This window comes from Dermacentor andersoni, chromosome 4, assembly GCF_023375885.2.
Source record: "Dermacentor andersoni chromosome 4, qqDerAnde1_hic_scaffold, whole genome shotgun sequence".
NCBI lineage: Eukaryota > Metazoa > Arthropoda > Arachnida > Ixodida > Ixodidae > Dermacentor > Dermacentor andersoni.
The window spans coordinates 30,683,370-30,744,317 of record NC_092817.1 but is presented as its reverse complement, the minus strand read 5'-3'; the positions used below and the strand labels follow the sequence as shown (position 1 = coordinate 30,744,317).

Genomic DNA, 60,948 nt, shown 5'->3' with positions numbered 1-60,948 from the left:
TATATACGGCAATTTTCGTGCATGGGATGCCAACACCAGCTACGGCACCGTACGCCGACACCGGATTTTCTGCGATACGGGGCCCTTAATGATATGAAAGTAAAATATGCTTCGTACATTGAATAGATACGGACTTTTTCTTTTAAATGCAGTAAACCTCATCAAATTACGTGCAGTGACTGCCAAGAAAAACTACACCCTTGCGATATGTATTTAGATAGGAGCTCCTGATCTAAAGCTCCCACCTAGACGTTCAATTGCTTGTACAGATGACTTGACCAGCAAAGGCGGAACATGCAGTTCAGGAGTGGTGTTCTTACGGCTTCAACAAATTCTACTTAAGATGATTCTTCAAGTAGTATAGTAATCTGGAGGCTTAATTGTTGAACATTGTACAAGTGGTAACAAAATCTGGTACCATCAAGCTCGGTAGTGAGAAATTCTAAGCAATCTTTGCCTTTAACTAGGGGAAAACGAGACATCCACCCAATCGTAGCAACTGCTACAAAGAAAACCCATATGGGTCCCATGAAAGAAAAACGTTGCAGTTGAAGAAAAAATTAGTCCTGGTAAACTGCGAGAATTTTCTTTTGAGGAACCCGTACGGGTTTCCTTTGTAGCAGTCGCTACGATTGGGTGGATGTCTTGTTTTCCCTTAGTTAATTGCTTCTCTCCACCTGGCGGGTTGCCACAGAATGATCACGTCAAACTCTTGCCTTTGCTTCAAGTTGTTGACAAATTTGACTTTACCTTGCCATTCGTTAGCCACCTCCTTAGCTCGGATGGTAGAGTGGCTGCTTGGAAAGGCGGCGGTCCCTGGTTCAAGCACCGTCCCGGACCATGACGAATTTTTTCTTCAACTGCGTGGCTTTTCTTTCGAGGAACCCATACGGGTTCTTTTGTAGCAGTTGCTATAATTGGGTAGATCTCTCGTTTTCCCTCAGTTAATTACTGATCTCCACCTGGCGGGGTTCCGCAGAACCATTACGTCAAACTCTTGCCATTGCTTCAAGTTGTTGACAAATTCGACTTCGTCCTGCCATCCGCTAGCCACCTGGTTAGCTCAGATGGTAGAGCGGCTGCCCCGGAAAGGCGGTGGTCCCCCGGGTTCGAGTTCCGGACCAGGACAAATTTTTCTTCAACTGCAAGGCTTTTCTTTCGAGGAACCCATGCGGGTTTCCTTTGTAGCAGTTTCTACCATTGGGCGGATGTCTCGTTTTCCCTTAGTTAATTCTTTCCACCTGGCGGGTTTCCACAGGACCATTACGTCAGACCTTTGCTTTTGATTACTGCTGTGTCGACATTTTAAAACTGAAATTCCTTTTAGCTGTTATATGTCACTGAACACAGAAACAACATCTGAACTTGTAGGGAAAAATATGGAGCAGGCAAGAAGTTTGGGCATATCGGTAGTTCAATCGTAAACTGGGATACATAGCGCAAGAACGACACAAGGGCGAAACAGGAAGACGGGACGAGCGCTTACTTTCAACAATTGATTTATTGCAGCTGGTAAGCATACTATATGTACTCACAGGGAAGCTACTGCAGCAGACACACTGAAGGGAAAGAAGAAAGGAAAGGCAGTCATGTGACTAGTATGCCAAAATATTCAAGTTCTTTCTTAGATAAAAAAATAGGTGGCGTGCTAACACAATCGTCACCCGCTCTAGCTATCTCAGCTCCTTTGACAATTTCCCTTGTTATCTTATTCCTGTGGCGATAGACAACAGTTTGTTTTAAGAGAGGGTAGCATGGTGCCTTCACGTCGCATTTCTACAATGGGCAGCCAGATGCCCATCTATAGCTATGCTCTGCACTTTATTACTATGCTCTGCCAGACACACGTTTAAACATCTACCCGTCTGGCCCACGTAATACTTCCCACACGAAAGTGGAATCTTATGCACCACGTTACGAGTGCATGTTACAAAAGGATCCTTGTGCGCGATAGCGCAACCTAGCTTTCGTTTCCTCGTGGGACAGCTCAACACACTCAACATCGAAAGTTTGTTAGGTGCTGTAAAAACAACGTTTACACCAGACCGTTGCCCTACCTATTTTAGGTTATGGGAAACCTTATGAAAGTAGGGAATTACAGCCACCTTTCGTTTTTTCCTTTGTTCTTTCTTTCTTCATCCGCACTCTGCTCATCGCTCAGGCGTGAAGTTACCTTCCTTCGACGATGCAGGCTTTCAGCAACCGAGATAATGATATGTCTCGGATAATTCGCTACTTCCAGATGAGCCACATGCTTACTAAGGCCTTCATCCAGCAAGTGAGGACATGACTTGGAGAGAGCGCATGGCAAGAAAGAACATACGATACTTCTTTTTATGAGTTTTGAGTGTGCTCAAGGGCGACTTGTTAGCTCTGGGCTCATATACCTAACACTCGTGTTCAACTATGAAATGCAAACGCAAGTCTAAAAACCTAATATTGCCCTGCACAGGAAAATCAGTGGTGAACGTAACTATCCTATAATACTCATTGAATGAGGCATGAATACTATCAACAGCAGGGTTTGAACAGTCAAAACAGCAATCTACATGAGAACTGGTGCCTGGATCAACTAGTGATTTATCTAAAAATACCAAAAAATCATGTACATATATAACAGCCTTTACAACACGCAAGTCGCCCAACCCCGCAGAAATAGCTTTATCACATCGAGCTAAAAACAGGTCACTTAATATGAGTGCTATGCTTGAGCCTGTGCAAACACCCTGCTTTTGCAGGTAAATGTTATTGTCAAATTCAACAAACGTGGACCTCAAATAAAATTACAAAAGCTCTAAAAACCTTGCCCCACTAACACCACAAGCGTTAGAAAAAAGGACAGCGCCGTGCTCATCTATTGCCACCTCAACGCTGGACAGCAAACCCTCATGTGGCAAAGAATAATAATAATATAGGCTCTGTGTCCTGCCTGCAGACAAGGAGGGGGGTGTCGTAGTGCTTTCGCAGGATGATTTCGGTGATAAAGCCTCTGCTGCGGTACTTGCTGTCTTTAATCCTATTTGACGTGTTTTGCTGAAGGAAGTAAGATTGCCAGTTAAGCAGATGTGAAAGGATCTTAATTTGTCAAACGTTAAGAAAATCAATGGCACTGACGGTGTCTGCCTAGATATGTTTTTCACCGCAAGACTCATAAGGATGACTGCCCTTTTTATGTCATTATCTCTGAATCCGGGATGTGGCAGAAGTGCGTCGCAGAATTCCTGCAAGATAACCTGAGACTCCTCGACGTGGTGGATCCGTTCCTTACCAAAGATTCTTCAGCCGTAATTATCTTTTTGAATGGAGCTCACGGCTAGTGTTTAAATGCATTTTTTGTCGACATAAAAGATTTATTATTCTTTGCCACATGAGGGCTTGCTGTCCAGCGTCGAGGCGGCAATAGATGAGCGCGGCGCTGTCCTTTTTTCTAACGCTTGTGGTGTTAGTGGGGCAAGGTTTTTAGAGCTTTTATCATTTTATTTGAGGTCTACGTTTGTTGAATTTAGCACCCATATTAAGTGACCTGTTTTTAGTTCGATGTGACAAAGCTTTTCTGTGGGGTTGGGCGTCTTGCGTGTTGTAAAGGTCTTTAAATATGTATGATTTTTGGTATTTTTAGATAGATCATTAGTTGATCCGGGCGCCAGTTCTCATCTAGATTGCTGTTTTGACTGTTCAAACACTGATGTTGATAGTATTCTTGCCTCATTCAATGAGTATTATAGGCCACTTACGTTCGCCACTGAATTTCCTGCGCAGGGCAATATCAGGTTTTTAGAGTTGCGTTTGCATTTCATAGCTGAACAATGTGTTGGGTATATGTCCAGAGTTAACAAGTCACCCTTGAGTTACAGTTCTGCAGACTCAAAACTCATAAAAAGAAGTATCTTACGTTCTTTCTTGTCATGCGCTGTCTCCAAGTCATGTCCTCACTTGCTGGATGAAGGCCTTAGTAAGCATGTGGCTCATCTGGAAGCAGCGAATTATCCGAGACATATCATTATCTCGGTTGCTGAAAGCCTGCATCGTCGAAGGAAGGTAACTTCACGCCTGAGCGATGAGCAGAGGGTGGATGACGAAAGAAAGAAGAAAGAACAAAGGGAAAAACGAAAGGTGGCTGTAATTCCCTACTTTCATAAGGTTTCCCATAACCTAACATAGGTAGGGCAACTGTCTGGTGTAAACGTTGTTTTTACAGGACCTAACAAACTTTCGAGGTTGAGTGTGTTGAGCTGTCCCACGAGGAAACGAAAGCTAGGTTGAGCTACTGTGCACAAGGATCCTTTTGTAACATGCACTCGTAACTTGGTGCATAAGATTCCACTTTCGTGTGGGAAGTACTACGTGGGCCAGACGTTTAAATGTGCGTCTGGCGAAGCATAGTAATAAAGTAGAGAGCATAGCTATAGATGGGCATCTGGCTGCCCATTGTAGAAATATGACGTGAAGGCACCATGCTACCCGCTCTTAAAACAAACTGTTGTTTATCGCCACAGGAATAAGATCACGAGGGAAATAATCGAAGCAGCTGAGATAGCTAGAGCAGGTGACGATTGTGTCAGCACGCTGTCTATTCTTTCATCTAAGAAAGAGTGAATATTTTGCCATAGTAGTCACATGACTGCTTTTCTCTTCTTCTTTCCCTTCAGTGTGTCTATTGCAGTGGCTCCCCTGTAAGTATATATATGCTTACCAGCTGCAATAAATCAATTGTTGAAACTAAGCACTCGTCCTATGTTCCTGCTACGTCCCTGTGTCGTTCTTGGGCTATGGATCCCAGTTTACGAAAAAATATGGATTAGTGCATCAGTTGTTCCATGGATTCCCATGTACAGAAGTAACAGACAACAACATTGGTTTCGAACTTCATTTTACAATGGAGCTGTGTCTGGCTGGGATAACATAGAATTTTCGTGTCTGCACACAAACACTATCGTCATCAATGGCTCTTATACTGGTAAGCAAGCAAAAAATAAAATGGCTCATAGTTCCTTGCATACGGCAGAGGATACAAGCACTCGGCAATGTGCATGAAGCGAACAGTGTCTTTCTAATCCCGGAAACAAGACACAGAACAACATGTCGAAAATTGTCATCATAAATGGCTCATATCCCCGTAAGCAAGCAAAAAAATGCAATGGCTCATAGCCCTGTAAAGTTCATGGCTACTCCTTTGCGTGGGTTAGCTTAAAGCCCCTTGATAATTTGAAAGTAGCGACACTCTCCTCCTCACGGCGCTTTCCTCCTCGATTCTCCTCGCCCGCCGGCTGCGCACGGCACGCTATTCCTCCTCGGCTCCCGCGGACGGGCCGCAGGATTCTATGGAGGTGTGTTATTTTGGGCCAGTTGCGCGCCCCAGTGGGGTTGAAAATTTTGAGAAATGCTAATAACAGCATCGATAATGCTGGAGGCAACGTTTATGAGGAGGTTGGTTTTTGCTTAAAGCCGTATGAGCGGGGCATACTGGTTTAAAGGGAGCTTTGAGGCGAGTTCTATACTCCAGACCATTTTTCTGCCACACGATCAGACGCTTTACTTCGTGCGTCTGATCTAGTATTGCTTGTGACACATCCCTTTGTGTGTGGCTTATTAAGCGAAAGCCTTAGACCTCTGTTTCAAGGTCCCCTTGTGAGCTACAGAAAATGTAACGTGACCGATGGGAGGCGGGAAGTGAACCAAAGCATATGCAGCCGCGTATAAGAGATGAATAATGATTAGCAAAGTAATGATTGATTAGTGATTGGATTAAGATGAATTCGTGTGTATTAAGGAGGATTAAGGTGGATTAAAGTCGATGAACGTGCATTAGGGTGAATGAAGGTCGATTAAGGTGCATAAAGGAGGACTAGGTTGGATTAAGGTCGATGAGGTTAATTAGAGTTGATGAAGGTGCGTTGATGTGCATTTAGGACGATCATAGTGGATTATGGTGGATTAAGAGGGTTTAAAGAGGATTATGGTGGGCTAGGGTGTATCAAAGTTAATGAGGAAGCATTACGGTTGATTAAGGAGGATTAAAGTGCATTAAGGAGGGTTAGAGTAGATTAAGGTCGATGAAGGTAGATTAGGGTGCATTAAGGAGGACTTTCATGGATTACGGTGGATTAAAGTGAATGAAGGAGGATTGAGGTCGATGAATGTGCATTATGAGGATTATGGTAGACTAATCGGTCTTAATACTCAATGAACCCCAATTCACCTTAGTCCACCCTAATCCACCTTAATGCTCCTTCATCCACCTTAATACTCCCAATCCACCTTAATACAACCTAATCAACCTACATCGCCCTTAATGCAACTTAGCCTACCCTATGCGGTCTTAATCCTCCTTTATCAACTGTAATCCATCATAATCCGCCTTAATCCTCCTACATCCACCTTAATCCTCATTCACGCACTTTAATCCCACTCGATACTGTCTAATGGTCCCAATCTACCTTAATACACCCTAATCCGCCTCTATCAAACCTAATCCAGCTCCATGGTCCCTAATACACATTAATCTACCCTAGTCCTTCCAAATCGGTCTTAATCCTCCTTTATCAACCCCAATTCACCTTAATCCACATTAATCGACCTTAATCTTCCTTTATCCACCTTAATCCTCCCTAATCCTTGTTCATGCACCCTAATCCTCCCCAATCGGTCTTAATACCCTTTCATCAACACTTCACCTTAATCCACCATAATCCGACTTAATCCTCCTGCACGCACCTTAACCTTTATTCATGCATCCTAATCCTTCGTAATGCACTCTAATCCACCTTAATCTTCTTTATTACACTCTAATCAACCTTAATCCTCCCTAATCCACCTTATGTCAACCACTAATGATTCATTAATTAACTTGGGTAATCATTCTCTTATACAGGGGTGGACATGCTTTGGGTCCCCTCTGGCCTTCCTTGGGTGACGTGATACTTCCAGTTTACAACGCGACCTTGAAACATAAACATCTAAAGGCTTTCGCCTTAAAACTTAAAAAAAGCTCAATTTCGACTAGTTAACGCTCAACACCTGCAATACTACGGGATTACTTGCCACTAATTTTTTCAGGGCGCAAAGCAGAATCAATAATACTGCACTTCCGACTGAATAACAACAGATAGCGACGTGCGAAGTGATGGAGCCGCCCCAGAATATTAAGCATACTGAGGACAACCGCAACAAAAACGCTGGTGAGCAGGCCGGAAGAATGAAAAAAATAATGCCGCATTACGGGATGCTTTGCTACGAGCTATAAGAAAGACTCATCAGCTCTCAAACAACGCTGTTGTTTGTCGGAACAAAGTTCTTTCGTTCAATGTCATTCAGCCACTGCTTCCTAAGCAAGCCGTCACGCTTTCATTGTGGTATCATAAAAACGGCATAACCCTCTTCATGCTTCTTGCTGCAGTTATATGCGCGACAGCCTGGCATAGCATTAGCACATAGACCAGAAACACAGCGTACAACGTTCGCTACGCCGAGCTAAAGCGCCGAGCCAGCCGTGCTCAGGAGGAAAATGGCGCGAACGAAAAAGAAAAACACAAGCAAAACTCAAGATCCGCGCGTTTCCAAGGGCAACGGCAGGGAGACCAATCGTCGTGCAGAAAAACGGGGGCAAAACTGGTTGTCGCGGGGGAACGCGCAAGGGGCGAGGAGGAGGCGAGGAGGTCGCGCGGCGGCGGCAGGGTTCAAAGAGTGTCGCTACTTTAAAATTATCAAGGGACTTTAGGTTAGCTGCGATGACACTACCCCCTGTGGTCATTTTGGTAATTTCAACGTGGATGTTTCGGGACCGAAAGGGAGTGGTTTACGCGTTTCGTGTTGCATACATATTGCTTGTGATGCCACACCCATTCGGCCCAAACGACCACCTAGCGGCGTAAATGCATCGATTTGACATTATCAAATTGTGTGTTTGCAGTTGCGAGTATGCGGGTGGGCGCCCGCGCGCGCCCACCCGGGTCGCTGTATTTTGAATACCATCTGCGACGGGGACAGAGTCCGCCGCACACTCTGTTCTCACGGCGTTGCGAGACGCAGCACGAAAGTCAATTCGCTTGCTGCTGCTGCCGCGCTTTTCACTCCAGAGTTTTGACACGGAGTTTCTGCGGTCATCGAGTGAGATGTGTTCATGTTTGCCTGTGCGCGCGTGGCACCATGCTTGTTACTTTAGTTAGTATGCCTATGTTTACAAGCTTATACGGCCGATAAAATTACTGCAATCGATACTTCGCCTTTTGGGCGAAACCGATACTTATTACGACATAATACACAAGTCAATTATTTTCACTTGCGAATGCGTTTGCAGCGAGCGCAGCCTGGTTACTTACAATATGAAAAGGTAATTTATCTGAAACGATCACAAGCGATGCAACAGAGACGGCCGACATGGATTTCCCATGATTTCCTTCCTCCATGCAGCCATAGAATAAAATGCAGCTAATGCAGCCATATGATGCAGCCAATATGCAGCCGACGCCCGTGATTCGTCTTGGCTTACGTTGGCTGGCTGCAGCTATGATATCGGATTCGCTCGCTCATTGGATCAGGATTAGCCACGAGTCGAGAATTCACGAGATTGCAACGAGAGTCGGCTACCTTCCTTTCTCTTTCGTGCTTGTGGGCCACAGACCACGTTTGGGTCTGCTTTCTCGCGAAGATGACTACGTAAGTAATATTTCTAACTTCTGCGCGCTTGCGCATACGTTGTTATCGCTTATAAGTAGCTTCTCACGACCTAATGTGTTTGCAGGGCCACGAAAGAAGCTATACAATCGGTTCAAGTCTTCGGCAGGAAGGTGAGAGCGTAGGCCTAACACCAAATTTCACTAGCAAAGGTTGTCACCGGATCGTTCTCAGTTTCCTAACACCTCGCAATATTTGAAAATAATTTGGCCGCGGGCTGAAGTCTCGCTCTATTGTGACTTTTTTTTTTTTTTTAGACCAGTGAGCGTCGTGTCTTGCCGTCTCATTTTTGAGCGCGGTAGTAATCCAGCTTGGTGCACTACACGTGGATGCCGGCGTTATCGAGCCGCGTGCTGTGACAGCTGAGAGCATATGGACTGTGTTCATCTGCTGCTGTCATGATGCCGCTTACAACGCTGCGCATGTTTTCAGAAAACTGCCACTGCTGTGGCTTACTGCAAGCGCGGCAATGGGCTGCTCAAAGTCAACGGCCGGCCGCTGGAGAACATCGAGCCCTTGACGCTGCGTTACAAGGTAAGCGCGCCATGGAGAGCTTTTGTGGGTCCTGTGTTGCATTGCCCGATTAGTGACATAGAGCGACGGTTTTGTGCATGTTCTCTGAAACGATACGTTACTTTTCGAGCGTTTGGTCGTTAAAACCACCAGCTGACCGAGATTTTTTCACTTTGGAGATGAACTTGTTCTTTTGTACATATCACGCGCAAAACCCCCTCTACATATTTAAGACTCTAGAGAGGCGCAAACAAGTTAGCGGGATGACTCGTCTTCGTCGTGATGACGATGCGTTGCGAGTCCTCACTGCTTTCTCGATTGTGGTAGTGACCCCGCAACACATTTTAACAAGCACACCTTAAGGCAAACGCCCCCCAACAAGATTACTAGCGCAGTGACGTCGCACTCTCCAATGGTAAAAAAAAGTTCTCACTGCAGAGTGCTGCTATTTGGGTTTGGGTCGTGGCACTTTGGGCACAGGAATACAACACGCGGAAGATCTGCGTAGCATTTGCATATGCAAGGAAGATATAGCTGGTATCTTTGTAAAATAGGTTTAGGCTATTAGATCAATACTTTCAGTTGTGGTGTACACATTTGTGTATATGATTTATTCTTATGATTTGACCAGTAGCGGGGAAAACCACAGGCATTGAACTGTGGTTCAGTTGAACCTTCTGCTTGCCCAGTGTGACTCCAGTTTATTTCAAGCTGCAGAGAATTGCCACACATGATCACATTATTATACTTGTGGTCACCTTTCCATGACATTGAAGGGAAAGCTACTGAGGCAAAGCATGCACAATAGCACTTTTAAAATAAGTTCGACATTCTCATTCATGTGAGCTTAGCTATGGAAAGTTATTTACAACAGCAAAATACAAAACTGAATGTTAAGATTTCACTTGTTTACCATATTTTCTGTGTTTGGGCAAATGTGAAACTGTTGCGCATGGAAGCCACACCAATTCAATATCTGTTCTATGAAACTTAATGTGCTAGCAAACTGCTGGACTACTTGGTGCAGTGAAACATGCACAAAAGCTCCACCCCTGTAGCTTTACCTCCATTGGTACAGAAAGTTAAAGCGAGTATAAAGGTGCTGATATGCATGACATGCTCCATTAACAATAGTGAAGGAATAGCTTTTTCCTTCTCATAATGCTTGCAGCCAATAATTGACCTATGCATGTGGTTTGAACACCATGGTTTGATGGCTGTCGAAGGTAATGTGATTAGCATTCAAGCAATGTAGTGACACTTTACATCTGCAGTCACATTCATTTAACGTCTGTAATGGTTGGCATAAGCCTGCGCATGAAGACAATGCAACGATCATGACAGTATCACAGCTAGGACTGCATACCTGGTGTCCCAAGCTATTAAACAATAGGCCACTGGGTTGACACAGAAGGCACGGCGGTGGCATAACGAGAATTAGATAATGAAGAATTGGAATGATGATGATGTAATTACTGACGGCATCACGAGCACATTACTTCCCCAAGCTGGTGGCATAGGTGCACACTGGGGCCACTGGGTCATCATAAGAGGCTAGACAGATATGACAGAGAATGCCTAAAGTACGAAAGTAGTGCTAAAATAATGATTGAGTGTATAATCGAAATGTAATTTCTGTGTAATTGCTAAGCGTCTCTAGCAAATGCATGGAAGATTGTCCCGCTTAGTGTCAAGTGGTCTTACCAGCATCTTGGAACAAATTTATGCAACTTAGGCACAATTATTGGCACTGCCTTATAATTCGTGACTCAATGGCATAAGGTTAGTTCTTGCATGAAGTTTCTCATTATATATGATATTGAGAAACACCATTTAAAGTGTGTTGGGGATATTTTTGTTTAAACAAATTTTAATTAGTAATTTTTATGCACCGACCTGTCACAGCACTGTTGTTTGGTTGATACAGTTATTTGTTATCTTCCAGGATGTTAATTCTTTTTTTTTTCGGTTTCTTATCTACTTTGTTACCTAACTTGTACTGGTGAATATAATTGAGCTAAGGACAGCCCTTTCAGTACACAGCGCGCAAACTAAGTGTCCGATCCTTCAACGTCTCTTCAACTGTATTGCATGGAGTGTGTCTGAACTCGTTTCCCTCTGTTCAGATGTATAGTGTGAGATGGCTCTAGTCGTACGACGCATTTCTTCGAAACCCTTTTCCTTCTGTTATGTTGCATTTGTCACTTGACTACTGTTGACACCATATTGTTGTAAATAGGCTGTGCTGTATGAAGATAGTGCCATAGAGTGAGCCATGCTTTACCTCTCTGCGCAGCTGCTCGAGCCCATCCTGCTGCTGGGTAAGGAGCGTTTTGCTGGCGTCGACATTAGGATTCGTGTCAAGGGCGGTGGTAACGTGGCCCAGATCTACGGTGAGTGATGTCATTTAGCAGAAGTCCGTTGAAATGCCTGAACAGTTGCTGCTGTGTCATCTTTAAAGTGATAGCTCTCTATGGCTATTCTGCTCATTTTGCGGTTTGTATGTACAACATAGATATAATGAAGTCTAAATTCTAAGTCTAAGTTGGGGACAAAAGATGCGATATTGTGCAGTGTCGACGATATCTTTGCATCGGCAATATGAAGCACACCCAGCCACGCTTTCATGTCCACTCCTGCAGCTGATAGTGTCGCCTGCAGTGGGACGCTATCGTGAAAAGTGGTGGCATCGGGGATCAAATCCTTCATGTCCTTACTTTGAGTGTCTGTAACTCTGGATTATGCAACCTTCACTATAAAATGCGCAGGAAGACGGTGCACATGATGCCGTGCCATCTCTGCATGTCCACTCTTTGCACATGCAGCAGATTACCTCTAAAATGGGCTGCTCGGGCTGCACATGCACTTAGCCGCCCTGACAGCCATGCACAGCCGCATGCTAGAAAAGAAGCTTGCCAACCTGTCGCCCACTTCTGTTCCCCTTCCCCATTCCTCTCCATGTGCTCTTGATAGCGTTACCATGAACGAGTTCCCTTCCCTCCTTTCCCCTTGCTTGCGCGGGAGGACTACTCTCATCAAGCCACCATCCTTCTCGGCTCACCTATGCACGCTTCCACTTGTACCGAAGCCATACAGCGCACCAGGAGCAATAGGATCTTATTGCACTTTGTCTTTATACGGAATGTGACGCTGCTATACTTCAGTGGTTGCACAGGGTTTGCAAACAGCTGCTTGTAATTCAACCATTTTACCTTCTGCATTCACGGAAGTTTCTATTTACTGTCCAGGTATTCCTTCAAGGTGGCAGTAAAATTTCAGTTTATTGAAATCTTGTATAAAGACACTTAATTATATTGAAGTCCGAGAAACATGGTGTGCTGTAGACAAAATACATTGTTATACAGTTGAACCCACTTATAACAATACCGGTTTTAACAATACACCGGTTATACCAATGAAAAGTTGCTGTACCGTCAACTTTTGTATGTTTTCTATGGGGAAATAATCTGCTTGCAGTCGACTCTCGTTACAGAGGACCCTGTTAATCCGACAGAAACGTCTATTTTATCTGAAGTCCATAATATTCGAGATGCCTCGCTTCCCGAAACATTGGTCGCACTGTCTAACAACATTATTGCTAAGAGTGAGTGACAAACCTCGAAAGTAAACAAACAAAATAACTTGCAGTTTCGTTCGAAAGGCGAAGCATCGATTGCAATAGCAAATTAAGCAAGATAAGCGTGGCAGCAGCAGCGAGCAAATTAACCTTCGTGCTGTCTCTCGCTTTAACAGGAACTAAACGTCGAAAGCATAGCACATACGAAGCTACCAGCACTTGTCTACATCATGGATTGCTTTCAAGATACAGCGGCCGCACCGTTAACAGTAACCACTGGAGTAGAAACCCCTCTCTTTCCCTCCCTTCCCCCTGTGCCTATCGCATCCAAAGACTGTGCGCTTTCACCCCGCTTTCCTCCCTCCCTTGTGCACAAGATGTTGAGCCACGATCTCCACCTGACCCTCACAAGTCAGTTGTCAGCCCATGTCAACATGGCTGAAGTCCGTTTTATACGCCCGATATTTACAAAAATTTCCGTCCACTGTAGCTGATAGTTCGTTGTAGCATAGTCCACTAAAAGCAAACTTCGTTGCATTAACAAAATAGGCAAACCAAACGAAGGTTGAAATATGGTCCGTTATGTTCGAAAGTCTGTTGTGCGCGGGTCCATTGTAACGACCGTAGATAGTGCTACAATGACCCATGCTGCAATATTGGTTATGATGAAGTCTTGCTGCTGGGTATCCAGGCCAAAAGGTAATAGAATGCGAAATCCTTGAAAAGAAAAAGTGAAACGCAAAGGCACTGTGCAATTGCCCGCCACCCAAACTGCTGCCGCGTGCTTCTCTCCATGAGAGATGCACGCTAGCGTCATGTGCACCTCTCCCGTCACGCTTGCACGCCTCCGAACATGAATGGGTTGCACCTGTAGCTCTGCGCAGCGCCACCCTCCGAAACACGAATGGACTGTGCCAACTGTGCGGACAATGCTGCGCGCGCTGCTCCCAGATTGCTCGCTCGACCCTCACAGTTGGTTCTCTATTCTATGGCCCTCATTCTGGGCAAGTCGCTCGTGCTTGTCTTTGTTTGTTGCGTGGAAGTCGTTCCTGGCAACGTTGTGCATGGGCAATTCATAGCGTTGCCAGTGAAAAGAAAGTGCACTATTATAAATTTGGAAACGAAGTGCTTCTAATCAACAAGGCAATTGTTGCGAATGTGCTTGCGTTGGATTGTGACAGTGATGGCCACGATGGCAGCGCGGACGTGGTAGGGCAGGGTACCTCAACATAGTCCCTGCGGGAGGTCCTGTAGATGATTCGGCCCCTCATGAGCTTGTTGTCACGAGAGACCTTCCGCTTCACTTTGTGGAGCATCTGGATGCCTTGGAGAAGGCAAGCTTCGCGTGAAGCAAGCAAAGCTGACGGACATGCAGTTTTTTTGTGCAAGCTAGTGGGAAGTATGTGGCGAGATGCTTGTGATCACGTCCCAGCGTTTCTTCTGGATTTCTCAAGCTGAGATGCCGGCGCAGCAACTTTCCCACATTTCTTAAGAGGTGACTTGTGGGGCCACTAAAGTGATGCCTCGGCGCAGCTCGTGTATCACTTGCTGCCCGTGACCCCTCTTTGCAGTTGTTACAGCAGTGCCATTCTTGTACGCCGACAGCTGCGGTTTGTTAACTTGTTATCGCAGCGTGTAGGAAGCAGAGCTAAACAGTTAAAACGTTTGGGTCAACACAATCTGAAGTCATATGGAGAAAGATGGAGGGGAGAACTGGCCTCTCCGCCATTATAGTTTTCTTGGAACAGCTACGCCATTCCCCAATTTGATTTTTTTTTTCATGCAACCAGGTTATGACAGTTATCGGTTGTAAAAATTTAATTTTCGTGGCACTTCAATATTGTTATAAGTGTATAGAAAATTTCGTTAGATCAATGTTTAACTGTATCTGTATGAGAAGTCACCTTGGGCCACTCGGTATGTACTGGCACTGCGAATATATTGGGGTGTGTTCATGTGTGACCAACCGCCAGAACGGATGTGCCAAGGGGGCAAAAAGGGTATATTTATCCTGAAATATGGTAAGAGCCATAGAATAATAGGTGAATAGGTGAATGCCACCTTTGTTGGTGGAACTGACAAATGTGCTACAAGCACATGGTAGTGATCATGTTATTACAAGGAAATTGCTAGCTTTTTAATATTTGTTGTTTGCTAATCGTAATACATAACATTGCTGTTAGCTTTTGCTATGGGTTATGCTTGTATTGTGCATTTGGGCATGCGTTTGTTGTGTGTCTTATCTACCGTCGATCGTCATGTTTCATTCTGAGTGCATGGTTTCGCATTAGTGTGATTCACTTGCGTTGCTAATATCCTGAATGTCTCTGTTCCATGCAGCAATCCGGCAAGCCATTTCCAAGGCCCTCGTTGCATACTACCAAAAATGTAAGCTCGCATTTGGTTTTATGTGATGTTACTTGCACTATTGATTTTATTGTTCATTCTAAGCAGTATTCATGGTTAACAGTTGAGTCGCAGTTCATATTTTAGCACAAACCTTCTTATACTTATTCTTGCAAGCAGTAAAAGCGTGTTTTAAAAAATTCCAACCGGAGTCTTTGATGACCATCATTGAAACTACAGTTGCCATGTTTTAAAAGATGGAAATTCTTTCTGAGGTCTAATGGCTGACAGGTTGCGAGTGAGCATCATAAGGTTCTGATAGGCTCTCAACTTCACTTATTGAGTTTAGTGCCAGAACAGTGACTGATCGAAGAGCCATTCCTTCTCTTCAACTGCGAGGCTTTTCTTTCGAGGAACCCTTATGGGTTTCCTTTGTACCAATTGCTATGATTGGGTGGATGTCTCATTTTTTCTTTATTAGATACCTGTAGGTGCAATTTGCAACGATCCACAAGATTTCTAGTACAGTGAAACCTCATTAAACCGTAGTTGGCCGGAGCTCGGGAAAAGTATGTTCTAAGCGGTGGTAGTACTGCTTAACCGAAATAGGACGAGATCGCCCACTTACCTGTCAAAAACGGAACTCTGAGAGAGTGCGATGAAAGGGGAAAAAAGCATGCAGTATTTATTCACTTCGCACGACAAAAGTTATTTTTGTTTGATGCCGCGGCGGCCAAGCACGACGACAGCGGCCTCAAATTTACTGAAGCTGCGTGCCAGCTTTTCAGCCAGCCCCTCTTCTCGGGAAACACTCGCATGGCAGATTCCTTGTTGGCGTTACGCATTCTTCGTGCACGCGCGCAGTAGTCCAGCAGAAGTCCAGAGGCGCCTTTTTCATAGTTGGGTGCCGGAGTTTGGAATACTTTTGTTTGGAATAGTTACGTTATCGTGCCCCTGTTCTCGTTGCGACGATTGTATTCATGAGGCTGACGTAACGCATAGGTTATGCCACTGTCTGGCCTGAATTGCCCGTGCTGTCGCTTTCCATGTCGTCCTGATCACTGTCGCTAGTCGACACTTCGGCAACAACAGAGGCAACGATGGAGAAAAGTCGAACTTCGTAGCCGACATGTCCTCGCGGTCGCAGCAGCGCTGCCGAGCAACTTCTTCGCATTCCAAATGCCACACAACGTAGTCAACAGCAGATCCCTGTTGCGTGCCAGCGCTGGCTTCTTCGTGTCGCGTTCGATAGCACGGACGATGTCTAATTTTTATGCGAAGCATATTACTAGAGCTCAACCCAGCTCCTCAGGCGCGGCGGTGTCGCCTTCAATGACCTTTAGTGACCCCATGTCATACCACGTGACACCGTGACGTCACGACAGAGGAGAAACGGGGCTCCAACTCGCGGCGTCGTGGCGGTATATAAGCAGCTGCGCTTGTTTCTAGGTGGCTTTGGCTCAACTCTTGCAAGATGGGCTGGGTGGGAATCGAACCAGGGTCTCCAGAGTGTGAGACGGAGACGCTACCACTGAGCCACGAGTACGATGCTTCAAAGCTGTACAAAAGCGCCTCTAGTGAATGCAGTGTTGCCTTAGAAACGAGCTGTTTCTAAGGCTCAGGCGTGCGTCGCTTGCTCAGGCGCACATTTCGTTGCCGCGCCGAACGCTGCGTTGCTCAACGCTCACCGCGTCCAATGCGGGACGCGTAGTCGCTGCGCAGTAGCCCATTGTCTTACACCCCTTGGCGGGTCGACGGGAACGCTGTCGCGTTCCACTTTTGAAGGCGAAGCAGAGTAACGCATGAGTTGTTTCTTCGTCTAGCCGAACCAAATATAGCCAAGCAACAGCAGTTCACCAGGCTAAACAGTGGTTCAACAACTAAAATAAAGGCTAGTATGCTTCGCATCCTGGGCTTAACCTTAGCTAAGCCACAGCCATTTTTTTTTCTATGCTGAGCACCCGGCGTTTTTTTCATCCGAGCTTCGGCATGACAGGAGTCCTCGCTTGCATGACACCATAACTCTCTCTAGCACGGCGTCGAAATGATGTTGATGTGGTTTCACACATCCGTTGTTCCTACCTCTGAGGCTTGTTGTTCTGCCAGGCCGCACGATAGAGACGACACACCGCCGTGTTTGCGCGACGGAAAGTTGAAACGCTACGTTTTAACCGTTTTGTATGCAGTATACTGGTATGGTTTATGCGAATACAAAACACATTATGTTCAATGACCGCGGAGTCGGGGATTTGACTTTACTACATTTAAAACGAAACTACTGTTTAAGCGGGTACGGTTTAACGAGGTTTTACTGTATCTTCGTTTGATGCCGCGGCGGCCTAGCATCGACGACAGCGGCCTCAAACTTACTGAAGCTGCAAGCTAGCTTTTCAGCCAGCCCCCTCTTCTCGGCAAGCACTTGCATGGCAGATTCCTCGTTGACGTTGCATGTTCTCCATGCACGTGGTCGGTAACGCTGGAGAATTCGTGGGGTGCCTTCATCGCGGGGTGCTGTTCTTGTTGCAACGATTGGGTTCATGAGGCTGACGTAACACGCAGTTTCTGCCACTGTTGGGCCTGAATCGCCCATGCTGTCGCTTTCCGTGTCGTCCTCATCACTGTCGCTAGTCGACACTTCGGCAACAACAGAGGCAACGGTGGCGAAAAGCCGAACCTCGTAGCCATCTCTTGCGGTCGCAGCAGTGCTGCCGAGCAACTTCGCCTTCCAAATGGCACATACTGTAGTCAACAGTAGATCCCTGTCACGTGCCAGCGCTGACTTCTTCGTGTCACGTTCGATAGCACGAACGATGTCTAATTTTTCTTCTATGCTGAGCACCCGGCGTCTTTTTTTCTCTGAGCTTCGGCACGACGCGAGTCCTGTTCGCGCGACGCCACAACGCTCTCTGGAACGGCGCCGAAATTATGTTGATGTGGCTTCACACGCAAACGCACAGCTTAGAGGCCGTTCTGATCTCTGAGGCTTGTTCTGTTGGGCCGCCCGATGAAGACGACGTACTGCTGTGTTTGTGCGGCGAAAAGTGGAAACGCTGCATGTTAACCGATACGTACGCAATAAGCTGATATGGTTTATGTGTATACAAAAAGCATTATGTTCAATGACCGCTAAGTCGGGGATTTGACTTTACTACATTTAAAACGAAACTACTGTTTAAGCGGGTATGGTTTAACGAGGTTTTACTGTACCGGAAGAGGAAACTGACTGCGCACTGCAGGGACGCTTGTATATAGGGCTGCTACTGCTCTCAGTCACGCATGCCACGCACCTATGTTTGCCTTGGATCTAGTGACTGGAAAATGTAGGATCACAGTTTGGCGATGTACTGAGCGTTGGTGCTGAAAGGTGGGTGTTTTCCATGAATGTATTAGCTGCAAATGTATTAGGAATATTGTTTGTTCTCGATCATGAACTTAGCTGTTGGAAAATTGTGTGAAACAGCATGAACAATGTTCTACTGTATTGATTGGTTTGAAATATTAAGAAATACTGAATAATTCGTTCTTAAAATATGGATAATTGGTGTGTGATAATGTGTATCCGAAACTTCGAGTATTCATCCACGCCTAGCTTAGGGTGCATGGCCTTTTTTTGCTGCTTCTCTGCTATGTTGACAGCAGTAACAAACATGCTTGTTGTTTCTTCCTCTCTTTGCAGATGTGGACGAGCAGTCCAAGAAGGAGATCAAGGACACCTTGATCCAGTACGACCGCACATTGCTTGTGGCTGACCCAAGGCGCTGCGAGCCCAAGAAGTTCGGCGGACCTGGGGCCCGTGCCAGATACCAGAAGTCTTACCGTTAAACCAGCAAAGCACAATAAACTCTTTGCCTCCCTTGGCACATGTCATTTTGGTTTGAAGAACACACCGTCCGAAAACTTGCCACTGAAACTTGACATACTTTCTTAGAGAATAAAGGGAATGCGTCCTGATAACGTTCACAGTGATCCAGAAAAATACTAGGCCATGTTAGATGCAGTCTCTCCATGGTCAATGGGGCAGGAGCATCAAGTGCGAAGGTACAAATGAGCTGCGAGGTTTGCAAATGTGTACAGCATTATTAAATAACTGGCACTGTGTTTTAGTTTTGGTTGCATTCTATCAAAGTTCCATTCATTTGTCCCTCGATTTCACTGGTTTTGATGTAGACTTCCATAGAAGGGCTGTTTGGCTGCACAACTCCACTTGCGTATAGAGCAAGATTTCAATGACATTCACTAAATTCTTCCAAGAAGATTATTTTGGATGCATTCTAAATGTTTGCGATGGGTCTGGTTGGGATAGCATTGTTATCAGACAGCGCTGTAATACTGTGGCACGTGAACATTTCGTGACCCGCCGTGGTTGCTCAGTGGCTATGGTGTTGGGCTGCTCAGCACGAGGTCGCGGGCTCGAGCCACGGCGGTCGCATTTCGATGGGTGCGAAATGCGAAAACACCCGCGTATTTAGACGCACGTTAAGGAACCCCAGGTGGTCCAAATTTCTGGAGTCCTCCACAACGGCGTGTCTCATAAAGTGGTTTTGGCACGCAAAACCCCATAATTTCGTGGCAAAACTCGTGGGGAGTAGAGGCACGGAGAATGTCCATGCATAAGTATTCAATCACAGGAACCGTTTATGGTGATGGACAATAAAACGGGACGCTTTTAGAAGAAAATATTTGCTTTATTCAGGGACTTGTGTGCTTGGAGGCGTATATTTGATGGCTCCCGCGAAGCAACCGTGCGACATTAGGGATTATTGCCTCGCTTGGAGGCCAATTGATACACGCAATTCTTCCAGCGTGCCCGCAGCCCTTGCCAGAAGGTAGCACCTGATGTCGAGGGTAGCGGCGTTGCTGACGCTCGAGCTACGAGGCTATAAAAAAATGCGGTCTAAATACGACTGTAAGGGAGCCGTGGCCTCCGAGATTGCGTGCGCTAGCTTATCGCCATTCAGCGCGCTGCCCAACAAACAGTGCAAGGCTCGGTTCCTCAAGATGACACTGTTAGCCGAGGGCTCGCGCCTGTGATGTGCTGTGTCGGGCGTGTGGCAAAGAGGACGAAACTATTAAGCACGTGGTCCTCCAATGGGAGTGAATCCAAACATCTCTTGCGAAAAAAAAAAGGGGGGAGGGGGCTTACGTACCAAAACCACTTTCTGATTATGAGGCACGCCGTAGTGGAGAACTCGGGAAATTTCGACCACCTGGGGTCGAAATGTTGGAATCATTGGAATCGGATATCTTGGAGCACAGACACGCTAGAAGAATTCTTCCAACTTATGCTGCCTCTTGTAGCTGCGCGCTGTGTCGAAAAGTACACCAGAGAGAGGGGACTGGTATGCTCCACAGAAAAATCCGAACTACTGAGAGTAGGTAGACACCCCACCCAAGCAACACTGGAAGTAACGCTTGACGGTCAAAACATCCCGGAAAAGAATATGATCAAAATCCTGGGCATGTGGCTACAGGGCAGCAGAAAATGCAGCCACACCATCAGCCTGCTGAGCAAAGTGATGGAGCAGGTGGGCCGGATGATCAACAGGGTCTCCCAAAAAAGATACGGCATGAAAGAGGAAGACACACTCAAACTCGTCGGCAGCCTGGTCGTCAGCCGAGTCATCTACTCGCTACCGTACCACGCGATGACCAAAGGAGAGAAGGAACAGGCGGACACGATACTCGGGAAAGCATACAAGACGGCTCTCCATCTGCCAAAAAACACGTCAAACGAAAAGCTGCTCCAACTGGGCATCAGCAACACTTTCAGCTAACTGGCGGAAGCCCTGCTTGAAACGCAAAAAGCCAGACTCAAAAGCACCTCTGCAGGGAGAGCGCTCCTGACTAGGCTGGGACGGGACACGAGCGGACACGTAGATAGATACGCAGACGTGCCCGACTGCTTAAGAAAAACAATAAGCGTTAGGCCAGTACCTAAGAACATGGACCCCTACCTCCACGAGAGCAGAAGGCAGGCGCGAGCCGAATACGTGGAAAAGACACTAGCGCTACTAGAGAACACGGTATACACGGATGCTGTCACGTACCCGCGAGAAGGGAAGCGCACGGCGGTGGTGGTGGACGGCGACGGGAATCTGATCACATGTGCGACGGCAAAGGCAGCCGACACAGCGGAGGCCGAAGAAATTGCCGTGGCGCTGGCGGCAGTAGAAGGATATAGGACAGGCAGGCCTCTAAACATCTTAACAGACTCGAAGGAAGCGTGCAGATATTACACGAGGGGCAGGATTAGCAAAGCCGCCCTCAGAATTCTTGGCGGAACCAACTTCGCCGAGAGGAACGTTACGTACAAGTGAATTTGGATTCCGGCCCACGCTGGCATAGAGGGTAACGAAAGGGCAGACAGCCTAGCTCGAGAGACCACGTTCCGAGCAGATCAGTCGCGCGCCCCGGAGTGTCACCCACACGCTTGTGAAGGAGGATACACAGAAATCTTAAACTTATACAGAGGGACGAGAGCCAAATATCCCCCACCGCACAAAGCTCTAACGCAGGAGGAAGCAACGAGTTAGCGCAGATTGCAGACAAACTCCTTCCCAAATTTATACATCCTAAACAAAATGTACCCAACACAATACAGAGACACCTGCCCATGGTGCGGGGCCACACCCACACTATATCATGTCACATGGGAATGTAAACACAATAAATCATTCCACCAACACAATAACCCGAGTGCGGAGCAATGGGAGAGTCGGCTTACCAGCTGCGAGCTCACGGCCCAAAGGGCCTTAGTGCAGCACGCTAGTGAGGTAGCTAGGCTCAGTGGAGCCCTGGAATAGGGGCCCACCCTTGCCGGAAAAGGCTCCAAGTCGCCGGCACCCAAGACGACCGAGACCTCGAGACGCTAAATCCTTGAAGGAACCAAATAATGTTTCTCTCTCTCTCTCTCTCTCTCTCCAACTTATGCTGCGTAGAAACACGACTGCCTCTAACTTTTCAATACAAATGTACTCACTTATTGCAGTCAACACAAACGTAATTATTCTACTTTAGTTAATTCGGCTGCTGACAGCGATAATTATCATCTCACTTTGTGTCCCCCTGGCCACCTAACTTATTAGCACACGTGGTGTTCGCGTGCGTCCCAATGCCTAATTTTAAGAAAACCATAAAGGTTAATTTTGAACACCCCGTAGAAGAACATGCATGAAGAACTGAAAGCTGGGCGAGTTGGTACCTACCCATATTCACTCTGGCTTGCGCATGAAACACACGGACGAAGGAAAGGACTACACGAGGATAAATCAAAGGAGGGAAAGAGGTGCCAACAAAACGTGCATCCTAATGCATTTATGTCGCACGTCACATTCAGTAATATAGAAAAAAGCGTCGTCCTTTTTTTTTCCATTTGCGTTCACAACAGGGAGGAGGAAGCCATTTTTATTAAAAGACAAGTTTCTACATACACCTATACTGTCAGTCGTTCGTAGAATATAAGACCTGCAAACAATGTATGTATGTATGTAACTAACCGTACACAGCCTGCAGGGTTCTGACGTGGATTTATTCCTATGGGATATTATTTCATCTCTGTTATCGTTTAGCAACAAATTTCTTGAAGAGGTAGTCAATCTCGGGCTCCCACTTTAACAGCTGTGGGCCAACGAAACTGTCATAAAATATTTGCGGCGCCTGGATCTAAAAGCAGAAAAGAAGAACAGTGATTAAGAACATGACTGTGTCGTTTCACAAGAAGTGCAAACGCATAAAGATCCTTTTATCAATTTCGTCAGTTACAGCAGGGTCCTTCAAGGACTCTGGTTACACTCAAATATTGTTTATGCTGAATTATTGGTTATGTTCAAATACTCAAAATACGGATGCCCTGAATACACGCTCTATACCTGCATCCAGATCAGGACGCCCATTTTGATGCACTCGATCAGCTCGGAGATCGGACCGCGGAACAACGGCGTGAGCACGCTGTCCACTGCCAGGTAGACACCGAGACCGGTCCAGTACTTGAGCCATACGAGCGCATGCTCTTCGTTTGCGGCCTCCAGGCTCTTAAACGAGAAGTACAGAGGTCCCACGAGGCTCAGTGCCAGCACAATCCTTCTACACGAACACATACGCATGATGATCATGGTGTGCCTTCAAGATATGACCCGTACCCACAACGGCGGAGATTATTCTTTACTATGGAGCATATGTGGCTCCTACCCACTGTGAAGGATTTGTCTTGTCTTGCCTCCCAAACACTGGCGCATACCCACTATGGGGGATTGGCCAAGAAGCAGGCGGTTTCCCGTTATGTTTAGAATTAAAGCAAAACTAGATTTGAATAGTAGAGCGTGAGAATAAAGAAACGTAATTTATAAGCTTAATAAAAATTTTGTCAGAATTTTTGATAAAGTGAACATAAAGAAATGGAATAATCGATTGATGATTTTAGAAATTCAGCAAGGTACTCTTTTTGTCTCGCTAATAAAATGTAAACTGCAATAAAAGCATTTCTGTGGCTGGATCCCAGCGAAGTCGCCCCAAAAGAAAGAATGGCTAGCGAGGTTAGCGATAGCCCAAGTTTGCTAAATGATTTTTCTAAGAAAATCGGCTGCACCGGATAAAGTAATGATTGATCAATTTTGGTGCATTGCAAAAAGAACATAGAGGGGACATAGCGAGACCAGACTTGTGTAAGTAAAGATTTAGAGGCGGTATACGACATCCCAATTTTGTAAAGGAAACTTCCAATTGCCTTGAAGGACACCAATTATTATTCCATGGGAAGCCAAGGTGGTGGAATTCAGAAGACGGTGTTAGCAGATATTGCAAAATTTTGCGATATCGAGAAATTTCTGTACCTAGCCGCAGTGACATAAGCTGATGTCGGCAAAATAGATTGACAGGGCCATTGAGGGATGTTCGTGCGAGTGAATCAGCCATTTCGTTCGATTCAAGTGCAACCCACGATGTCCCGGTACCCAAAGCAAACATACTTTCCTAAGTACGGAGGTACCATCGAACAAAACGTTCGTTGAATTCTTGAATTTGAAGATGCAGTAAGCGATGTGCATACAGATAGCGAGTCGGTCACAATAACAGCTAGTGGGTCATTTTGGGGAAGCTTTCGTAATGCTAATATAATCGACACTACTTCTGCCTGAAATACGGGTGTGAAGTCGGGAAGGCGAAGGGAGTAAGACTATTGAAGAGATTCAGAGAAGATCCCCCCTCCTGTCTTCTCGTTGCACACAGAAGCGTCAGTAGCTATTACATTGTCAGTGGCTAGCTGGTGTATGTCGTGGTGTAAGATATTAATTACATGTCTGCTTGGTAATAGTTTAGCGTGATTTGGCAATATGTCCTCGAACTCGATTTTCAGGTCTGCTAAGGCATCACTTGAATGGCAAACTTGGCATATGGACACATCCAATCTTTGTAACTGTGCTTGCACAAATATTATCTGAGGGCTGTGTAATCTCGCCCACGATACTTCAAAAAAACTCAGATGGTTCAGTGATAAATACATATTGCGTACGTTTCTTTAGAAAGCCATTATATATATATATATATATATATATATTAACGTCTGAACCATAAGCATACGGAATCTGCAATCTAGGGTGCGTATATGAGCTTCCTGATATAAAACAGTGATGACAATAAATCTAGGTAGCCCGAGGCATAATAATCGTATAGAGCTTCCCTTCCTAAAATTATGAGAGGTTTAATTTGAAGGATTTGTTGTTGTTGTTGTTGTTGTTGTTGTAGCCTGTGATGCGTGTGGCTCCTACCCACGATGGGGGATTAAGGATTTGATTAAGGATTACCCATGGTAAGGATTTACCATGGGTGAAGAAGCACCCTTGCGACTCTTCTTTCTTGTCTTCCAAAGGCGGCAGTGCCTCGTGGTCATCGCAATCAGGCGCCCATTAATTCCGTCCATTTTATTTAGTTTCACCGCATTTCTTGCATCTTCAGAATCGCGAAAAGCGTACAGATGCAAAATGAATTAAGCATTTAAAATTCTTAAATGACTTTCATCGAGTTAAGAAAATGTGGACTTCATGCGACCATTCTATACATGGACGTCAAATATGAAAACATCAACTATTTTATTTCCAGCATGCTTGAAAAGCAGCTATCCAGCCTCTCGAAGTATATGCCTGATACAAAAGACAATTAAACCTCGACATAACAAAGTTGGTAAAATCGGCAATTTGCTTCGTTATATTGAAATTTCGTTGAATTGAAATTCAACCTTTTATGCAAAGAAGTACAATCGCCGATCAATTTTTCTTGCGCAGAAAGGGACCGCAGAATTTTCCGAATTATGGGGCAATCGAAAAAAGCAAACTTAAATGCGAGAACAATTCATTTTGATGAATGTGGAAGTCGGCGACGCATGATTCGGTTTCATGCCACGTCGAAGATGTCTTCACATCGGCGGCACGAATTAAGCGAAGCCAGCCACGCTTCGCGTGCACTCCGCCCCCGCGGCACATAGCATCGCCCGCACTGAGACGACGCTATCGTGAAAAGCGCCGGCAGCGGAGTATGAATACTTCGTCTGCCTCCCGCTCCATCCGATCGCCGAAACTCGAGATTACGCAACCTCCAATACTGAACGCGCGAGAAGACAGCTAACGCGATGCCACGCTGTATAAGCCTGTCCACTCCTTGCACACGCGGCAGATTACCTATAAGCAGAGTGCGCGGCTGGAGTATGCGCCGCTTAGCCGCGCTTAACAGCCGTGTGCAGGCACGGCCGAGACGCGTGCCAGAAATCGCGAAGCGCCAACTTACCCCCGCCCCTAGCGCACGCTCGATTGCGTTACCGCGTGTGCTCCCTCCCCCTCATTCCCTTTGCTCGCGCGGGAAGGCGGCACTCGAGAAGCCACCATCCTTCTTTCTCACCCTCGCAGACTTTCTTTCGCACCTAAAGCACAAAGTGCGCGGGGCGCGATATGATCTTATCGCACTTCGACTTTGTATGGTGCATGATGCGACTTCACTTCGGCGGTCGCTCTTGTCGCGCCGCGTGCGATATGAGAGATGCGCTTGCAAGCAGTCGCTTGTAATTCAACCATATGACCATCTGCGTCTGCAGAAGTTTCCATTTATTGTCTCGGCATTCCGTTGCGGCGGAAGCAAAATTTCGTTATATTGAACTCGCAAACACACTTCGTTAAATTGAGGTTCCACATACATGGTGTTCTATGGACAAGAGGTTATGAAAAGGTAAATACTTCGTTATATCAAGAATGTCATTGTATATAGGTTCGTTATATCGAGGTTTAACTATTGTAAAATACAATGAAACAACTGAGCCCACTACATTACGACGTATTAACGCCGAGAGCGGACACCCTGCCACCTACCTCAGTTCCAACTCATCTTACTATTTATACATATTTTAGTAGCATAGGTCCCACATGAAATGTTTCAAGATATATGCGACATGTTTTAGAGATTGCTTTAATAATTGCCCTTACTTTTGATGCACAGTCTCGGCGTACCTGAAGTGCTTGAAAAGCAGCTTTCCAGCCTCTCAAAATATATGCCTGATGCAGACTATTTTACGGAAGCGTTTAGGTGCCGCCATCTTGGGCTGTTAACGCTGCTGCTTTTTATCTTTAACGAAATGTACGCGTTACTACAGCCGATTGGCAAGCATTAAAATTATTGTATAAATGCGTACAGTGTTCCCCGACCATGTGACGTGACTTCATTTCTCATAAAACTTAGAAATTGTTTGTGTGACAGCCCATGAAGCGAATATAAAAGCGTCAACAAAATTTTGTAAAATACAGCGAGACAAGTGAACCCACGACATGACGACATATTGACACCGAATGCGGACGCTCTCGGTGTCAGTATGAGTCAGGATTATTAGGGCACTTAACGCATTTTCCTGGGGATATCTGTCTGTCTATGTCTACCTGGGTCGCTAGGTGGTCCGTGATCGAATGCGTAACGCATCGGGCTGCTGTGCTGAGGGAACAGGGTTCGAAACCAACCACACGACTAACTCGGTTCACTATGTGGCAATTTGAACTTGCGTGCCGCTTTTCAACGAACCTCTTTCACGCTGACGTGGGTCACTGTAGATGCGGAGCTGGGCAGGTACCGCTGTCTGAAAAAAAAAAAAAAAACGCTTTGACGCCGATTTGGAGCACTGGGTATGTGCCACTGTGAAAGAGAAAAATAAAACGTTCGTCGCTCTAGTGAGCGAAAGTATGAAAATTATCAACCAAAATCACGTACAGGCCTCAACTTCGGAAGGTATCACCATGCATGGTCGTTCAGCACCAAATACATTATTGAAATCGGATGACTAACGGAAGAGAACACATGAATGAAATATTTATTTAGATGAATATCCATGTTTTGAGGCAACAACATGGTTACCACGCCATAGCCAAAAGGATGTTCTACGACCTACCTCACAGAAAACAAAAACAAAAAATCACATTACGTAGGTGTAGGTATAAGGAGAGAAGGCCACGCTGAGAATTAAACGATTAAGCTGCACTGAAGTTTCACGTTCGCGAGCACACGTTTCTGGAGTCGCGTCGGGCCGAGGAGCGGATCACAGATAACGCCAGTCGCTGGCGTCTAACTACAGTTGCCGCTCTCCAGCACTCGAGGAGATTTTCGTCCACGTGACTACCGCTCTGTCAGCACCAGAGTAACTTACAAACTTTCGCCTCCACTGCAAGATTCGCAAAGCCAAAAGCTGCTTCCAGAGTTACTTTCTTCGCAAAAGATCGCATTTCGATGGGGACGGAAACATCCGTGTACTTAGATGGTGAACAGTTATCATCTTTGCGTATGTCTCTGCCCTGTTGTCAGACTAAACGCCGCGCGCAACAGCCGCGTCACATGAGGGTGGAGCTTTGCGCCGATCCTCACTCTCCTGCATGCGCAATCATGCGAACGACAATTAAAATTTGGAGTTGGATATGTCGGAGCACAGACACGCTAGAAGAATTCTTCCAACTGATACTGCGTAGAAACACGACTGCCTGTAACTTTTCAATACGAACATACCCACTTACAGCAGTGAACAAAAAGTTAATTATTCCGTTTTAGTTAATTTGGCTGCTGTCAGCGATAATTGTCATCTCACTTTGTGTCCTTCTAGCCACATAACTCATTAGCACAAGTGGTCATCGCGTGCCTCCAAGTGCCTAATTTTCAGAAAATCATAAAGCTTAATTAATTAATTAAGAAAGAAATATGATCCCGTGCGGCGAGTCTGAATTGGAAGTAATCACAAGCGTCTCTGTTCAATAATAAAATAAAACGAAAAAAGAAACGTTGGACAACTTGTGCTAGCGCACTTTAACTTGCAGTCATGCACACATTTAATTAACAAAAACTTGCGATCACGTTTAGCACGTGGCGAAATTTGCACAAGGAAAAGGCAGCATTCTGCCCCTGAAAGTCACATTGAATTGAGTATAGGAGCTGCACAAAAAAGAAAAACAAGGTATGGCACAGGTGAAAACATCAAATAAGTCTGCATTATTAGCTCGAATTTTATTAACATGACTCTACTAATCAGTAAGATGTTCTTGCAAGGGGAATTTTTTTCCTAAACACGTTTCTTCTTGCAGTCTGCTAATTAATGTTCCGGTTGCGAGACGACATTGTCATGACTTAAGAAAAAGCTTTTAGCCCCGTAGTCCGTGATGTGTATACTTTCAACTCATAATTTAATATGAAATTATTCACATTGAACACGCACATGCTGCTATGACTGATGTAGACAGCTTGCAGAGTGAGATTAAAGTGCTGCGTCTTGACAGCGTTGAGTAACAAACACAGTCAGAAAATGTGCTGCGTAGGGAAAGAAACGGCGGCGTTGCATTGGATAAGACGCACTTGTTGGCTCAGATGATGCTAACGATGTAAAACTATCACAGCAAAATTACACGATGTCTCTGTTGGCCTCTGACAGGCAGGACGTTCTTGACTACTTGCAGTGGCTATCGTCGGCAGTGAAACTCAATAGCTCTATTTTTCCTGTCGCCGTCACAAACTTGGAGGCTTGAGAAAATCGTCCAGCGTGGATATGACGTCACAGGGCTTCAGCTTGTTAAATATGTCCTGCAACATAACGCATCAAGGAAACTCAACAATACACACTCGACTTTAGCTGAAAAACTTCTGAAAAAGATTAAAAACTCTAAATGTTTGTCTGGCTTACCTCTAGGGAAGACTGATCTTTCGTGCCAAGAATTTCAGTCTTTTTGGAACAGACTAAACTTGCCGCTGCAACTGAGGAAAAAAAAAAGCAAATTGCTGCTGGTGACTGGGGGTTTCAGCACAACCAAATGTACTTGCGTAGCCTGCAGATGTACATTGTAGAATGGAATTTTTTTTCGGGGTGCGTTTCGCAACCGTCAAAGATGAGAGAGTCACTATATTTAAAGAAAAGCAGAGAGGGCGGCCTCTATAGCCTGTTATTAGAATCTGGGGAACGCTTAAATATTATGGCCATAAATCATTTATTTATTTGATGATATTGGAAGTGTCAAAAAATATTTTCCACCGGTTCGTTCAGGACATTTATTAGTCATGTGAGCAGGTAGAAGTGGCACCAGATACAGAAAAAGAAAGAGACAGTTTTAGCGCTGGTACACATTGAATCAATAAAAATGCAATGGAATCATTGGGAGCCTTGGTACAATGAAGACAGAAGTCCACAAGCTAATGAAGGGAACGTCAGAATACACACGAATAAACAACAAATACGAAGTCTCTTTTTATTTGCATAGCCGTCTTAAAGCGCAACTTCGCATCTGGTTTTCAGAGGCGTGTCATCGCAGCGTGTGCAGAACAGCAGCAAGTCTGTCTGCTTGAGCATTCGCTGCGATACTAACATGAAGAGATATCTCTAGAGCAGTTTTGTTACGTGTCCTTTGACTTCGGCGATATCTATTGCCGTGTTATATATGCATAACCAAGTTGCGCATGTGTGTTGAATATGTGTTTGTCAAGATGAAGCATGTAGGTTGTCAAGATGAAGCACGTAGGTAGGTCAATCTGATTTCGAATGAACTTGACAGCCACAAGCAAAGCACGAAGCTCTGCCGCTATCGAATATGTCAGGTGTAAAAGTCGACCACTAGCGAACACACCTAGCTATTAGATGTGAAGTGCAGATGTTGACCTGCTTGTAGCGGGTGAACCATCGGTGCTTCTGAACTCTCCTTGTGGTAGTCGTCAAGAGGGCGCAACGTTAGCGTCTTAACAGGCGCAGACAGATTTTCTTTAGGCAAACCTTTTACAAGGATATATAATAAGTATTAATCATGGTGGTTGCGTAGTGCGAATCATGGTGCACCGTGCGTATTGCGTAATAGCGAAAGAGAGGATATTCGCTTCTTGCCAAAGCAGCTGTCATGATCTTTTTAAATGCGAGCTTGTGACCCCTGTATTGATGCTCCCGGTACAGGAGGCTCGCTCGTCTGGCCATAATAAGGCAATCAGGGGATACTTGTATCTGGCACACACAGACACATATACTACAGGCTAAAAGAAGTTACGCACGGGATATGTGAGTCTAAAATGAGTTAACATAACTAAGCTGCCTGCTAACTGTCGCCCAGCTATAAATATTGCCAAATAAGACTAATTTCCACTTGAAGCAGCACTAATGACGGTGCAACCGACCTTGGCCCACTCAAGCAGCACATGATATGGGCGCATTTTTGTAAACCACCTCTTCAACCAAAACAGTTTATGCTGTGATAGCTTAAAGAGGCTTTGATTCATCTGTCATTGAGCCATACCCATTACGCTGTCGTCGTTCGGCCCCATTTACGTTATGTGGCGAAGAGCAGAACTTTGCCTACCAACCACCACCGCTGCTATTAGGTCACGTGTAATCTGCGGCTATGTGTAATATGGAGGCAGACGCGACGCCCTAACCACCAAGCTTCTGAGCAATATTAGAGCGTGGGGTGTTGTACGTCACGCACACTCTGAGAATGGTGGCGACTCTGCATGCATTTCAGAAGCCAGCTGTACCATAGCGGATGAAGTCGGCGTCCTTTGCACAGTGGTGGAGCCGGAAATTTTTTTGGATAGAGGGGGGTGGGGCAAGGTCATGGTTCTGCCATCTTTATTCTGACATCCCGACTGCGTTGTGATTTCGACGTCATCACGGCGCCATTGTCACGCCGTCGTCATCATTCCATCGTCATCATTCCATTTGTCAGCCATGCCGTCGTCGCCACGCCATCGTAATCATACAGTTACCATTAAATTAAATTAAATTAAATTAAATTATGGGGTTTTACGTGCCAAAACCACTTTCTGATTATGAGGCACGCCGTAGTGGAGGACTCCGGAAATTTCGACCACCTGGGGTTCTTTAACGTGCACCTAAATCTAAGTACACGGGTGTTTTCGCATTTCGCCCCCATCTAAATGCGGCCGCCGTGGCCGGGATTCGATCCCGCGACCTCGTGTTCAGCAGCCCAACACCATAGCCACTGAGCAACCACGGCGGGTACAGTCACCATGCCGCAGTTGTCATACCGCCGTCATCTCGCAGGCGTAATCATGCTGTTGTCATTCCATCGTGATCGCGCCGCCGTCGTCATTCTGTCGTCCTCATTCCAGTTTCGTCATCTCATTGTCCTCATGTCGTCGTCGTCATTCCAGTTTCATATCATTGTAGCCACGTCTTCGACGTCATACCTTCGTCATTCCATTGACCTACCGTCGTCGTCATTCCAGCGTCAACATCCGTTATGCGGTCGTCGTCATGCCACCGTCGTCATTGGATTGTCGTTGCTGTTCCGTCGTCGTCATTCTGTCCTTGTGTTACCACTGCCGTCATCCCATTGTCATCATGCCGCCGTCGCCACGCAGTCATCGTCACTACATAATCGTCACATCATCACGCCGTCGTTGTCACGCCCTCATTGTCATGCTGTTATATACTCATTCATTCGCCGTCACGCGTGGGATTTTTATGTCCGAGCGCCACAAGTTTATCAGCATTTCGCGGTAAAAATGTGTACAACTTCGTCCTGTACTCTATAAGTACTTGCAAACACTCGCTAAACAAGAACATTGTTTTTCGCAAACACCGATGAAAGCTTCGCTTAAACCGATTCTCACAGCGTGTGGGATCTGCATATTTTTTTCTAAGGGAGTACTGCGTCGTGCACTACACCAAGAAATGTGTCATGGCGCACACATTGAAACTCGCACGTTCTGAAACATGAAAAGGTTGTGAAGGCGCCATGGCGAACTATGTATGCTGGTGAAATACGTGCGCGCGTTGCGTGCGCTCGTTAAGTTAGTTAAGCGATGAAGCTATGCCCTATAATAACAAAAATTGTCGAAACAAAATTTATGGAATTTCGGAATCTTACCTGGAAGGACGTAGACAGAGTCGTAGCCCAGCACTCTGTCCCACAATCTCAGGACTTCTTCCGCAGGTAGGTGCGCGCAGAACGATTGCATAAGCATTTGGAATACAATAGGTTGCCTGCGATGTTTTGTAAAAGGCTATTTGTCATAAAAAAAAAATGATCAACTCGTATCACCGTGCTTTATGGAGGAAGCGAAACCAACCTACAGATTGACATTCTTGGAGGCCAGCGCCGGCAGGAATTCGGGTTCCCTGTACTGAACCAATCTTTCAAAGGTCAATAACAGTGACACAATGCCCTGAAAGAAAAATAGAAGCCATAAAGGACTAACATCGAAGCTGAATATTCGGCGTGTCATCAGTATCTGCATAGTGAGGGCATTCTTGCGGAAGCGAAACGAAGGCAGTTTTGTGCTTGCTTAGATACACTGGTCGCAGTTAGACATGTTTTTAGTCGAGTGTTGAATGTTGTGTTATGTATCTGTGTTGTGAACTGTGCACATCACTTAATTTTGCATCCTATCCATCTCGTCGTAGTAGCATACTATAGATATGGCGCCAGGCAAACATTTCCATGATTCATTAAATCTCTCTCTCTTGCGGATATACTCGTCACATGTTAAAATTTATCGGAGCAACTGCATCGAAAGAAGACCTGGACGACGATTCATTAGCTGATGGAAAAGGCCAGCGATAGTTAGTCTCATCAGTTTCACACGCGTTTACAGTATTAAGGGGTGTATTTCGTGCGGTAAGATTACAATTTATTTGCGTAATCTATATCATGATCATAATCGTCATCATCATCATATTTTTATGTCCACTGCCAGACGAAGGCCTCTCCCTGCAATCTCTAATTACCCCTGTCTTGCTCTAGCTGATTCCAATTTGCGCCTGCAAATTTCCTAATTTCATCACCCGCCTAGTCTTCTGCCGTCATCGACCTCGCTTCCCTTCCCTTGGCACCCGTTCTGTAACTCTAACGGTTCACCCGTTATCTACCTTACTCACTACATGGCCTGCTCAGCTCAATTTTTTTTCTCTTAATGTCAAATATGATATCTGCTATCCCCGTTGACTCTCTATATAATGCTGCTCCGTACTCTGTAATGTATATAGAAATGACCAAAGACGAGATTTGCAAACTGGGGTTGTTGATATGGCAACGGAAGGGGTTCCAGTAATGCAGACAAGAACACAGGCGCTAGACGCGAAAGGCGGAGTGTTGTTTCATTAGGCTGTCTTAAGTTGCTTCGTACTTGTAAATTTCGTGAGATTCAAGTTACGCCGCTTCCATGGTTTGTGCCTGGTCGCAAAATTTCCCTATAAATTCTGTTTAGAAAAGCTAGCGTCGGATCCAGCCGGCAATGACATTAGGCGACCGCTAATACCTTGTGTGCAATTACCTTGCTTACGCCGGCTGGATATGAGAACCGCATCGCGAGAAGTGCAGTTGCTTGGAGCCTCGTGTACATGAGCCATAATTACTCTCATAATTACTTTGTTGCATTGCTTAGTCAGAGGCTGCGGGTTCGACTCTCCGCCGGGGCGAGTGCACTGACGTCCTTTATGAAGAATCCCAGGTGGCCGAAATAAATTAAGATCATCCCACTGTGGCGCCTCTCATACCCTTCGCGTTGTCTTGGAATGTCAAAGGGCGTAATTCTGAACTTTTGTTGCGTATTCATGAATATTCTTCGTGGAGAGCTCGCTCGTCAGTGATTTAGTGCAGAATACAGTATGGTCGTACGGTAGCATTTCACGAGCTCACGAGGCAAAGTTGGGCACACCGCTTACATAGAGGACAACGGCGAATAGGAGCATAAAAACAGCTTGAACGCCATCTATAGGAACGACGCGTGATGCGCGGCTAATACTGCACACTAGCTGATATCCGATCTTCGGTGAAACTTCACAAATGACGGCTTCTGCGTTGTAGTGTTTGTAAAGGGTTGCGCTTTTCATTTGAGGTGCATGTGGTGGTCTGTAACCAAACAATCGATTCGGTTGCCCTAAGGTGGACAAAAATGCATCTGTGGTGACAAGCAAATTGCAGGTGCCTTACATTTTAATTTTTCTTTCGTTATGGAAAAGTTGCGCGAATTTCTTCTTTCCCCCTAGAGCAATGCCTTTCAAGTAAGACCTTAGTGTGAAGTGCGTTTGTGCTAATAAGCGAGCTGTTTTAATGTTCCCCTAACGCATGTGAGAGAAAAGTAAGCAAATGTAAGTTTTTTCTATTGGTGAAATCTGATTTTTTTTTTGCGTCGCTTTGCATGTCTTGTTTCACAGCCACGTGATTTATGACCGCATTTTCAGTTCTTTGTGTTGGCTTGTTTTTCGCACCAAGAGAGTCATTCTAAGTGTTTCTCACCTGCGGGTCCGAAGAAATGGCCATTAACTTGTGGAAGTAGCGGCAGTACATTTCACGAAAGACTGCGTACATAATGCCGACGTCTGCGTACATGAAGCACAGGGGGCTCACTGCAACAAACGAGACGCCTGACCAGTTTTATCGCCGATCCTTGGATGAATGCTCGCATAGTGAAGCGAGTGCTTCATAGCTTTAAATATACAATGTTCTTTTTTAACTTCCAACGCTTGAAAAGGCGCCTACAAGAATTACTCGAATCAGATCACTACCTAATTACTATTAGCCTAGGTGGACATCATATGCAAAAATAAAAATAAAGGCAGAGCAATTCATTCCCTAATTAAACTAATTACGTTAATGAATTTCTTAGTTAAGAACATTGCGGTGCATGTTTATATTGAAAGCTTGAAGGGAATCACCTTAAACCTCTAGTTCCGTGTTTCTACATCTTAAAACGGCCATGTAAAACTGGCGCCAAATTATTAGTTCAATTTACCCATTACACACGCAGCACTGTGCAGTGCAACCCAGCTGTGATGTAGTAGGCCGGCGTAAAATGAAGCTTGGCTATGCGGCATGATAAAGCGGTCCGTCCCGCCCCCGCTGCTGAAATGACTGTGCATCCAATCGGGAGTTTGCGCACAGCACCAATCGAAATAAGATTGTGAAAAGAGGGAAGCGTGACGACAGGGTTATTTTGCGCAACGCTTCTTACGTCACACAGGGGCTGGAGAGTGAGCCGCGTTTTGTGGTTCCTCGATTGTAATCGGGTAAAGTGAAAGAATAATTTGACGCCAGACATTTCGGTCCACATGACCATCTTGAAGCGTAGAAAGGCGTAACTAAACTTTCATGACGATTCGCTTCAGCTTTTCCATAGAAACATGTGCCGTAATGTTGGTAACACGAAAGTTAATCATTGCAATTAGTTTATTTAGTAAATTGAATGCTTTAGTTTTTATTGTACATGAAGTCCACCTGGCCAGATAATTCACTTTTAGTGACGTAATTCAAGTTACATTTGCAGGCATTTTGTTTTTGTTGAAATGTTCGAAGTAAAAAGAAACAAACTGTAAATTATACTACTTCGGGTTGGTCGCTCCTCCCGTAAACGAAATGTTTACGTTTAAAGGTGCATTAACCTTTAGACAAGATATGCTGACGTGGACTACAAGTAATGGAATTAGCTGTGGGTATACTATTCTACACGTTGCTGCCGCTCTTACACGGCCATTAGTTATCGGCAAAATGTGATTAAATGCAAGAAATTTAGATATCATAAAAACCATTCGTTTATTACAAAAAGGGAGCACTTCAGTGCATTGCGAACGTCCTGCGCACTAACTCCACATACGCATTGTTTTGTCGTCATAAAACAATTAGTATAAAGCAAATGCATAATTTTAGTTTCCATTATTATTATTTATTTGCTAATGAACAACTTAGAGCGTTTATGAAAATATTGTCTGAAATACGCATACAACACAGTGACTCACGCACCCACAGCGCTTATTGTTCCGCGTTGGCTTATGGCTTATTTGCGGCTTATTTGTTCCGTTATTTGTGGTTATTTGTTCCGCGTTGGCGCACGGACAATTTACTGGAATCTCTAAGGTTTACACTGCGATCCTTGCTCAACAAGTGTGAACAGAGAGACGTTGGCTTCGCTACATACAGCAAAAGACAAATGAGGGAATACTTTTTAACTCTTGGTTAATGTTAGTTTTTAATGTTGTCATATTATCATTAGAATGATGATCTTTAGCTTTATGCATGCACCGCGTTTGTTGTTATTTGCGTTACATTGTGATTTGTGTTCACGCTAAACATTTTAAGTTCGCGTAATGTAGCAAACATTTTCTAAATATATTTATTTGTTGAATAAATATATTCATTGCTTTTGTTATACTTGTAATGAAAGTTGGTTTTTTATTACCTTATTCTTTTTATTGACTTTCTTTATTACTATATTGCACTAGTGGGCATTCGTACACATCTGGTCTGGAAAACCGCTGCCACGTACGCGGGCGCTTAGGCACTTTCAAGTGTTTTGCAGCCGCTTTTCGCCTGATGAACCCACAACTGCTGTTAGAAATACAGAAGTGAATGAATGAAATTCGAAACGTTCTCTCGCGGACAATTAAAACACGGACAGTGGAGCGCGTGGCTCATACTGCAATCAGCGCAATCTGCTGGCCTATATATATATATATATATATATATATATATATATATATATATATATATATATATATATATATGTATATATATATATATATATAACGATCGCTCCGGCACTGGCTACTCGCCCCTGTCGGAGAGCATGGGTTTATTTGCGTGTAATAAAGCTTTTTGCGTGATCGTGTAACTTTTTCGATAACTTTCGGCACGTTTACGGCCTCGTTCTGCCAACTCTTCTTTGGTGAGGATCCGTTTTAGCGTCATTCTTAAGCTTCTGTTGCATGCCGCCACGATTGTCGACGAACCACAACGAGCTAAGTGAGAGAAAGCGGACCAATCGCAGACGCCGGCACCACCCTCTTCATCCGGTTATCGACATTCAGTGCAGTGGCTCGGCCCTATCGAATCCCTCTCCACTTGAGCGTGCTTCTCGCCTCTTGTGAGCCAATTAGATAAGACAAGCCGCTCAGTGCACGCAATGTTATTCGTTTTTCAAGCAAACAAAAGTGACCTCCTATGAACGAGGGGAGCACTTGATTGGTTTGTTCAGACAACCCTGCGGATGACCGCCCGATGCTTGCGTCGGCGGTTACGTAGATTTGACGTCAGGAGATTGGAATAAAAACACATTGGAATAGTTTTACGTTATACGACCCCTGCTTAACATTTCTTCGAAGGTGGGTGTAGAACCTGAGTCTCTACTATCAAAGAAGCCAAAGCCAATTTTCATTTAATTTTGTGAGTCAAATTATTGGACGGTCATTTGGTTTCCTAGAGACTAATGCATAATTTACTAAACCGAAAGACGCCGGATTGAATTTTCATTCAGCCTGCTCCCAACAATGCAAAACCATTTAAAGCGAGAAATACGGCTGGTCGCTAGAACTCACCGAGCAATGAGAAGCCGTAGTATGGAACGGCTCCGCAAGGTAAATCAGCTCTGAGTATAACCGTCCCTAATGAATCGTTGCTTATTCTTCTCGCGACATAGTAGTCTCTTGTGAACGCCAACATCACCTGAAATACACGTACACGACTTTAGTGTGAAGCTCTGTATAGAGCATTTGACAAGCATCTGAACGGATTTGTGCAAGCTTAAAGCACAATTTGATCTGCTTACTTGATAGCAACTGTCGTCAAACACGAAGTACTCGATGTCGTTCATTACAGTGTCACGAACGTCCTAAAAATAAAAGTATACAAGTGTTTGAACTCAATGGCACTCAGAAATGGGAATGAAGGGCCCACTGACGCATTATATATTTACCTTTATAATAATTTGGTCCACAAGTAGCTCGTACCGTATCACTCTTTCCTTGAGGCCATCGAACTCGGCGTTCACCTGAGGAGGACGCCAGTAAAAACACTTACCTAGACAGCGACCATTAGAACGTTTGTTTACAAACGCTGACCTTTTCAGCTGACGAAATGCCCAACACCCTGGCCCAGAAAAGTCTTCGCATGCAATGCGGGCAACCCCGCTTCAGGAACTCCCTAGCAGCAAGCTGGTCACTTGTGTCATATACTGCGTAAAAAAAGCAAGAGGCACGCTGCATAAAGGTCAACCACATACACTAGATGCATTATCTTATTCCGAAAACGACAACACTACGCCAGTTTAACACACTCATTCCACTCTTACCGCGAACGCTTATAACTAAATATTGTGTCAAATAGCGCGCCACTGATAAAGTGCGCATGTGCCGCAAATGGTTAAAATCCAAGCGCAGCTTGTTAGCGGCAATCTTTTTGTACGTCCGAGTCAAGAGCCCATAAAGATGGGTCAATAAACGTCGTTCTACCGGGAACTTGTCTGCTCTTTCGAAACGGCTGATGGAAACGTAACACTAAACATGCAAATCCTTTACATTTCTGAGCTCGTTTAGAGGTACTACATTGCCATAAAAAATCCAAATAAATAAGCGTATACAGGACTTGTTACCCTGCTTTGTGCTATGAGGTAAGCTGTGGTGGTGGTGGTGGTGGGACGGGAGTGCCAGGCATACCTTCACTTTCCGGATCGATGAGATGGGGCCCTTTTTTTGAGTATTAGGTGACATTTCGTCGCACACGCTCCAAACTAGCGCTCATCATGCACAGAATTTGCATTTTAACTAATTAATGTCATGTGGAGGGGTACATTTAGCAATTACATATTAGCTTGAAAGGCGCGAGTACTACTCAAGTTTGCGGAGAAGGGTAAATTACACTTTACACTCTCGGCATTGTAGTCATCGGCGCTTCCGGCAGCTCAGACAAATGTAGTGACCACTTAACTGGCGCATTATAAGCAGGCATGGCTGCTGTGCCATAAAATTCTGACCCACCGACTGTCATAGACTGACTCGTCTCGCGTTTCGGCATGCTTTTAAACGCCGACACTCATTTATCGAATGAGTGGAGGTATTCTGCTTGCAATATGTTGACATCGTAACAAGACACATGGTGCCATGACTTTTGTCCAAAGTGAAGTTTCTTCGTTGGCTGTCACTAGAGGAACATCATATAACGACTTAAAAGCAGTGAAATGAGATCTAGTTTGACTTCTCGTCTTCCCTTTGTTAAGCAATTGGCCTTGGTTGTCCTTATTGAAATAAACAAAAACGTCCGAGTCTCGTGCGCTGTGGGCATCGACTGAAGAGAAGCTTTCCTTGGCGTTGGTGAGGAACGCTGTTCTTTTCTGGAGACAATTTGCAAGTATTGAACAAACAACACAGTAGTATACATTTTCACGGCAAAACGCCCCATTATATGTAAACTTGTGGCTTTGCAATACCTCCCGCATCCTAGAGACACATCGTCCTACACGGAGTATTTAAAAAGTTGAGTCATCTTAGCACATGCTAAAGAGGATCAAGGCGAAAGGCTTCCTGCTCAAGAGACATTCATTACATTACTTGACATTTTCATTCTAATGCGTTGTTACTTGCTATTACTTGTTTTATCCCGCCGAAGGTCGTGGGTTTAAGTGCCTTAATTCACTCTACCTTAATTAACTATGCCCTAATTAGGTTCCCCTTGTTAACACCAAAGTAGCGGTTCGACTCTCGTCCTTCACGATGTCAATTGGAATCCAACTTGGAGATATGGCTGGGTCGCCTATGTTGAGTCGTGGGCTCGAGTGCTATAATCAGCTTCGCCTTAATTAACACCAAAGGTCGTGGGTTCGACTCCCGCCAGAGGTCGCGGGTTAAAGTGCCTTTAGTTATTATATATTAACGATGCCTTAATTAACTTTTCCTTAACACCACAGGTCGCGCTGACGCTTCTGCTTAGCCTCGGCTTCACGCTTTCTTATAAGGAAATTTATAGCCCAACTCGCTTTAATACCACAGGTACCACTCTCACGAAAGGTCGAAGGTCCTATGAATTTTGGTGCCATAAATTTGGGGGCCATAACGCCGGGCATCTAATTTTTCGTCTCATGAGCCGTCTAAGGCTTTCGCCTTACTAAAGTAGTTGCTTGCACCTTGCTTGCACGAGTAAACGGCACGTTCCCGTTTCGCTGGTGCTTCACCATTGTGTGCCGACGTCACCCGGCTTCGCGCTGTCGGGTAAGTGAGCGTTCCAAGCCACTCTTTACTTCGCATTCATGCTGCTCTTTTTTGGTGTTCCGGGTGCAATATTGACCGCGCTGCGCGATGCTTAAACGCCACGAGACGCTGTTCCACTTAGCGTTTACGAACCAGTAGCACCATCCAGTCACAGTAAAGTAGCGTAACGGAATACGTAATCTTGTTCAATTTTATGAACACTTGTGAGCTTTCGCGGACGCACATTGCACGCGACCTGAAGTTTTTCGTGTCTCCCTTCCTTTTCCCGAAAACCGAGCCGTGCTCCCTAAAGAATTGCAGACAATAGCGCCTCTTCGTCTCCACTCTTTTTCTTTGGGCTTTAGTGTTTTCAAGGTGGTGACGGAAATCGGTGAAACGCGCTGTAGCAACGCCTCTCTTACTACGCTTGCATAGCTGACCGTTCATTCCAGGCACAAGAAATGAGTCTAGACTTCATGCACATACCGACGATACACGCAAGCTCGCAGTCAAAATTACAATCGCCGCAGCTAGAAAAGCTTTCCGAAGCCGTGCTTTCAAATTTTAGGTATTCACTCGCTGCTCGTGGTACTGATCAAAGCAGTTGGAATGACGTTTTTGTTCTGCCTTTCTTGGCGACATCTGGTCGTAAAAGCCATATAAAGCTCAGCTCGACGAAGAGTATACCCCCTCGAGTGTTTGCAGCTCCGTGTAGAAAAAGAGGTAACTTTGTCCGACGGCATCGACACATGCGCTCGAAGATTTTGTTGTGCTTGGCGGGAGTGACTGAATGAGAAGAAAGTGCTAAAAAGAGGACAAAAGTGCGGAATGGTGGTCTGAGTTTATGTAGTTTTGGCGCTGTTGCAAGATATAATTTGAAAATTAAGCATCCTTGCGTACTTAGCTGTGCAAATAGTTCGTACTCTGCGCTGTCCAAGTCATGAGACTTGGGAGCCTCGTAACTTGGCGTCTTCAGCATTTCTCTCTGCACGGAGTAAAAAGTAAGTGCATTAGCAACCCACCAGCAGGCAAACTCTCGACGTTCCAAAGCACGCCATTACAACGGCGAGGTACGAACCAGTTCGCAGATATCTTTGGTTTTGAGCGCTACCGACGCTTGGGCAAGGGGGCTTGCAGGCGATAAATGCAGCGTGTTAGAAATGTAGAGAACAAAATGCAGAAAAATAAGAGTCTGTAGAGGAGCTTTTCTTCTTTAATGCTTAACTCTGTTCACAAAAGCTCACACTTCGAGCTCTTTCGCACTACAACTTATTTGTGGCAAAAGGCCTGTTAGCGCAATTTTATAATAATGCAAACCAAGCCAGAGCGTGTGTTTAATACGCGCAAATATTAGCCCTTGTTATGGGCGATGTTGATATTTTGTTACCTTGTGTTTCCGGAAGCGCAGCAAATCTCGTCTTCATTGGACGCTGGAGAAAGCAAGAAGTCAAGGAAATCTTGAGGTGTGTAAAGTGGTTCGACTGCCAAGAGTTCTGTCGGGAAGCAACAAGCGTACGTCACTGGTGGTCAGTCGAGATTGTTAAGCGCAGAGTCAATCAATCGATGCAAAATTTCTTTCCCAAGCTCTAAACGTAGAGAGAGAGAACGCTTTAATGAAAGGCAGGGATTTTAGCCGGTGGATAGACATGGCTGACATGCTACTCTGCGTGGGGAAGCGAATTGGGGAGACAAAGAGAGAAAGAGAGAGGCGCAAAAGAAAGGAATAAGTTAAAAAAAATTTGGCACTGAGTTTTACGAACTCACGGGCAATGGCGCGCTATGGTGAAGTCCTTCAGTGTGTGCATCGTCCTACAATGAGGTGACAGAATTCGCTGCATGAAAGGTGCATGAAGGTGACAGAGTATAACTAAAGTTTGTCGAGTGGACCGATGTTTTTTAACTTTGTGAATAAAAAGGTCATCGCACACCTCTGTTGTGTGAGGCAGACTAAAGGGCCTAAGACAGACTCTAAACGTACGCTTATTTGTGGCTCATAATGGTATAACAGCTATGATCTCTCGGCTAATAATCTAGTAACCGATCAGTCGTTGGCGCCCGTTCTTCGTAGTTCCGCACTCTCTCCTATATCCGATACAATTATTCTATCTGTTTCAGGTACCAAATATAAAGGTGTGCGCTACTAACAAACAACTGCATCGTTTAATGACTCTAGCAGTCACGCACAGGGAATGTTTGGGTCTGCTTGGCTGGCAAGTGGTCGGTCAGAGCATGTCTCGTTTCGGCAGTCTGAGGTTTCTCCAAGCTTTTTATTTATTGCATGCATATTTGCAACGACAAATGAAGAAGGCACGCACACGAAGAAAAAAGGCTGTCTTATAACATTTCGCTCTGCAAGCGCGATTGTACGCTCTACCAACCAGCTATCCCGCTTCACCGCCATGAACAGTTTTTTCAACCGTTCATAATCTGTGTGTTCGCAAAACAAAAATTAGCAGGCATAGAAAACTTTTATTTGGCACTATAGGCCCTTCAGGACACCATCCATTTTCGAATATATGCGCGTTACGAAGTCTAGACCGCAGCGTGACACCAAAATCACCATATCGAAATGTATTTTGGTACCTTAAGCAATTCCCTTTCTTCACCACGTTCTGAAAACCGTCACGCGGAAGCAATAAAAGTTTAAATGCCGCTAATCATTGGCGCATAATGAATTTGTGAAAACAAATTAGCTTTAAGAGCGATATAAGGAATCACAAGGACGTTGGATGCTATCATGGCAAAGTCTCGGGACGAAACATTACGGTCGCGATGGTCGTCAATTGATGTTTGTGTCTGTGCCTGTGCATGCATGCGTGTGTGTGTGTGTGTGTGCACGTGTGCGTGTGTGCGCGAGCGTTTTCTTTCGTTTTTCTTCAAATAAATACTCCATATAGTTACGAGCACAGCGCCGGTGCTCGCTTGACTTCGTTACTTGTCTGTCGGCGCTTTGTTCTCAAGATAAATTAAGCGGCCGATTGTTAACTGCGTGATTAGACCTTCGAGCACACTCGCAGACTTGCTTGATTTGTACTTCAAGCAGATGTTCCTCCCTAATTAACACTACTGGTTATTTTCGTTATCATTCGACTGCTTACAAACCCAGGTGGGCGGGGCAGCCTCATCATGCGATGACATTGCTGGCCCAGTACAACAAAGTTTATTCATCATGAGACACGCGTGTAACCAACAGCACGTGACAAAACATTTGTGCTCTATTGAACATAGTGAAGTGTTTTGTTCAATCTGTCTTATATTAACCTGTATATTGTAGCTCTCCGTACTCGCACATCGTGCATAGAGTATTTTATAAATAAAAATAAATGAATAGCGGGAAGTTGAAGAAAATAAACGTGCAGGTAGGAAGGCACACTTCAGGGAAGTGCGATGGCTGATGGAACTGCAGCACTGGGCCCGCGAGATTCCATCATCCTGAAAGGGATCAGATTGTCATAGATATTCCGACGGCGCATTACGGATGAAGTGGCCGAATCTTGCTTCCATTTGACTGCCTCGCGCTAAAAAAGTAGTGGGCTTGAAATTACGCTCGACTGTTTCTTTGTTCTGTGACATTTTGTCATGCGAGTTTGGAACTGTACGTGAATGTATTATGAATTCTCCTGCTCTTACAATCATGTACTGCTGGCGTGACGACAACATCTCAAAATTTTTACTATCATCCGTAGCATACACACAACTCCGCTGTCAAATCGTATTCGGTTTGCTGTCCTGATTTTGTCCTAATTTTGATACGAAGGAGCTGCGCTTGCTTGCTTGTGCCTTCGCGCTCAGTCTTGGTAAGATTAGCGCGCAGTGCAATCAACCATGACGGACGCAACACTGATTCTTTCAGAATAATGAAATGGTACACGATATTTACTTGGCCTTGAACCAGCAAATCCTTCTATACTGGCTAATTTTGCTATGCAAATGGGGCATAGTGACCATGGCGGTCTGCCTAGAATCAGTGGGACGACAGAGGGAGGTGAACGTGAATAGGGCATGAAAGAGTGAGCCCAATGAGCTGCGCTGCCACACAAAGCGCAAGCGGAGTTGACGAAACTTCGTCGATGAAAGTGATCCGGCTAATGGCACCCATCAGTCATGAGGGGGCGGAGGCGTCGTCCTTGACGCAATAGCTTTGACAACGTCGGCGTGAGGTTTCGTGCTTTGACGTTCAGCATCGATTCCGTTGTATTATTAATGATGCTCGAATTTCGACCTTGGGAATGAACGAGGAGAAAAAACGCAGAGTCCGCTGTTCTTCTTGCCTCGCCGCGAGTGCATTGAAAGAAAATGGCGAAAAGAAATATCGCGGTCGGGTCCTTTCGGCTTTTTCTTTTTCGGACCGCACGTTCTCACTAATCTAAATTTGGTCTTCCCCGCAGCCGTCTTAATGCCGTCCGTTCGTTTTGATGCTGCGCATGTAGATGAACTAATTGAGTGGGCGTGGCGCGAGATAACTACCCGACCATCTAGAAAATGCTCAAACTAGAAGATCGTCAGTAGGCTGTAGGTGAACTGGCAGTAGGCGCAAGCCGCAGAACTTACACCATATTATCCACACCGTTGACGCACGTGTCATATCCTCCGTTTTGTTCTTTATTCTTATTAAAGGTGAATCGCCACATATCGATGCATGATTGCGATTTTGAACGAACCACCTGGCGCCGCAGATGTACATACGCAGCTTTGAATGTCTTGCTAGCAACTGTTTATGCAGATGAAACTTTCGCGTGGGCCTCTCTGCCATAATTTGAGCCAATGGGAACGACATTTCCTCTTTTCTTGTTAACACCTATAGTGCAACATGCGATAATCGCAGCTTTGCTCACTACACGGCAGATTGCTCTGCAGCGGCCGCGATCGCTTTGTCGCATTAGGTGACACGGGTGCTTTACAGGGTATGCTGGTCATCGTGACCGTTTTTGCCATAACATGACAGAGTTTTATGTTAAACAACCTCCACTGCATTCTTTTCGCTGACAGAATGCGCTGAGCACTTCGGCAGCATCAGTGGCCCATGTGAACGCTTGCCGTGACAGTTGAGTCCACGGCTTATTCGAGAAAGCACAATTAATTGTCAGCTTAAGAATTGGATTCCAGGCTAAGTCAAATTGAAAAATTTGTTTTGCTTTGCTTTGTTACCTGGGGACTCGTGAGTGACGCTTTCTGGAGAGACATTGCTAGAGTTTGTTAGTATGCGCGTATGTGTAGACGGCATCGCGCGCGCGTTAGCAGCAGCTAGCGTTCGGGCTCGAAATGAGTGAGTAAGAACTTTATTGAAAATAAATAAAATAAGGCATGATGTACTTCTGGTCAGGTGCTGATATAATCCACAACTGCACCAGAACAAGAGCTGTGTTTTTAAGTAGCTTTAACGTACGGAAAGTCTCTTCTTACGTTTTCAGATAAAACGAAGGCGCGTCATGTCTCAAGACTAATATTTACAACTTTTCGAATAAATAACGGCAAGCTTGAGTTGTTAATAATGTGGTTATGCACAAGAAAGGAGCTCTAAAAATATGCGAGCTTCTGTTTTAACGCACTCCTGCTGCTCGTCATTTTCTATATTCACCTGCTAAATTTAGCGGGCTACCTTAGTGCGCAATACCGGAAGCCGTCCAAGGGACTCATATCTACTCTGTTTCCTAAATTAGAGACTGGGTGGTCCAGGGTCCATGCTTGTAAAGAGCGAAATGATCTATAGGGTTTTTATGCTTGGATGTTAGCACTCCTTCGAAAGTAACTAACATTAGGAATTCACAATTGAATTATTTCTTTTATAAAAGCAGAACAAATGAAATGAAAGTAAACACAGACAACAAGGCTTCAAGAATTAGGGCAAGGCCATTTTGCTCACCGATCTCTTCGCTTCCCAAGTCAAACCATCTGGATTTTACGAGCTCCTGTTCCCCGATGGTGCGCTGGATAGGGCGGATTAAAATAAAAAGTGATTTTTACACGTGTTACGTTTAACACTCTGCACTATGGCAGACGAACAACGTTATGTGTGTTCAAAACTAGTTACCTCACTAGACCGTTAAAAATACTGTCTCAGAGAATATTCCCTGTGACTGCCTAGAGCGTAAGTTGTTGCCTCGATGAGCTACAAGAATGTTTTGTCAACATGAGAATGCCACCTATACGTGAAATATGATGGGAGGATGGATGTCTCCAAAGATGTTTGATCAATTTCTGACTAGGGCTAGTCGAAGGTTTTATCATTAATAAATCATTAGAAAGAAGTACTGAGGATGATTTCTGTGCTGCAAACAATCTAGTAACATTCGTGACGTCGTAATCCTGCATCAAATATAAGTCTGGATTAAAAATACGAAAGTGCTCGATATGCTCATGTAGACTCGAAAGGGAGATGCAATGTACGGGGCTGCTTACATGCCGTACACAGATGTGCGCAACTACTAAAATGTGAAAGTGAAGGTGACTTTACTGCTTCACTAATACGTCTAGCTTTATTTCGTTAAGATGCTAATGTGTAGTTAAGTAAAGGAAATGTAAGCAAACCTAATTTATGCTATTTCAGATGAACACAAGGAACAAAACATGCGTTTTCGCAATGTACCATACATTGCTGCGTGCTCCATGAAACGCGGAAATCAGGATATTCAGGCATAATAAAAGACGTCGTCCCCGGCACACTTTCTGTGTTTCAGAATCATACGAAACGAACCTTGCGGCTAAGTGGAAGTCCGAACTGTTTGGCCGTGTCTTTCAGGCATTCGATGAGCTTAGCATGCCAAATGTTCTGAAAAAAAAAAAAACCCATGCCGCATAAACAATGAAATGTTCACCTAATTTAGGCATATAAGGGTAAACTTTTCTACAGACTTCCTTTAATGTCATATTCTGCAAAGATAGCTCACCTGCAACTCATCCAGAAATGTTTCATCCGCGTTGCTCTCTCGCGTCGTCACGCTGCCACTGCTGCTGCCGCAGTAACCGTTGTTGAGCACGTATTCTTTGGCATCTTGTGGAAAGAATGCAAAAAAAAAACCCCAAGCATTCCACAAGTACACGTGATTGCCTAGGAATATATTAACTCATTATGCAATATCCTATAGACTTCGGATGCCGTATTCGTTCACGTGTTCTATGTATGCGTTTGCTGACGCGTGAAATAGAATACTTCAAAACAGGTCGCTTCGAACCTCTATACACTACCCCTTGTAAGCCCCATCTGCCTAGTCCTCGGATCGCGCGTGACGCTGCAACCAACAAGATTTTAAAAGTTACTTCTCACAAGAGATGCTAAAAACAATGAGTTTCACAATTCGTGCTCCATAAAGTTCAGTGGTCCAAACGATCGAGACAGTGGGGTCACAGAAAGAAGTATACTTGAAGTTATCAACACGGGAGGCTGGAGACTCCTGTGCAGCCTCACCCATTTCTTGTTCAACCATTGTTGATTAATGTAGTGGTGTTATCCAAAATATAACTTGGAAACCTTGAGCTGAAAGCAAGCAATGCAGGAATTGAGGAAAGTCATACTTAACATACCGCATTCGTAGAGCTCATCGCCCAAGATATTCAGAATGGAGCTTCCTGCTCCCGGTGTTTTAGTAATAACCCGCTGGAAATAGAGAAAACACGACTTATTTGTATATGTCTGCTGAAGTACGGCTGCCAAATGTAATATGGAATGCACAGCACCATCCTTTTATTACGCAGCAATATGCGGGCGTCTTTTGGTCTTTTGTATCGAGTAAAAAAGATTACGTATTGATTTTCTTCTTGGTATTATATGATGAATGATATTTCAGTAATTTAGGATGCGTCGACAAGTATGTACTGAGACGTTCAGTAGAAACGAAGTTCGCCTCATATCTCGGTTCAGGTGCAGTGGTACATGTCTCATGGAATGCGTCACGCACCAGGGGCCAAATTCATGAAGCTTTCTGTTCGTAAGTGGTGTTTACCACTTACGAACAGGCTGCCTTCGCTAATTATATGTTCAGCATCAGAAATGCCGCGAATTAGCGCGTACGAACAAATGTAGCGTTAGAGCTTTTTTGCGATTACGGGCTCAGATGTTCCTATGCGTGTAGCCATCATGCTACCGTAAAACGGTGCAAACAGCTTTAGTGAGGAGCGTCATCACTGTAAAGAGAGAGAGAGAGAGAGAGAGATATTGTCTGCGGCAGAAGAAGGAGTGACAAGGAACGTGCAAATAGACGAGTGTTTAGAGGTGAAACGCGAGGCGTATGACCACCAAGGCTCTCTGGTGCGGGACGTACACGGCGTCTGCTCCACTGCGCATGAACAAATGGGCTCTCTAAGCAGACGGCACAATCGTCCTTTGTCGTAATGATGGAGTTTGTCGAGAAAGGCGTGTGCGCAGAGGGTGTTAAACGTGATGTTACACTTCTTGAGGACACGCGGAAGGCATGACGGACGACGTGCCCTCTCCCGCGAGAGTTCCGTGTGGGGCGCAGCCGAATGCTTTGTATCTGCTTCCTCGGATTATTCGATTTGCTGTCATCTATCGGCGTAACACGAAACGCGTGCAACTCAAAACTGGCTTGAATTCTTCTTTGCCTTTCTACATTCGCCCATGTGTGTAGAATTGGTGCAACACGATACGCTCAGTTTGGTGCTAGATGAGTTTTAGCGACTGCCAATCGTTTTAGTGACTGTAGTATATATCGTCGATTACGGCGAACTGCAGTTTATTTTATTGTGCCCGCGTTTCAATTTATGTAGATGGACAACATGCACTAGAGCGCGGAGGATACTGCGCGGTGAAGCATGATAACGTAACCTTTCTCGTTTATTTATTTTTTCTGGTGAAGAGTTTTGCGCAACTTCGAAATTGAGGAAAAACTCATTTTTTTCCAGGTATTTCTTGTAGTCACACTTTCCTAGTCTTCATCGATAATTACCCGAACAAGCTACTCAAACTTTAGAATAACAGTACTCGTCTGGTTGCCCGAAGTCACACTGATGAGCACAAAGCGAAACACTCACACTCCAGTTCTGGCTAAATGTTAAAGTGCGTATTTATGAAAGATCACCTGCGAATGGTCGAGGACTTCGTAGCCTGTGCCTAGCTGTAGCTCCGTCTGGGTGCCTTGAGGCGGAGGTGACGCCGGCGATTCCATGGTCCCGCAGCCGCCAGACAGATGCTCGTCTGAGCCCCTTTCGCTGCCCGGTGAGCCAGAAGTGCAACGAAAACCACCACCTAAATGTTTTCTCTCTCTCATTGCGCCCTCCTTTCCTGCAAGGTCACTGGCCAAAACTGCATGCGAACGACAACCGAAAAAGCTGCCTGAGCAACGGGAGTGCTAAGGGAGGGGAGGTGGGGGGGAGAGGACATAGAGGGCAGTGTGTCACGCGCACAGCTGAGAATAATGTAAAAAAAAAAAAAAAAAAAAAAAAAACCAGAATTCGCAAGATCGTTGGTTGCACATATTAAGCGGGAAGAAAAATGCCGAGAACAGGTCAACATGCACGCAAAAATTAATGAGCCGAAAAAAAAAGAAAGGAAACAGGGTGGGAGGCGTGAGGAGGCACGGGATGGCAGGGAAGCGATTTCGATGAGCTCGGACGGCGGAGGGGCCGGTTGCATAAGTAGGTGGCCGCGGATCAGCCAAATGGAACTCTTTACTTAGGATAATGAGAATAATTTTATCGAATAAAGGCGAGGAGGCAAGGGGAACGGACCTGTAAGGGGGTCGCGGCGTTATTAACGTGTGTGTGTGTTTTTCTGGTTAGCGTACGCGTATAATAACCTCATTCCCGTGCACCTCCACACCTGGCGATTCAGCCGTTTTATTTTTGTTTTTGCCTTTGCACTTTGGGTTCTTCTAAGGCAGCTGCCTCCTGGTTGTCAAGAATGACGCATTCGTTCCAGCCTGAAAACACTTGACGTACTTACGCCCCATGATTCCCGTCCCCCCTTACCGCGAAATTAGAATGAAGCCACACCCGCGGGTATTACGAGAAAAAGCAAACACGAGACGGAGAGAATGGCAGGACGGAACTTCCCATTACGAAAGCGCTGCTCAAATGCTGTCGGGACCAGAGGGGGAAAAGCAGGCAACGCCCATTGCGCCTGCCATCTCGCGACATTGGCAACCTTTGGTTATGTCACGTCCACTTCGATTGCTGTGGAAACGCCTGACGTGGATCCTCTGTGAAGGTCGCGCAGTTGGGATTATTCCAAGCAACATTCACCCACTACATTATTATGACTTAAGCAACCAGTGCTGGCCGCCTCATTAAACCACATACAACATATTGTATTCGACTTGGGCAATACTTCTAACTTCAGGATGAACAGCGTACTCGGCGAATGTTTCACAGAAGAATTATTTCGAGCATTTACATTGCCATCGATATGAAGTAACGTGCCGAAGTTTGCCAATATCATTAAATGGCAGGAGCACGGGACGTTGGCTTAGTTATTCATTTCCGTGAGCTCCTGCTTACTTCATACAAAGCACGGTTATCGTTATGGCCATAACTTCAGACCCTTTTCATGATTACAGAGTTCTTACAAGGTTTCCGGTTAAGCCCTCTGGAAGAACACAAGTTACAATAGCCTTTAACATTGTAGAACTCTCCAGCTGGCACCAGTTCTGCTATAGAGTTGGAGCGTTCGACAAGGGAATTTTATTGTGAAGTACTAAAAAAAAAGTTCATACATGAGCTCGACGCGTGATGCACCTTCGTTTTATCTGAACACATCAAGAATATGTGTCTACTGTATACTATGCGACAAAATACTTCTTTTTTCTTGGCTAACTTGACTGTCAAAAATGCAGGACAGGAAGTTGGCTGGGGTCCTGAACACACTGCTGCCATAGAGTGGAGCAAACGGTCTTGTCGGAAGCAAAGACACGGACTTTTGCGTCGGCTGCTAGAAGAAGTAGCCGCAAAGACAGAGCGGTATGCAGCGTTCTGGCTTTTCAAATATTGCTTTACGCTTGGCTTTCGCCAAAATGAGCGACACTACGAAACGGGGGATCCTCACTGATCACTGCGCAATTCGACGTGGAGGTCTGAAGCCTTAATCTATAAACAGCACTGCTGACATTTGATGGGCATGAACTCTTTGTCACTCCGTCATAAACTAGTGCAGCTGTAGCGCCGAGGAGTGAACAGTGGGATCAGATCTTAGAACCAGAACATCTGATATGTTCGACGCCTTGTGTTGAACGCCTTGCGCAGAACACTGTTGCTTTTAGTTGCGTCGGCTGAGCTTCATGCTTCAGCTGTAGATTGGCCGAAAGAAAAGAGCTATACGCTCGTGTTTACCTTGCTGTGTCTATGCTGACTGATTTATGTGTAAGTGGGGTCCCAGTGTTGTCTATGCATGTTATGGAAAGAGAAGCATACTAATTATCATTGATAATATTTTTTCTTTTTTTTGCAGTGTGAGCGGGCACACCCTGTGCGTTGCCGCTCCGCACTCCCTCGACACCAAATGGCGTTGAGGGCGCGAAGGAAACCGATACACGTAAGCGTGCGCAAATAATGTACATTTGTCCGGTACTCGCTTATTACGTTCGGCCCTCCAGTCCAACTGCAGAAGTGTCTGTACTGGCTAGGCCGTACCGTAAATGGATGTTGTAGTGGTGCACTACGCATAATGTGCCGAATGAAACGTGACGAGCCTTCGGAAAACTGCGTGTGACGCGGAAGAGTCATTAACTGCCAACGGGGTGACACGCCGCCGCGACCTGACCTTACTGGAAATTGAAACCGCTGCTTGCTGTAGTATGTGCGCGTTAGAGAGCCGTGACGGAACTCCATTATACGAATGGGCACATAGAAGGCGGAGATCGGGCGTGTTTGTAAGCGTGTCTGTTATACAACATTGCAAATGAAGACACGTCGGAGAACTGGCCTACCGGGCCGGGACATCCCTCCTTCCGGTCACGTTTGCGGCCGCTGGGTCATAGCTCCACGTCTGCTGTGTCGTCGTGTCGCGTCTGCCGGTGGAGCCCGCCAAGTATACATACACCAGACACCAATTTTTGTTTTGTTTTTCGTCTCTTCATTTGTCTTACCTTTCGTTGCTCCAGGATATCACTTTACTTTCTTTAAGGTTCACCATCCCTTACTTGGTGTGCCGATACCGATGCACTTGCCCAACTTTTTGGAGTTTCGCTGGCGTTTCGCTTATGTACGTGAAGCTATATCAGTTTTGAACAATTCAGAACAAGGTCACATCATGATAAGTTATGAGTCGTTCACAATTACGCCACCTCTCTATGTTATTTATGTGTTATTTCGTGGGCTTATGATCAAGTCCACGTTAAAATTGAATTGTCGGTTTTTCTTTTTATTCGCATAAGAATGTGAAGCCGCGGTATGCAGTTGCTATGCCCATCTCCTCAGCCATACGATGCACATGTTTGGAACAAAGAAATACTCAAAAACTCGGACTCAAATAGCCTGAGAGACAACGAAGAGAGAGCGAACGAAAAAAGTATTCTGATCCATCGCCTTTGATCCTCGTGCTATTCACAGTTATGGATCGTAAGTCAACGATTTACTGAGGCTGTGAAAGAATAGTTGCTAGCAATTGGGAGGCATTTCACGTTCATATGGATAAGTTTTCGCCTGCTCGATTCAGACGGATCCTTTTGAAGGCTCATGCAAAAGCGACAGCTCTTTAAATGTAAAAAAACTTATCTTTTCAGATCGCCTTTACTACGTAAATTATTAATGCCGCAAGGAACCATGTTTTACCATAAAGCTGTAGTGTTAACATTTAAAATTCGCACTTTAAATTATTCTAATTGGTGAACTATTGGAGTTACCGAGCCAACATTTAGGACGAAAAGAGCCGGTGAACTAAAGAGTAAACTTACGAACCTCGTAAAATAACTGGAACATCAATACATAATTAGATGTTAAAATTTCACTCACTTGTCGATCGTATGTGAATGACTGTTGTTCATAGCCGAACAGTCGTTCTGTACGTTTCTTTCGCAAAAAATTATTTTCGCTGTGTTAGATCTCAGTTCACGAAGTGTCGTCATGTCAATCTCATGTAATGTCAAAGTCAAGTAGTTGTTATCGTGCCGCTTAGGTAAATTACACTCAAGAACTGCATTATTTTCTTTACTATTTGGTATTAGATCCAAACCGAATTAGGAGCAAAGCTTTCGAATTTCCTCCGTGCACGCATCTGTTTGGGGGCAAGAAAGTGAAATATATTGAAACATCCGCGACTCTAATTATAAATAACGAAGAAGCCCCGTGCCCTCACCTTTGCCACGCACGCACACGCACAGACGTGCATATGTGCAAGAGAAAATGCACCAAACATGCTAAGGTGCTTTTGGCAAAATATATATTACTTACTTTGACGGCGTTAGGGATGCTAAAAAGCTCCATTCGCGTTTCCCTGTGCCTCTCAGTGCACATCAGCGGGAGTTGAGCCACACCCAGCCAGCTATATGCTTCCCTCAACGCAGGCATTGCAAAGAAAGGCAATAGCTTTTGAAACGCAAATGAGCCAGGCTGTTTTGTTTGCTTGCTTACAAACGCTTTATTAAGCTCTTCCAAATGAATGTTCGGGACTCGTTGGGACAGTGTTGGACGGTGTTGGAGGAAAATGTTCATGGCCCGAGGCTGGTAGTTTAAGGGGAGGCAGGACAGCTTGCCCTTGTCCTGGCTGCGATGGTCGGTCACCCACCTGCCATCCCTAATGCAGTGGTGACTGGGGGTATCCGCTAGTCTTGTATGTAGGGCTCGTGACCCACTTATGACTCAGAAGGATCTCGCTGCACACAGCTTTCGTGCTCACCGAGTTCTTAGTGCTACATGCATTGTAGAGTTGTGCTTGGGCGGAGCGATTGCTGGTGGTACTTGCAAGGCTAGACCCGCCTACTGCTAGCAATGCGAGTCCCCCTCGCCCTCTAATGGGCTTGGGGTACGGCAACTCCGCTAGCCAGCCTCTGAAAGTAGGGAAAGGGCTCTCCATATTTAAGACGTGGGAACCCCTACATTTCCCAATTTATCTTCTATCGAATATTGGCGGTCATATTACCATGGGGAGAGCTTGAGTCAGTCGCATCACGTATGGGCTGGACCTTCTATATTAAGCAGAAACAAAGAAGCGAGCTCGTGCGGTGTCTACAACAGGCACTTTGATGGAATATATTCCAGGAATAACAATTATTTTTATTATCACTTGGAAAACAGAAAAAAAACTATGTAGATGTGCTAGCTATCCCGCCCTGTGTGAGTTATAACGCGCGACCTTTACGCCATGCGTTTTCGCGTTGTAGCTCGCACTGAGCACGATAGTAATTCTCTGACACAGTGAGTAACGTGCTTGGCTCCCATCAAGGCAAAAGCGTACTGCATAAATGTACACGATGTACGTGCTTGGTGGCAGAAAAAAAGGTGTTCATCGCGATCTCTTGACCTCACGGTGCTTTGAAACATGTAGCATTGTCATTGTCGGCCATGAGCTTCGCTGTCAGTCGGCGAGTTTGCAAGCTCGTGTTTGAATACCGGTTGTTAACGAGCACGCCGATCCTGGAGCACACGGCGGCGGTCTACAAATAGGCGGTGACGCGGGGGTCCTTGGCGTCTCTTGCTAACGGCCGCGATTAGCAGCTCTGCCAGGAACACTACGGTGGCAAACTGCAGCAGCAGGAGCGCCAGCAGGAACATCGGCTGGACATCGTCGAGAAGCAGAGTGCGGTGCTCAAGGTCCGATTTGTCGCTCATGCGCAGCAGGCACTCTTCCCCCAGCGGGGAGGTCTCCTCACGCAACTTGGCCAGGAGTCCGGTGTCCGCATACCACATGAGCCTGCGCGCACAAGCAGGTCACCGCCGTTACGGTTCCTGCTGCAGCAAAGCAAAAGCAAAACAAAAAGCACTGGTGCCACATACGGCTGTAGCGAGCAGGTGAAGGCTGCGCTTACAAGCCGTGTAATGCTAAACAAATAAAAGAAAGAGAGAGAGAGAGAGAGAGAGAGAGAGAGAGAGAGAGAGAGAGAGAGAGAGAGAGAGAGAGAACGATTGCCTTTAGTTGTGCCCGTTACTGAGCAATAAGTGCGAGAGTCGGGCTGGTCCTGGAAACGGCTTCAAGCGTCGACGGACAAGCTGAGCTATGTTCTGCAAACGGCTCACACAGTTCCAAAATGCTTTGTCTTTAAGTAGTGCTCTATGTTTCTCATTTTATCCGAGTGCACCACGGAGCACGCTGGATTGAGACGCATCTTCCCTCTCTCCTACCGCATACTGCCGACAAACACCAGTGCGATCTCCGAATGACTTAGAGGACCCGGTTATTTATTATACAGGATGTTAGTTTTAGTACCATACAGAATTTTCAAAAATCACCTGTGGCAGGCAGCATAATTCTAGTCCATAAGCTTGAATACACAGAAGCGTACATTACTTACACGAGAAATCGAAAGCAACATTAATTAATTAGCTTTTTAATTAATTACTGTACGGCACACATTGCAATTAGCCTATTGCAGCCAGTGAGTTCGCAAGGCGTATCCCTTTGGAATGAATATTAATGATGACGCCAGTTTCGACATATTCATTCCCAAATTGTGCGACGACATACATGGAAGTTCCAGTTATTTTTGTGCTTCAATGCGTAAAATGACGGTTTGTTTAAAAGGTAACTGGAACAATAGCGCGTTTTTACCGCAAGTTTCACGGTCATTTCTCGAAACCTGTGTGATCCTTAAAATGCGTTCCAAGTGCGTATGCTTAGCAAACGCACCGGCTAAAATTCGCGAATGTTAATATGTACTGAAAGGTAAATAATTAAGATGGTAAATAGCGGAATTTTGTTAATTAGTTGATTATGTATTTCAATTGCTCGTGCGAGTTATGTCCGCCGCTTCGAATAATTCTGCTCAAGGACTACAATTACGCACTCTGCAACAGGCCATTTTTGAAAATTTTGTATGATATAAAAAACAAAACAAAAGACGCCTTACTAAGTTGTGCTTCACAAGAGCAGAACCTAGAGTGTACAGTACAGAAAGATAAGCCCGCAGTGGTGACTGATCGGCTATTGGGTTTTAGTGACGAGCACAAGAGTGTGAATTCGATTCCCATACCATGGCGAGTGCATTGTAAGATGAGGTGAAACGCAAAGACGCTCGTGCACTGCGAGTTAGGGGGGCATCAAGGGACCCCGAGTGTCCAGAATTAACTCGGAGCGCTCCACCACGATATCTCTCTGACAGCCAGCATGGGGAAAGACAACCGCGTTCGTAACGACAGTTGTCGTACTATACCACATCGAGGGTTAATCCCTGCGTATACGTGCCGAATCTCGCGAGCGCGACAGGTGCATATACCGAGGGCTCACGTGCGCACCTTGTGTAGAGCTCGTCCCTGATCAACGGGTCGAGGTCGGCTCTTGCGTACCAGCTGATGGGAAGCGTGGACAGGGACTGTTCGCTGAAGTAGAAGTATCCCTGGCCGACGAGACGGCGACATTGGCGGCCCACCTGGTCGTCGAGCGTGAGCTTCTCTTGCAGGATCACCGACTTTTGCTTCAGCACTTGCCGCATGTTGTTCTCGGTGAACACCTTGGTGGGGTGTATCTCGCCGCCTGTGCGCCTGATCTGGCTGTACAGGTCGCGGTATGACTCCAGCTCCGAGTACTGCGGCCAACGAAGATAATTCACTGACCACGCGTGCTATACCGTCACTCTGGATTACGCGTTGTTTGCGCTAGCGATTTGTATTGTATTGATGAACATCAACGAGCGCGAATTGAAGAAAATCGAGATCGATGCCAGTAAACGGGACAACCGCTCACTTTGAACTATATTATTTTAAGCTCTTGCATCTGCTTTTATATTTGCGTACCAATGAAAACATCGTTTCGTTAAGATAAAGCGGTGCAAAAGTTGTTTCAGTTGCCATGAAAACATACCGTCGTCTGACTAACGCAATCTTGATCTTCCCCAGTGATATGAAATGGTTCCTTGAGTTCACGTGTGGTTTTATTTGCACTTAGTCGGATAAATCCGTGCGTACAAACAAGAACGTTAGCCTTCTTGTTTATAATTCGATACTCGTCTTCGTTTTACGCTCAATAATCTTTATCAGTACCACCAGTCGTACGGTTAACCTGGCATTAAACAATATTACACGATAAAGCATATTCATCTGCAACAAAGGACACGGTAGAACTGATCACACATGCGCTTGTGCGCACCCACACACTTCGTCCATGTCTTCATTGGACTTGAACCTTCTGTAACATGTCTTACCAACAAAGCCCCGTCCTCTTGAACATTACGCCTTGCGTGCTACCGAGACGGCGGTCGAAGAACACTACGTCTTGTCAGTTATATCGCCATTTTAAATTAGAACAATGGGCAGACGAAAACGTACGAATGTTTGCGTTGTCGGTCGCTATTCCAGTAGACACGAGACGGTTGTCAGGGAGACTCTCTTCCGAGCATGAGAGGACAGTTCCCGGTTAGCGGACGGCCGACATTACTGAGCTTTGCACTCTGAGCTTCTTGAAGCTGTGTCCGTCGACTCTTGGTTTGGATGCGCGCAAATATTACATCAGCTGGAAGCATCGCTGGCCTCTCCTCTTAGCAGACTATTGTCTGACGCACTGCGTTCTTTAATAAAAGGTTTGTTGAATAGACTATTTGCATTCTTTTGGATGGCCCACTCGTCCAATGTTATAGTTTTAATTTTTTTTGTTTAGCACATACTGCGGTCCAATTAAGGTCCAAACAGGAGAGGGAGTACAAAGCCGCCAAAGCATACATGAACTGTTTCAATAAATGTCTCTGAGCAATAAAACAAAACCTACAATAATCCAAAACTGGGACACAACTTCAGTAAAACACAATTCACTCAGGAGGCATAAGAAAGTGGGAACTTTTTGGTAATGCATATGCGCCTAGTTGTTGAGGAGGTGTCCCCGTTTTCAAGTGAGGAAGACCACAGTGAGAATAATGTTTCTCTTGCCATAGGTGCTTCGACAACAAGTATCCCCGGCTATTGAATATAGAATAACCTAATAAAACTTCCAAAAACAGCACATTTTATAGCAGTCGTGGGCATTAAAACTGGTAGGATGATCACCGGTAAGACCGTTATTCAAAACATTGTGGGTAATCGCTTTAGATCATGCGTTGCGACTGCAGAATTTCTCAAAGCCGATTAGCCTTTAAGGCATGTCCACAGTGTAAACATACTGATACTTCCGCCAGTTTTGAGATACAGCAGAACGCAGTTAATATGTTGTTTTACGGACCACAGGAAAAGAACCCCTGATCTGGAAAATGCAACAACAGATGAACTGTGCGGTAGCACTACAGATGAGCAAAATACCTACTCCCACGCGAAAACTTATTTGATGTTGAATAGAAAGCCGTCAAACTATTGAAAATTCGACAAATAAATCACGTTATTGCTGTTTGGCGGTTAGAGTGAACGTTAAGCACTTCTTTGGAAGGTTCGCATAGCAGTGAACCATATGTACCCAACCTTGTGATTTCTGTCAGGCGGTAAGTCGAATTATCGATAACAATAGTCCTTTCGAGCCCTGGCGGCCCTTTTTCGGCTCCGCGCAGTGATGTATATTGAAGGAACTGCGCAAGCTATCAAGCGCCACGACAGCGTCCACAATCCTTGTGCAGTCCATCCGCAGTCCTCGTGCTTTTATCGTTTATCGTTCATGTTTGTATTGCGTAGCGCCTTGCTTAACAATGTACGACCGACTCGCCCAACGACATGTACTGTTGCACTACTGCAGCGATTATCGTGACTCTCAGTCCATTTTTATTTAACAACACTGACCGGTTTTATTTGCAATTGGTGCGCTAGTTATTAGATAAAATGTTGGTTACAAAAATAGTAAATAATTACTGCACGGTCGACTATCTCAAGAATTCTGATGCCCGCCACTACGATGGATATTGAGCAACAAAAATTATCCTCTCTCGAGTAGGATACAGTCGTCGCCGAAAAACTCATTGTCAGCTGCCCTTGTGTGAATTCGATCAACTAACCTTTGTTTTCGCTTATAAACAAAAAAGAAAAAAAAAGCAAGAAAGGTCGGATGCTACCGAAAGTAAATACCACATATTTTCGCGTGTAACCCGCACGGTAAAGCCAGGGTGCAAATTATATGAAAATTTCGCCTTGAGATGTGGCTTCCCGTTAGCGTAGTGCGCGCTGCTGTGAAGCCACATCTAAAGGCAAAGTTTTACGCCATTTAAAGTTTCGTTAGCTTCCAGCATAGAGTTTCTCACTACATTACCTAGGGGGAAATCTGATGCTGCTGGGAATGCCGGTATATTGTGTCTTCGGATTGGCATCGTTCTCAGAGAGACAGGACACCTTGAAGACGCGCTTGGCAAGTACCTTTCCGTCTGTCACAATGATTCATTTTCTACTAAAACAGCACGTGAAAAGCTGTTTTGGCTTTATTATTACGCGAAAACATGTTTTGTTTAACTATGAGAACTTGTTATTGCGTGTACGACTATATGTTACGTAAAAAGTATCAGCGGGCCGCTAAAGTTGGAGGACAGACGACAAGGTTCGCGCTCGCTTTGAAACAGTTGGTCGTCTGTTCTTGCTTTTCTTCGCTTGGTCATGCATTGTAGGTGAGTAAAGATGTAATATGCGTGAATGGAAACATCTTATGAAGATTTTACTTTGAGAACGCGTTATTTGTGTAGCCATATCCACGTTTTAGACGAAGCCTCTTACAACACCAGCCAACGCGAGCCTCGCAGACACATATACCGTCATTCCCATTACGGCACGGTGCCCCCTTAAGAAACTCCCATAGACGGTGGCGCCAGATTTCCTTCTAGGTGTTATAGTGAGAAACTCTATGGCTTCCAGGAAACCCCGAACCCCTGTGTTGAAGCTCCCCTTCCATTCTCCTTCTATCTTCGGACGGCCATTTTGCATTTTCGATGAGTTAGCAGTTAGCGAATAGCGCACGCGGCGCCGGCGACACAGAACTCGGATCGCGAGCGCTGCGTCTCGACGGAAGTCCTTTACAGCGTAGCAGAAGATTAACAGTGTCGCCAAAGAGGTGGGAAACAGAGACGATGGCCATAGATGCGATGTGCAAAAAAATCATGCATCCGCGAGTCCGTTTTATTATTATTTTATTTAGAATTTGATCATTGTTGTACGCAGTTATTTTGTGTGCAGCGTTGTTCTGTGTGGCTTATACACACGGATGTCTTTGTTTTTTCTACCCGGTATTGTAATTAGGGGAGCGGCTTGTGCGAGTACGCGGGTTACATACTGTAAAATGCGGTAGATGCATATTAGATACCATAAACGTGTAGTCTATGCATAATGTATATATTTTAATGTACGTTCAGACTTTGTATGTTAGTAATACGTACCGTTATTATTTCAGTATTGTTAG

General features: G+C 45.2%; 4 protein-coding genes across 4 annotated transcripts in view; 1 reads left to right on the top strand and 3 right to left on the bottom strand.

Annotated features, from left to right (window-relative positions):
- Positions 1-8,550: 8,550 nt before the first annotated feature.
- On the top strand, positions 8,551-18,967 carry RpS16 (ribosomal protein S16). Its single transcript, XM_050183875.3, has 6 exons — positions 8,551-8,655; positions 8,741-8,786; positions 9,106-9,207; positions 11,483-11,579; positions 15,104-15,151; positions 18,786-18,967. Exons 1-6 carry the CDS (start codon positions 8,648-8,650, stop codon positions 18,929-18,931), a joined length of 447 nt encoding a protein of 148 aa, XP_050039832.1. The 5' UTR covers positions 8,551-8,647; the 3' UTR covers positions 18,932-18,967.
- Positions 18,968-22,666: 3,699 nt separating this feature from the next.
- Positions 22,667-23,220, bottom strand: LOC126536712 (uncharacterized). The gene is made up of 2 exons (XM_050183733.2): positions 22,978-23,220; positions 22,667-22,771 (listed from the first exon to the last, which is right to left on the bottom strand). Exons 1-2 carry the CDS (start codon positions 23,218-23,220, stop codon positions 22,667-22,669), a joined length of 348 nt encoding a protein of 115 aa, XP_050039690.1.
- A 4,202-nt stretch (positions 23,221-27,422) lies between these two features.
- On the bottom strand, positions 27,423-48,150 carry LOC126536852 (TBC1 domain family member 19). Its single transcript, XM_055073566.2, has 14 exons — positions 47,254-48,150; positions 46,423-46,486; positions 41,947-42,052; positions 41,638-41,689; positions 41,460-41,544; positions 38,439-38,551; positions 38,294-38,368; positions 38,147-38,209; positions 37,917-38,043; positions 34,846-34,955; positions 32,682-32,773; positions 32,476-32,591; positions 29,292-29,362; positions 27,423-29,191 (listed from the first exon to the last, which is right to left on the bottom strand). The coding sequence occupies exons 1-14, from the start codon at positions 47,347-47,349 to the stop codon at positions 29,117-29,119; spliced, it is 1,245 nt and encodes a 414-aa protein (XP_054929541.1). The 5' UTR covers positions 47,350-48,150; the 3' UTR covers positions 27,423-29,116.
- Positions 48,151-55,061: 6,911 nt separating this feature from the next.
- LOC126536626 (glutamate receptor U1-like) overlaps positions 55,062-60,948 on the bottom strand; it is a 25,659-nt gene continuing 19,772 nt past the window's right edge. The window contains exons 7-8 of the mRNA XM_050183657.1: positions 56,895-57,184; positions 55,062-55,356 (exon numbers count right to left, since the gene is read on the bottom strand). Coding sequence (XP_050039614.1) covers positions 55,062-55,356; positions 56,895-57,184 — 585 coding nt within the window. The remainder of the gene's footprint in view (positions 55,357-56,894; positions 57,185-60,948) is intronic.

Excerpts from the sequence above, each read along its gene's own strand:
- RpS16 (XM_050183875.3), top strand. Across the intron at positions 9,208-11,482 it reads CCTTGACGCTGCGTTACAAG|CTGCTCGAGCCCATCCTGCT; the intron begins GTAAGCGCGCCA and ends CTCTCTGCGCAG. Across the intron at positions 11,580-15,103 it reads TAACGTGGCCCAGATCTACG|CAATCCGGCAAGCCATTTCC; the intron begins GTGAGTGATGTC and ends TGTTCCATGCAG.
- LOC126536712 (XM_050183733.2), bottom strand. The coding sequence starts at position 23,220 with ATGATCATCATGCGTATGTGTTCGTGTAGAAGGATTGTGCTGGCACTG. Across the intron at positions 22,772-22,977 it reads GCGTCCTGATCTGGATGCAG|ATCCAGGCGCCGCAAATATT; the intron begins GTATAGAGCGTG and ends TTCTGCTTTTAG.
- LOC126536852 (XM_055073566.2), bottom strand. The coding sequence starts at position 47,349 with ATGGGTTTTTTTTTTTTTCAGAACATTTGGCATGCTAAGCTCATCGAA. Across the intron at positions 38,369-38,438 it reads GCATTTCGTCAGCTGAAAAG|GTGAACGCCGAGTTCGATGG; the intron begins GTCAGCGTTTGT and ends CGTCCTCCTCAG. Across the intron at positions 29,192-29,291 it reads AAGATCAGTCTTCCCTAGAG|GACATATTTAACAAGCTGAA; the intron begins GTAAGCCAGACA and ends GTTATGTTGCAG.